Source organism: Ceratosolen solmsi, unplaced genomic scaffold (genome assembly GCF_000503995.2).
Source record: "Ceratosolen solmsi marchali unplaced genomic scaffold, CerSol_1.0 scaffold6, whole genome shotgun sequence".
NCBI classification, from domain to species: Eukaryota; Metazoa; Arthropoda; class Insecta; order Hymenoptera; family Agaonidae; genus Ceratosolen; species Ceratosolen solmsi.
The window spans coordinates 920-73,008 of record NW_011948414.1 but is presented as its reverse complement, the minus strand read 5'-3'; the positions used below and the strand labels follow the sequence as shown (position 1 = coordinate 73,008).

General features: G+C 25.8%; 9 protein-coding genes across 11 annotated transcripts; 7 read left to right on the top strand and 2 right to left on the bottom strand.

Moving 5' to 3' along the window:
- The first annotated feature begins 17,596 nt into the window (after window positions 1-17,596).
- On the top strand, window positions 17,597-24,089 carry LOC105367746 (probable sodium/potassium/calcium exchanger CG1090). The gene is made up of 9 exons (XM_011506517.1): window positions 17,597-17,617; window positions 19,300-19,653; window positions 20,058-20,295; window positions 21,118-21,230; window positions 21,647-21,822; window positions 21,922-22,151; window positions 22,357-22,908; window positions 23,218-23,451; window positions 23,547-24,089. Exons 2-9 carry the CDS (start codon window positions 19,303-19,305, stop codon window positions 23,744-23,746), a joined length of 2,094 nt encoding a protein of 697 aa, XP_011504819.1. The 5' UTR covers window positions 17,597-17,617; window positions 19,300-19,302; the 3' UTR covers window positions 23,747-24,089.
- A 9,851-nt stretch (window positions 24,090-33,940) lies between these two features.
- Window positions 33,941-35,302, top strand: LOC105368328 (uncharacterized). Its single transcript, XM_011507328.1, has 3 exons — window positions 33,941-34,270; window positions 35,046-35,205; window positions 35,280-35,302. Exons 1-3 carry the CDS (start codon window positions 33,941-33,943, stop codon window positions 35,300-35,302), a joined length of 513 nt encoding a protein of 170 aa, XP_011505630.1.
- Window positions 35,303-37,441: 2,139 nt separating this feature from the next.
- Window positions 37,442-39,996, top strand: LOC105367745 (ras-related protein Rab-24-like). 2 transcript variants are annotated; one of them, XM_011506515.1, is made up of 4 exons: window positions 37,442-37,587; window positions 37,667-37,755; window positions 38,629-38,900; window positions 39,836-39,996. In XM_011506515.1, the coding sequence occupies exons 1-4, from the start codon at window positions 37,477-37,479 to the stop codon at window positions 39,961-39,963; spliced, it is 600 nt and encodes a 199-aa protein (XP_011504817.1). In that variant the 5' UTR covers window positions 37,442-37,476; the 3' UTR covers window positions 39,964-39,996. The 2 variants fall into 2 exon arrangements, with proteins under 2 accessions (XP_011504817.1, XP_011504818.1); XM_011506516.1 differs by having other exon boundaries at window positions 38,629-38,896; window positions 39,836-39,990.
- Window positions 39,997-40,125: 129 nt separating this feature from the next.
- Window positions 40,126-43,854, bottom strand: Gen (XPG-like endonuclease). Its single transcript, XM_011507327.1, has 7 exons — window positions 43,679-43,854; window positions 42,959-43,235; window positions 42,593-42,879; window positions 42,260-42,421; window positions 41,975-42,140; window positions 41,458-41,755; window positions 40,126-40,919 (listed from the first exon to the last, which is right to left on the bottom strand). Exons 1-7 carry the CDS (start codon window positions 43,834-43,836, stop codon window positions 40,126-40,128), a joined length of 2,142 nt encoding a protein of 713 aa, XP_011505629.1. The 5' UTR covers window positions 43,837-43,854.
- A 643-nt stretch (window positions 43,855-44,497) lies between these two features.
- LOC105368326 (ras-related protein Rab-24-like) lies at window positions 44,498-45,462 on the top strand (the record flags this gene model as incomplete). Its single annotated transcript, XM_011507326.1, is given in 4 exon segments — window positions 44,498-44,673; window positions 44,675-44,703; window positions 45,093-45,158; window positions 45,234-45,462. Coding segments are annotated over 4 exon segments (417 nt in total), but the record flags the coding sequence as incomplete, so codon positions are not given.
- A 1,441-nt stretch (window positions 45,463-46,903) lies between these two features.
- Window positions 46,904-49,084, bottom strand: LOC105367744 (S-adenosylmethionine mitochondrial carrier protein). 2 transcript variants are annotated; one of them, XM_011506514.1, is made up of 7 exons: window positions 48,708-49,084; window positions 48,521-48,629; window positions 48,279-48,435; window positions 48,088-48,197; window positions 47,597-47,837; window positions 47,273-47,411; window positions 46,904-47,071 (listed from the first exon to the last, which is right to left on the bottom strand). In XM_011506514.1, exons 2-7 carry the CDS (start codon window positions 48,578-48,580, stop codon window positions 46,960-46,962), a joined length of 819 nt encoding a protein of 272 aa, XP_011504816.1. In that variant the 5' UTR covers window positions 48,581-48,629; window positions 48,708-49,084; the 3' UTR covers window positions 46,904-46,959. The 2 variants fall into 2 exon arrangements, with proteins under 2 accessions (XP_011504816.1, XP_011504815.1); XM_011506513.1 differs by having other exon boundaries at window positions 48,521-49,084.
- Window positions 49,085-49,969: 885 nt separating this feature from the next.
- LOC105368325 (protein RFT1 homolog) lies at window positions 49,970-53,934 on the top strand. The gene is made up of 7 exons (XM_011507325.1): window positions 49,970-50,508; window positions 51,003-51,205; window positions 51,444-51,630; window positions 52,025-52,312; window positions 52,407-52,538; window positions 52,736-53,368; window positions 53,770-53,934. Exons 1-7 carry the CDS (start codon window positions 50,449-50,451, stop codon window positions 53,932-53,934), a joined length of 1,668 nt encoding a protein of 555 aa, XP_011505627.1. The 5' UTR covers window positions 49,970-50,448.
- An 8,911-nt stretch (window positions 53,935-62,845) lies between these two features.
- Window positions 62,846-63,508, top strand: LOC105368323 (odorant receptor 94a-like). The gene is made up of 4 exons (XM_011507321.1): window positions 62,846-62,856; window positions 62,952-63,150; window positions 63,238-63,393; window positions 63,461-63,508. Exons 1-4 carry the CDS (start codon window positions 62,846-62,848, stop codon window positions 63,506-63,508), a joined length of 414 nt encoding a protein of 137 aa, XP_011505623.1.
- A 1,632-nt stretch (window positions 63,509-65,140) lies between these two features.
- LOC105367743 (odorant receptor 2a-like) lies at window positions 65,141-67,445 on the top strand. The gene is made up of 5 exons (XM_011506512.1): window positions 65,141-65,503; window positions 66,008-66,394; window positions 66,866-67,070; window positions 67,158-67,313; window positions 67,395-67,445. The coding sequence occupies exons 1-5, from the start codon at window positions 65,148-65,150 to the stop codon at window positions 67,443-67,445; spliced, it is 1,155 nt and encodes a 384-aa protein (XP_011504814.1). The 5' UTR covers window positions 65,141-65,147.
- Window positions 67,446-72,089: the final 4,644 nt, after the last annotated feature.

The window sequence follows — 72,089 nt, the reverse complement described above, 5'->3', positions numbered from 1 at the left end:
GCAACCACGATGTATCAACATGTGTGTGGTAGGATTTACGTGATTGAACGCAAAGGAGCTGAGAAAATCACGGAAACGAACCTAAGCTACGATGACGCAACGTCGGGTGACGAATTTCTAACGATCGTCGAACCACAATTTTTTTTTTATTTTTGTCGAACAAATAAGGGCATTAAGATAAATAGGACATGAACGACACGATTGTGTTAGATATATGTTTAAAAATTTATTTTTCAATACAATAAGGTAAAAGTTATTATTTTTTTTCACTTGAATAATATTTACAGAAATTCATGATCAAAAGGTACACGATCTAAAAAAAAAAAAAAAAAAGGCTAAAACATGATTTATTGTAAACATTACATTCTCCTTTTTTATGCCTATGTTTGCATACCTTTTATGCCTGTTATAATTAAAAATTACTTTGCTTTTTTATTTAATATTTTAATATTTTTTTATATATACATCATATATTGCAGATAAACAATACTAGCATTGGATAAAGTAAACGATAAACAGTATTCGAATGAAAAGATGTTCGTATTCGTGTGTTATTTTTAATTTAACTAATCCGTATTAATATAATTCAACACAAATTTTCTCTAAACAACATTAAAATATAATATTAAAAAAAAAAAAAAAAAAAAATTAACGAAATTAAGCGATATTGATTGTAAAAACCCGTATAAGAATGATTAGGTATAAACTTCAATAAAATGAAATAAATTAAATTTAACTTGCAGAGTTAATTCAATTGTTATTTTTATCAAAACTTTTTGTAGAATATTTATTATTCCAAATTAAAATCATAAATATATAATTTTTATCATAAATAGAGTCTTCTCGATATAATAAGAAATCAAAAATCAAAAATTTTCAGCATTCAAAATTTTAATAATGCACCAATCAATAAGAAGTCAGTTAAATTTAAATAAATGTAAATAAATACATTTAAAACATATATGAATACTCGGCATCTACCAATATTCTCATTAAATTTTGGTTAATTTATATTTCACATTATATTATTTTTAAAATATTAAAAAATTTAATTAAACAGTTAAAGTTAGTAGAATGTATAGATTTTATTTTATGATATATAAGAAGTAAGAGAAATAAAATAATTAAGAAACAACATTTATTGTGAATATTACAAGCTAATGAAAACTTGTAACTAGAATGAAAAATTTTAATAACTTCTATGATGAAAATGAAAGTGTAATTTCATTTTTTCTAACTTTTCTACACATTTTTTAACAAATAACAAATTGCTTGATTTAACATTCTTCTCTTCTGTATTTTTATAAATATTCTTTTTTCAGTTGCTGTTTCTTTTTTTCTCGTTTTCTTCGACAGATTAGTACAAAAAATTGAAAAGTTTGACGAAAAAAAAGGCTTTATATAAACCTATAATATAAGTTAAAATAGTCAGGCTTAGTCACATACAAATAGTTTTTTTAAATATTCTTTTATAGTAAGAATAAAAAATTTCGAATATTTCATTTTTTTTTTTTTTTTAAATTAGAACATTAATTAGCAAAGTAATTATGCGATAAATGTATTGAATGTATTGATTATTTTTTATATCAGTCCTAACAATTACTAATTATACAATAATTAAAAAGAAAAATTTTTTTTTTATAAACTTGTTCGATAATAAGTTGATTGTTTCAATTTAAATTAAGAAAATCGTAAAAATAGCATCTAACAATATTTATATAAATTATGTTCACATTATAAAATTATTTATTAATATTATTTGAGATCAATTTTATTTGCAATTAAATATGTAATTTTTATATCAATTAAATTTATAATTAATATTTAATTTATGGGTAATATATTAAAATAAAGTTTTAATTAATCAAATACATTCGGCTTAATTGATATTTATGAAAATATTCGTCTTACATTTATCAATTTATATATTTTACTTTATTTATTTAATAATAATAGTATGCATTTTTAAGGAAAAGTGAATTTAACAAATTAAACTAATACAAAAAAAAAATTAATGCAAATAATTGTAAATGTTAAATAATTGAATAGTGAAATAAGTGACGTACAGTAGAGACAACAATAATAATTATTTCATGAAAGGAATGAATAAATAAATCCAAGCTATAATTTTTTTCATAATATAATTTATTCATTGATGTTTGCCAAATCTTTTGTTTCTGGGTTTCTGAGAATTTTTCTAAACATACAAAACTTTTTATCCGAATGACTGAACTTGAAATATAACAAAACATTCTATTAAAATAAAAATCTTACATATAAATATTCTGTTCTTCGAATTTAATGATATTTCAGGATTAAAAAAATTATTACTTCATAATTAAAATAATATATCATTATACAATCATCTATTTTATTTAAGAAAATAAAAAATTTAACTTTTTACGTTTGAAAAAGAAATTTTATGACTCAACATGAAACTGCTAATATAAATAACTTTTATATGGATCGATTACGATTTTTATTTCTAACAAAAGCCATTCAATATTGGTATAATGTAATACATATATATTAGACTACGTAAAATAATAAATTTTTAAGAAGTATTAGTACTTAAATGTTTATTCAAGTTTTTCATTTAAGCATAGTAATAATAACTATTACATTAAATATTATTTAACTCTGATAATGTTTAAACTGTTTTCAGTAAATCACACAATGTACTTTTAGCTTTCTATTAATTTTTTCCTAAAATGAAATTAGGCATATGTTTATACAGAATATTTATATCTGCGAATGTTATGTACAAGAATAGAAAGACAAATTTCTTGTTCAAATGGATTCAAACTTTCATAAATAAACAAGAATACAAAGCAAATTAAATATTTTTCAATATATTGCTTTCTATATTACATGTGATGTTATTAAGAAAGTATGAAAATATTTTAAAATGCTTCCAAACCTTTATAGATAACAAAATGTTTCAACAAATTACTTCAAATCAGAAATAAATTGTTTATAAATTTAATATAAATATTTTCCTGTTAATTAAACTTGTCCGCCATTTGTTAAATAACACCCTTATTAATGAAATATTAACAAATATTTTTATTATTTAAACAACATTATTCTATGTGAGTAAGTTTGTTAATAAACTAATAATAATATTGAGTCTACGTAATAAACATTGTAAAGTTTAAATATAGTTTGTGAAATTCAGTTACAACGAAATGATATTATTTCAACTTGTGGAATATACTAATATCAGAAATAATTAGATATTTTTGAACTACGAATACAGAAAAGTAAATAAAATTGTATCAAGAAAAATGCTAAATTCAATGAAAATTATAATACAAATTCCTTGATTTCCCGTGCTTGTTTTCTGTGTCTGCACATATTTTGACTTTAATTCTTTTTTCTTATCTTATGTCATTTGTTCTGCTTTTAGACTCACTCTGTTTTTGCTCAAGTTCGTTCGATATTATTAGATAGGAAACATTACGAAAATATAGTTCTTTCTATATTTGTACATACACGCTATCCAAATTAAAAAAAAAAAAATAAAATAAAATATTTAAATAAGATGAAAAATAAAAACAATATATGTTAAAATCTATATAAACAAAAAATAATTTTTTATTTCCATCACTATTACGGACTTATATAATCTGCCTATATTTGTATAAATATTGGAAATTTGTTTTATCATGGACAAATAAATATATTTATCAGTAATTATTGTTTATTATCATTTAATGTCGTTTATAAAGAAAATTTGTACAATATTAAAAAATAAACAGCTTAGTCATATAGGAAGAAAATGGTGCTCTTTGAATTATCAGTAGTATTCTTATAAAGTCTCTCTCTCTCTCTCTCTCTCTCTCTCTCTCTCTCTCTCTCTCTCTCTCTCTCTCTTGAAATATTAATATCGTTTCGTTAATATTAGACTGCATGTAATTCTAAAGAGAGCGAGTCCTTGTTTCTGTTATTTAATTTAAAATAATGACGATTCTTAAGTAATCATAAACATTATAATCCCAATATTATCGAGCATTTCGGGCAACATCTTAAGGGAGAAGAGGCTCTAGGCATATTAGATGGTAAGCAGTCGATCCGGGCTCGATTAATTAAAGTGGCAGTGTATCGCTCAAGAATATCGCAAGAACACGAGTTGTAGTATATTGTCATGAGCAAGCCTCTATTCAATGTCCATCTATTTTCTAAAGTTTGAAATAAATAAAAAAAAAAAAGAAATGAAAGGGAAAAGAAAAAGCAAACGAGAAACGATGAAGAAAGATAAGAAGATGGGTGAGCGGTACGAGGAAGGTGCGGTGCGCATTAGTTGCAGAATAGACAAGCACTCGCAAGGAGTATAAGAAACCAAGACGTAATCTGGCGTGAGGTCGAGTGCAGTGTATCAGCTCGAGGTGCTTAAGGGTCCCAGAAGGTCTTCGTCTCCGTGTGTGTGTTCGTCTTGTGCGTGCATGCATTGGTGTGAGCGAGCGAGGAAAGTTGGCTAATCCGCATGAAAATTCGCTGGAAAAATTTTACACTTACGTTTAATTACTTTGGTAGCGGAGAATTGCTGATATCTCCATCGTTGGCTTTAATTGAAAATACCCTTTTACTTACTTCTTGAGAATACTATTACGTGTTAAGCAAATTCTTAATAATTTTACCACTAATATTGGAATTTATTTAATGCTATATTGTATTACGTATTAATGATAATATTCAATTTTTTCTTTCGAATAATTTCTTTAAGAAAACAAAAAAAAAAAAAAAAAAAAAAAATAATCGATTAGAATATTTTTAAACAAATATTAAACAAATAAAAATAATTGAGAAAAAAAAGTATTAAATATGTATTGGGTTAGTATTAAAAAATATAAAAATCCTTTTATATTTGGTTTGGGATACTTACTCGGAGACTTTCTTAACATATATATTTCTAATTTCATTGAATATTATTTGTTTGTTTGTTTTTTTTTTTTTGTTTTATTTTACGATAGAAAGAAAAATAGACAATTTTAAAATCAGTTGAGGTTTAAGCTGTATGTGCTTATTTTATGAAACCTTTTAAAGTAGTTTAGTTTCACAAAATTAAGTACGAAAAAACTATTAAACTTCGTTTCAATTTTATTCACACAACGTTCGTTTTGATATTTATTTATAATTTATTTATAATTATTTTTATTTATAATCGATATAATTAATATTCTTATAGGCTTGACTTATTAAACTTGTAATATAATATAGATTTTAAAAATTACTTTAAAAGATCAGATTTTTACAATAAGTTCTTAGATTTAAATTCGACATTTATATACGAATTTTTTTATATTGGATTTTATTTCATAAAGAAATTTTATCTTGTGGAAGGTGTAATTGAAAAAAAAAAAAAAAAAATTTATATTAGATATTATAATAATTTAACATTTTTTTATAGCTATTAATATTTAACGATTTTCATTCTGTTCAATATAATAATAGTAAGTGCACATAAAATTCTAAAAAAAAAAATTGGTTTTATCCTTTCATTATAAGGATTATTTATGAAATGACGTGGAAAATAATTTTGAAGATTTTATGTCGATTAATTAGGGTAAAGTTTCAACCATATTCATTCTTTTTTTTAAATATCATACTCTAAAGTCTATAGCTTATATATGTTTATGAATTGAATAAAATTCACATTTTTTCCCCCATGAAAATGTAATTTTATTAAAAAAAAAAAAAAACAGAGAAATTTTTCAGTCATATTTATGTATATTTCGTATAATATACCATTTTTAATGAATTTGTTAGAAAAAAAGTCTAATGGTATTAAATGCGCAGAGTGTAGAGAGAATTAGAAATGTATTTCTCTCATTTGGTTTATCATGAAGAGGAGTAAAGACAACAAACAGTTTAACGATTATATAAATCAGAGCTTTTCCATTTTATTTACTGGATTCCCATTGCTTCTGGAGATTCTCGTCGAAAGTTACTCATTTGATGTATCTAATGTAAATAAATTTTTACAACATTTTTCTGAAATTTCCCCAAAGGAAAAGATAAAAAATTATTTAATTTCATATTTTCTATAACATTAGGTGCAGATTTTGCAAATGGCGTAGAATTTATCTATCTCTTTCTCTCGAGTGCACACGCGCACGCACTATTAAACTATTCATTCGTAGCAACAATGTTATAAAATATGAAAACTAAAGACTAATTGAATCTTCGTAACTATATCGTCGTATATCGTCTAAAAATTAAAACATAACATAAGAAATTCATTATCTTCTTCCTTAGTCCCTTGGCAGTAGCAATTCCTAAAAATTTGACTTTATAAAAATTAATTAAGCTAATTAGTAAAAAAGCAAAGATCTGACAGTATGCAAATAACATTGTACATGACTAAAGATGGTCGACTTGCTTTAAAATTACCGTACCTCCTCGGCATTAAAACTTAACCAACGTATTTATGAACGGGCGAGAAAATCTCTTCGGATGCTGACGTCGTCGAGTCGACTAGCCGGCGCTGTACAACCGGGCGGCGACGTCGGACGTGGATTCTTTGGATGAAATCGATTCACAGCTATGAGGGAGAGAAAGGTCATCCTCCCTTATTTTCCCTTCTGGGTTGCCGTTCAGGCTTAGAGGGGGGATATTGGCTGCGCAACGATGCCCGGGGACGAATACGAGATGTAAGTTGGAAAAGCAGATGCTCCTTCCATGAAAAAGGTAAACGCGAACGTCGGCCAAAGTGATGCAGGGCAATAATCGAGTGTTTCTTGACCTTCGTTTATATCGACGACGATAAAAATAAATGAGCACAGAATCAGTTCAATCTTTAATGATATTAATTTCATCAGCAAAACTATTCTCGGATATTGCAGTAGCTTGTGATAGTAAACGACCCAAATAAGACTTAATAAGAATTTTGCTGATTTTCCTACGACGATATATCAAAAACTAGAAATTACAAAAGAAAATTTATATGTGTTTGATTCATTTGTATGGATCAAATGTAATGCCTAGACGGTTATTTGTAAAAATCAATATTTTAGAATAAGAATTATTGATTTTTACTTGTTAAGTATGATATAACATAGACTGTCGTCATTTACAATTGAAAGAAGCATGTAATTTATGGAAATAATTAAATTTTTTATTTTTAAGCATTATACGTGAATGTAAAATTATAAATTATGCTCTGTAAACGTGAAAAAATTATTAACGAAATGAATATACTAAAAAATAAAAATTGTATTTACTAATTTAAGTAATTATATATATTACTGTGCAAATAATAAAAATGGAGATAAATATGGCGCGAGCTGAAAAATTAAAATAAATAAATCAAATATAAAAATTAGCAATACTGTATTAGACATAAAATAAAAAGTATTAAATAAGATTAGAAAAGTAAATGTGCGTAAGTATAACGGAAAGAATACGATATATAAATAATCGCCTAAGATGTTTGACGATGGAATATTCCATTTGTTGATTGCGTCTCCAGAATCTTTCGAAAACTCAATATATCCATTCTTCTTAATTGTTATAATAAAAAATAAATTGTATTAGCCTTGAAAAATAAGTAACGATAAAAATTTCTTTAGAATGGTTTTATCGACGAATGAAAGTTCGTGCAATACACAAAAACCACATGAACAAAAGTATTAGATTCTTAAATAAATATTAATTATTATCAAATATGTGAATTAAAATACATATAAGAAATGCTTTCTTTAGTAATTTAAAGCGTTAAATTTATATAAAGGATATATTGTTGGATATTTTGTAATTATTTCTCATTACAATTTATTTCTATATAAATTATCTATATAAAGCAAAAACTATATATATATATATATATATATATATATATATTTCTAAAGGAATCTTAAATATTTTTTATATATTTAAGATTCAGATATGTCATTGAAAGTATATTATTATGAAAAATTACATATTAATTAAAACACATTATTTTTATGTGAAATTTCAATAAGAAATAGAATAGATGGAATAATAACTTGTCAAACTTTATGTTACCATTTAATTTACAATCGTTTTAATTCTAAGTTATGAGTAATAATAAAGATAAAGAACGATTTGCATGAAGTTCAATCTTTTTGATACTATAAAGTTTGAAGAAAAATATTTTTAAAATAATGCTTTAATTTTTCAGGACATGTTATAATTTATATTATCGTTAATAAGATTGTTAGTTTCCGCCGTCCGAGATACGCGATATCTTGAACTTGAGGTTAACAAAACGAATATTACAAACTAACTTGTACGAATACTGTTTGTGTATGGCAGGCAATTTTCTTCAGACGCGTTAGTTTTCTGTTTTACGATGTTACATCTTTTGTTGACCCTTCTTATACTTCTTTCAAAGTATTCCACCAGAGTACTGACTCTGGGCTTCCTTTCCTCTCTTCCTTTCCGTACTCCCGGTTTATATTATATGTCACGCTTATCTTACTGCTTGGAGTTCATCTTCATATTTTTATTTTATTGGGGTTATTGGGATTATTGGAGCCATTTGCTGATTCTGTCCGACCTCTGCGGCTACTATGACTTCTATCTGTTTCTCATATTTATTGAAGGTGAGACGCATCTTCGTTTTAGTCTTATTCTATACGTATCGTATCAGTATTTTCATATAATAATTGTATTTTTTTACGTGCAAATTTCAATTAGATCAAACGCATCTTGCCAATATATTTTTATCGTCGTACTTGAAGAATATATATATATATATATTTTTTTTTCTCTCTCTCTATTTTTTACATAAATATTATAGTATGTATGATATGATTAACTGTATTTTATCATTGTTTCTAATTATTTTGAAAAATTCTATTTTGTTAAAGTTTTTTTGGAAATTTTCACAATTAAACGAATAACTAGAATTACTATTTGAATGAAATATGATAAACATTGTTGCGATAATCATTATTAATATCATGTAATATTATCTACTGATTTCATTAATATAATCTCATTATCTGATATTTAATCTTTTAGTAAAGCTGTTTAACAACCTAAACATACTGACAATTTTCAAATAATAAAATATTTTAATAGTGTACTTTGCACATAATTGAGCTATCTACATTTCTATAAAATCAAGCAAATATGCCATTAGGTATGTTCGAATTATACATCTAATCCAATATTGCATAAGTGATTATATTTCTAATCTCTGTTCTATTTCTCATGTTCTCTTTTCTCTTGTCTTTAAGTAATAAATCGTTGCACGTACTCTACCCAAATTCGTTAAAAAATCTTTTCCAAAATTACATTGTAATTTTAATTATAATCACAATTATTTGATTTTCTTATTTAAATAAATTAACTCATTATACTACATATTTTTGTTTATATATATATATATATATATTGAAATTGGAACAAATTCTTGGATATTTCATTTTAAAGTTATAATTTCAATTTAGTGTTAATTAATAAATAAAGTATCGATTCACTTTAAGACAAATACAATGGCAAAAGTAAAACAAAGTAAATATTTCATCACGTAATCAAAATCTATGATAAATGCCAATCACAGAAAATATAAACCATAAAATTATAAATTACAAAAATGCAATAAAGGTGATTGTAATTCTAAAATAAAAATCAAAATATATTGATATTTTACGGTTGAATATAATATACTATATAATATTAATCAATTAACAATAAAAATATATTAATATTTGTATATATATATAGAAAAATTATATACAAAAGTACATTTATTTATATTTATTACCAGTACTACAAATTATGTAATCACAAGATACTAAAAAAAAATATTAAATATTATAGAGTAAATAACTATATAATCTTGCATTTTTACATAATATAGACATGTTTTATTTTGTAATTTTAAATATTTCGAATCAATCTAAAAAAAACGTGAAATATTCAAATTATTTTATATAACATTAATTATAATTTAAAAATTTAATTAATTGCAATGTCAATTAGTCATGCTACAATAATAATTCAACAATATGTATGAAGCTCAATAGATATGTAAAATCAAAGTAATAGCCATTATAGAGCATAAATTACAAAAAAGGAACGCTTAAAATTCATGTATCATATTCTATTTTAATCTATTTGTAATAAATATACAAAGAAAAAACAAAATTATCTAAAACTTTATTGTAATCGTAAGTTCTTATAATCATATAAGTTTACTTTTTTATACTAACGTTTATAACTCATATATTTAAATATTTCAATGTTTCCACATCGTAATAGACGAATATTCAGTTGATGACAATAAGCCGAAAAAATGAACATACGATAATCATAATACTTAATATTTATATAGATGTACCTTCGATTTAAAAAGAATTTTTATCTTATTCTTATTATTTGAAAAGAAACTTTATCTTGTATTTCATTCGTAGCATACTAAATTTGAGTAATAAATTTCATATTAAAAGAACTCGTTTTTAATTATATATATATATATATTTATATATATATATATCGTTTAATTTATATTATATATATATATATATGTGTATATGTATATGTATATCATCAACAATCGAGAAAATTATTAAAATTTGTAAAATTATTAAGTTAGAATAATACTCGATTCTATAAATTAGAAATCTAGAAAAATTGCAATAGATTTTGAAATATCATGATTCGTATAGTAAATAAAACTATTAATCTCAATTAAAGGAAAAAAGCTATTTACACAGTATTCCCATATTTAAAAAATTAATGTGTGTAGTACGAAAAGTTGATGTTTTTTATTTAGGTATAAGAATTGAAAATCATGCACATGCAAACGAAGATTAGTATTAATCGTGGCTACTTTAAAGTATAAATATGAATTTATTAAAGTTATTGTATAATTTTATATAAAGTATTAAATAAATGGCTTATTCAAATGCATGAATAAAATGCATTTTAATTGCGACGCAATAAAAAAATAATGAAATCCAAAACATTATCCAATATAAAAAAATTAAAGTCAATAAATAAATATTCAATTATTAAAAAATTCTGATTTTATTATGAGATTATATGTGAATAATTATTCTGGCAATTTTTAATAATTATTACTGAGGTGACACTTGATAAGGTTGAAGGTTTCCAATATTTTAGTGCACTAATAAATGAACTGAATGAAGTTAAAACAATTCATATTTGAAAACTATTAGCTTTTATTAGATAATTAATAAATTTGTAAATAATCTACAATATCATATTATTATTGATATCTTTTCATCTAATTATAAAGTCATATAAATCTAACAAAAATATTTAAAAATTATTGAATGAAACGTATGTAAGCCAAGAGACGACAAAGAACCTGAATAATAAAGAAATATAGAAGTACATGAATTATAAGTGCAACAATGTACTTTCGATAATTTTAATGTACAATAAAAATGATTATTTTTACATTAAATTTGTGTTAACCAATGACTACAAGATTTATACTATTTTTATATAACACAATATAACAAAATATAACATAATATAATCATCACGCTAATCAAGAAATTAAAAGAATTATTTAAGAATTAAAAAAAAAGGTGAAATTTAATAATGTTTTACTTTATCTTTTATAGTATGTCTTTAATGTTCAATATTATATCCTATGACAAAACAAAAATGTCCCAATTATTCTCATAAAGCATAGGTTTTCAAAAAATACAATGTTTCAATATTAAATTAATTATTGGTAAACGTATTAAAAACGTGGATAAATTTTGCAAATATGATCGTGATTACCTAGTTACAATTAATGCTGTTAGACTATACAAAAAAATATAAATATAAAATTTCAAATAATAATTGTTCTTATGCATATAAAGTGAAAATCGTTAAAAAAATCTTTAAAATTTTACAAAAAGAACAAGCAGAAAGCGTTTGCATATCATATAAAATCAAAGTTTTTATTTTAATTAATTTATTTTATAGATATATTTGATAATAAATAAAAAAGGAATAGTTAAATTTTTTTTCTACTCAGTCGTAAACTAAATTACAAATAATAATTAATAATTAATCGTTTCCAATTATTTAACTAACTTTTCGTTCTCATAAATAAATGTAATATAATGGCATATTACGTACAGTAAGATTATATAAATAATTTTCTATTTATTAATTTTAATAAACTTAAAGAACCATATTTTTATTGTAATAACATTAAAATGTTAAACAGCACTACATACAGTTGGCAGTAAGAATTAACGATTTTTTATTCATTTCGATAATTACAATATTTCATTCGTGAATAATATTTACACTATTGCTAATTATAACGAACAGTACAATTAACGTAGAACGTATATTAAAATTTAATATCAATGAATCTTTCTAGTAAAATGATATTTTTTATTGATATAGACAATAAGAGGAATTTAATTAATTTGTAAATAGTTACAAGCATTGTTTATAATATTGACTGTAATTTAGAAACTAGTTGGCACGAATCGAATCAATGCTATATTTATTTACTCTGTTGTGAAGCTTTTTTTTAAAAAAAAAAGTAGTAGTAATGTATATTCTTTATATAATAGCAGAGTATCGACCGAATACTATGAAATAATTGTCGAGAATCAATATTGGACTACTAATCGTTTACTATCATTTTAGTTTATCAAATGGTATATTTTTACGTATTACTAATTTTTTTTACCACTAATGCATATAGATTTACAGTAAATTACATTTATGGATATACTAAATATATATATATATATATATATATATGTATATAAGAAACTTCATTAAAAATACAAGACAAATAAATATAGTATTGACATCATTATTATAACTTCAATATAATAATTATTTTAATGAATATACCACTTGGTGTATAATTTTATTCAAATGGACTAATATTCGGTATTTTTGAATATGTATTAAACAGTAATCGGCTTAAATATTTCAAAAAGTTTAATTTCAGTTAGGTAGATTTTACTAAATTTCCATGAGACTGAATGACGATTGAACATTTATTTAAATATAATTACCATAGTTTTAATTATAATAGATTTTTTTTTTTTTTTGAAATTTCAGATATTCTAATGTATTGGAAGGAAAAATGAATTTATTTCGCAAATATCAATTTTCATAAGGATAATATAATAATAATATTACAAATGAAAGATATTGTAAAAATAAATATTGAAAAAATGATAAAATAAATGTCAATTATAATATTAATGATTCGATTTTAAGTTTGAAAATTTCATTTCAAAATCCTAGAAATTTATTTGATGAATATAACTTATTTTGTACTAATTTAAAAAAAAAAACATAATTTAAATATTAGTTTACCATTTCTTTGACGCATGTACATATGTATTAACAATTAAAAAAACATTTGATTAATGCTGGTTATTTTATGCATTTTATGTATTATTTATATATGAAAATTTTTAAACATATATAAAGTACTGTAGATATTAAATTAAATATCTAAATTATATTATATAAATATTTTTATCAGGGTATTACATTTTTTCATTTTTATCCTGAAATTTCGTTTAATTTATCGATTGAAATATTGGCAAATTGAATTCAATACATTTATAAAACTATTAATATTAGTTCCTATTTATTTTTCTTCTTCTTTTTTTTTTTTTTTTTTTTTTTTTTTTTTTTTTTTGTACAATTTGTTGGCGGACCCAACATAAAAGCTTACCTAATAATATTATAAAACGATTCTCCATCCAAATGACTTTTTGATGTATCAAAAGCATGAAAAGTTCTGCAATTAACAGCTTGGAGATGCTCCATGACACTAACTGACAATTGTAAATTATGGAAACACCAGAATCCTAGAGATACGGTGAAGCAAGGAATATATTCAATGACCGCATCTCTCCCGAATCTTAAATAACAAATATCAATATACCAATATAATTATTGCCTACGGACTCCAGTACAAGCTTTTTCATTTTAAACTTGCATCGGGAGCAAAAATAGAATAATGAAACGATGCACTAAAGTTATCACGCTCAAATTATTATGTCTAATTAGAATAGCTTGATTATCATTTGTACTCATAATAGTAAAAAAGTTTTAACGACGTTAATTAACTTGTCCGTTTGATGTTTAAGACATTGAATGAATGCGAGCTATTTTGAATAAAAAAAAAACAGTGCTAATCTTTTTTGCTTAATTCATAATGAAAACGCTAATTGATGATTAATAAATTGATGAGCATTCTTCTAACTATTATTATTTTTATTAATATAGTATAGTATATATATATATATATATATATAGATTCCAGGTTTTTTTCTTTTTTCAAAGATTAAATTTTGGATAACTACAATCTTGCTTGATTCGTGGTTTGCCACAGGCAAATTGTCATTTTCCGGGTTTTCGAGTAGATGCTACGTATTTTCTCACCCCTTTAGCGCTATATGTATGTTCATACTATCTTAATCATATCGACAATAAATAAGTAAATAAATAAATAAATAAATATATATATATATAAATATATATATATATATATATATATATATATATATAATAACAATCCTTTATTGACTTTATCTGTTCTATCCCTATATTTAAAAAAAAAAAACAAATACTCGCACTTATTTTCATTTCAACAAGATAATCAGAAAATATATGTAACAAATTAATACCGTGACAACGCATCTTAATATGTCAATTTTTATTATAAATCACTTCTAATCCCAACTGGAATTCAATTATCATCATTCAATCTTGTCTTTTTATTATGTTATTATACATTTTTCATCATCAATGTAGAATAATTATTATTGTAGTTGTAAAAGAAATGCGATAAACAAGGACGAAACTTGCCCACACTTTGCTCCCACCAGGAAACTGATATGGCTATAGACTAATTCTAAACATACATGATTTTATAAAAATATTTAATCAACAAAATTTGTAATACTATCTAACTTTTGTTTATAATATGTAACTTATCAATCCATTCCATTATAAACAACTGAATGAGTAGGGAGTTTAATTGTTTGCAATCGAAGTTTACTGTCCTTTTACAATTCACTTTGGATAAATGATAAGCATTTCACTTTCCCCAAATCAATATTTTTAATTTCTGTTTCACTTTATTTTCGTCGGCTGGAAAACCTTTCCTTATTTTAAGATATAATGGCGATAAATGAGATTACGAGTTCTTCCTTGTGTGGTAATGCATTGTTACAAATTTAATAACTTTTTATAAATGTATTTAAGAATAATATATATATATATATATATAGAATATATATATATATATATATATAAGAATAATAATATATATATACGTTAATATAAATCTTTTAACTTTACAAATGTATTGTTGTAAAGTTTTTAATAAAAAAAAATTAAAAAGAGTTTATATTTAAAAGGGGAAGGTGTTTTAAGTATAAATATGTTAAAAATAAAATGGAAAATAAGACATATATTGTCCCTAAAATTGTACGAAAATTTGTAAGCTCCTGTAATGATAAGACAATCTTTAGTGTTTATATATGGGAATATTGTATTGTCGTGGGAATATTGGACACGCATACATAATATTGATCTACTTTGTCGGCCATTACGATATATAAATATATTTATAAACGTTCATTATTTGATATTGATGTTTTCCATTTTTGTAGTATTCCGGAGATTTATATAAATATCATAAATATGCGTTTATAGATACTTGGAAGCATATTTACTAAAGCATTTTTTAAAATACTGTATAAACATTAATAATATATTCTAACATATATATTTGTATAATTATAAAAATAAAATGCTATACAAATAATGCAAAATGTTGAAACAAGTTCATTCATTATACGATTACTTCACTATCGATTACTTTTAAATAACCTATTAGTATTATATAACTAACAATGACAAATAAAAATGAGTTTATTAATTGTTTTTTTATACGGAACAAATCAAACTTCATTAATTTGTACTATATAACATTAATTATTTGACATTATATTAAAGATGATAAGCTTCATTCGGTTACTTCGTATCAATTTCATATCATAATATCATATTAATTGCTAGTGTAAATAATAATTTAATGTTACGTTATTAGAGAGTAAGAAGTCTTATTTTTTATTCTACTGAACTATTAACGTATTTTCTATTATCAAATAATACAGAATTATAATACAAATATAATGTTGCTTACTAGAGAATTATAAAACTTTATATGAAATTTGAAGAAAAAAATATGCCTAAATATTGAACAAGTAAGACTCGTGGAATAATTATAACGAAATTCTCATGATTGGAATTTTGAATTTAAAAAATGAAATCCTACGTACAACGTAAACTTGCGTCTTTTATTTGGGCAATTTTACTCCTCGAGTATCTTATTCTTGTTATAGTCATAATTCCACGACACTGTAGCGATAAAAAAGAAAAGGAGAGCGAGTAGCATTCAGTGAAGTTCACTTTTCTGCTTCCCCCTCAACAATGAATTTTCGCCTATTTCTCTTCGCATCGTTTTTTCCTAGTCAGCGCTTTTTTTTTTTTTTTTTTTTTTATTATTATTTTAAACTACGAGTTATTCGGAATGTCACAATGATAAATGGCAAAATGATGAAAACCTTAAGTAATGGGTATGATACAGCCAGTCGTGGAGAAAATAGTTTTTACACAATGAAAAATCTTGTTTTTATACAGTCTTATGAAAGAATAAACTGATTGAATAAAATTTAACTGTTATAAATTTCAATTTGAGCCGAGTGTTTATAAATCTTTTTAATGGAGTTCGACACAAACGAACTTTTTTTCTTTTATCATTAATGAAATCACAAATCGCCGTACTTTAATAATGAAAGGCTGTTTTATTGATAGAAGCCTTCGGTGTTTATAATTATCAATTTTATGAAAATTAATATATTATAGTATCGATACTAGAATGCAAGTGAAATTATTCTATAGCCACGCCAGCATTGACTTTAGTCACGTCTAAAGATAATATTTCACCTATTCAACGTTGCTCGTAACGCGATTTGACACGTAAAATATCGTATTTAATGGTTTTCATAATTGATTACTATTTACTAATCTTTTGAATTTTAATCGCACATTTATACCAATGTGATTAAATGATGCAGAGTAGGCTAGGCTGTAGTAGACGTCCATAATCTTGAAATCAATTATAAAAAAAAAAATGTAATAACATTATGTATAAAAATAATATTGGCGTTTTTTTATTTATTTTTTATTACGTGGCATGCTTTATTTCAGTTATCAAAATTACTAAAAATAAACACACTTGTTCGCTCTTCTACATTTCTTTATTTGTAGTTACAGATCATTAATATTTGTCATTAGAGTATTCCAATGTTGGTAAGTTTTTCGATAACAAATAAAAAATTATTAGATTTTTTTTTTTTTTTTTTTTTTAATGAGAGAATAAAAGCAGAAAAGAGGTTAATCGTTAAGATAGTACAATCTAAATTGAGTATGATATTGTGTTCAATCTCATTACATTGTAACTTATTACGATGCACTTGGACACGTCAAATGAAGAGGGCGTTGGACGTCAATCAATTTTGTTCGCAAGCCTAATCGAGCTTCAAGTTCGTAGTGAGAGAAGAGCGAGAGGATCATTTAGCTCACCACAAAGACAAGTCTAACATTATAATGCGCTATCGGGGTGAGAAATTTCATTTAACGATAACATTAGTTGTATATATCTTGCATATTTAGTTTCATCGATAGGTAATTACAAACAAAGAGGCACATGCTGATTTTAGAACTATATTTCATTTGAAATGTCCGGCATCTGTGTATACGAATTTCACTGCCAATTGCTTCAATTCATTTGACTGGCATCTGAGCAACACAATCGCTCTATGTAAGAAATTAATTAATTAACAATTCGACGGCTGGAAAGAGAGGGAAATTAGACTGACAGCACAGTTCGGCGTTTCGCCTTTTCTACCTTGTAAAATTACGTCGTAGACGGTAGGCGACGGATGACGCCCGACACTCAATATGCAAGAGCAACACGCGTAAAAGTGATTGTGTCTGGTGATGATTGGGAGGCAGGTTACGAGAGAATATTCGGTAACATCGGGTCCGTTGCTTGCTATCAATGAATGGCCGAGGAGATGATATAGATTTTGCATAAAAGGAGATCGAACCAGTGTAAACATTATCGTAGTACTTGGCAGTCTTCGTTTTTTTTACGCGAACGTATACTGTTTACGTACGTAGTAGGATTTCGAAGTACGGAAAACCCTGTGACCTCAATTCTCTAATGAATTGCACGAGTATTCAAACGAGAGCGATACGCAGGCAAGAATGAGCGATCGATCAAGATGAGTACTCTGTACGCTGTTTAAAACAAAAAAAAAAAAAAAAAAAAAAAAAAAAAAAACAATCAAAACAAATAGAGTTCGATTCTGAAAATAAGTACGAGAATTAAGCAATGAATTGAACTTTCGATTACGGAATATCGATCAACTAGGAACAGTATTACTTTGGAGTCTCGAACTTTAAGAAATATTGACCTGTTGCCAATCTATTGTTTGATGAACAATCGTTTTCGAAAAACCATCGTAATAAAAGCTAATTTTATATAAATATCTTTTTATGCCAATCTTAAATCCTTGCGCAAGAGTTATGTATATTCATTTTTTTTTCAATGATATTGCAGTGAAAATAATATACCGAATGCTTGGTTCTAATTTTTATATATATATATATATATATATATATATATATAGATATATATATTTTTTTTTTTTATTGAATCATAAAATTATATCAATGGTTGTCGGAGTTATTATCTCCATATTTATTGTTAAAATACAGTTAAAAAAAGTGTAAACGATAAATGATTTGATATTTCATTTTATTATAAAAAAAAAACAAAAAAACAAAAACAAAAAAACAAAAACAAAAAAAACCATCAATGATGGTTGTATTTGGAGCTAAGTTGCACTTCATATACGTAAATATAAATATACATGACTGTCGCAAGTTTATAATTATAATTCATAATAAAATAATTTATTATACTTTCATACCGACAATTGATTGAGACAATTGAAAAGTTCTATCTATTATTGGAAAAAAGCTCAAACATCTTTATGAAAATATTTTTATCTTTTTATTCGCGCATGGGTAGTAGGAGAAATCCCTTGTGCAATATCTAACATAATAAGTTGATGACCTATAAATTATATATATATATATATATATATATGAGTTTTTATATTCCAATAGGATTTAATACTTTTCCATTTAGATATTAAATTTGATATAATGCTAATTAATAGCAAGGTCATTATAGTCATAATTACTAATCGAAGGCTTTATCATTGCACACAGAATATGCAGAGGCAAAGGCGAAGGCCGCGTCGGACGCGCATGGAAAGGCTTCCCCTGCACATCGGTCTCTTCCTCGTCTACGTACTCTTCCAGCTAGTCTCCTCTTCGTTGTCTAGTTCCTCGACCACGCCCCCGGTCACCTCGACCGCGACGAGTCCCAGCAAAGCGCCGGAAGCGAGTGCGACCCCAAGAATACAGTCAGCCTCGACGAGCAGCAGACAAGAGAATGAGAAAGAGTCGATGCTCGACGAGACGTCCACCAAAGCCTCTTCCACCCCCGTATCCAAGGACAAGGAGAAGGAGGACAAAAATGCGACGACGATTAAGGAAGACTTGGAGAAAATAAACGACACGGCAAGTATATTAAGTATATATCCGACTCTACGAAAGGATTTAGCGATTATATCACGTAATTACACGTTTGCATAATATGCGCAACGATTGATCATTTTGTAGAGGACGGGGGTGCGTTTTATAGCAGATTTTACAATTGCAATTATATCGCAATGAAGAAACAAAATATAAATTTGTAGAGGTACTATCACTTGTTAATTCGCTAGCAAGGCCGATCTCGGCATTATTTTATCGCCATTTAAGATGAAACGAATATTCATTGTTTTATTAATGCCTGTTACGATGCTGCAGTCAGTATGAAAGAAATTGGATTGCTCCTATGACATGTCGTCGCTTAAAATTGCAATTCATCGCGATTAGCTTGAAGCGATAAAAATTTTAGATTTAAAAGTGAAAATGCGCAGGCGTCGATGGATTCTCAGTCGACGACGGCGTTCGTCGACCCACACCCGACATGGCGACCTCGACGCGAGAACTGCTCACCCCCGGCCATCGAGCAGTTCCCGAGGCCCCTCATGGGGCCCTACGTTCGTAAGCACGGTGGCCTTGTCATCCACGTCCTCGTAGCCGTCTACACTTTCCTCGGGCTGGCCATCGTATGCGATGACTATTTCGTCGCCAGCCTCGATCGCATCTGCGAGGGTAACCATCTTCCTTCCTTATATTGTTTGCAATTTTATGACTCGAGTATTAAATTGAATTTTCGAAGCTCATAAGTATCTATTGTTTGTTTACTCTTATTGCAATAAGCCGCTCAATATACGCTTATACGCAAAGACAGCAAAGTACCAAATGCCAAAGTCTTAAAATAATTTGCTCACTCAAAAATAAAAAATGATTTTAGTGTGCTTTAATATTTGTGCTTTTAAAATAATTTTACTCTTTTATTTGAAAATTCCATGCAATTTTATTACTTTTATAAAGATTACATAATACTACTAAATAATAATACTAAATGTAACAAAACGAGAAGGAATGAAGAATAACGTAGAAAAATTTTCTCCATCTAAGCCATGTTTTAAATGATATACCACGCCGGATATCCCAGGGTCTCAACATTTCAATTAAATTCCGTTAAAATTGCCGACGACTTTTTACAAAAGCTATTATTACATTAAACTTTATATCAAATTGTTTTCTATATTATATTACTGGCTCCTATTTAAAACGAAACGTGCTGCTTCTAATACTAAATTTATGCTTTAATTTTTACAACATACTGCCTATACTAAAAATATTCAACTATTATACGGTGTAATTATTGAGTATTTATTAAAAAAAAATTCCCATCGATCGGCATTCGTCTACATATAGTTCAATTTACTTTTGACCTAATTGACCTAACTGCACTAAACCCAAATGAACGGTATAATTTTATTTAAAAAGGATAGTGCAGTGCTATTATTTACACATATCACAATACACTAGGGGACACGCTTAACAACATAATTTTCTCATTTTTAGAGCTGAAATTATCTCCTGATGTAGCCGGTGCTACTTTTATGGCTGCAGGATCTTCAGCACCAGAATTAGCAACCGTAGTTATAGGAGTCTTCTTTGCCAAGGACGACATTGGCGTAAGTAATACGAATTATTGTAGAGAATCTTGGAAAGTTGGAATTAATATGTCAATAATTCAATTTAATCAAAGCCAATAATAGATCGCGTAATTTTGTTAAATAAATGTTTAAAAATATTGTTTGAAAAATGAATTTATATTATATTGTATTAAATACGTTTTATATACAAGGCAAATTAAAAAAAAAAAAATTTTTTTGTCAAGTTGAATTCATTGAAGTAAGCTCGATCAGCTGCTCTGAAATATTGTAAATGAAAAAAATTTGTTCTTTTCTATCATCAATTGGAATAACTTTGACATTACGAATCTTCGACACTTGAGTCATTCAAAAACAAAGACACAAAATTTTAGATAAAATTTTAGATCGGCATACTTATTTGTATAAATATTGATGTAATTATTTTGAATAAATAGGTTAGCGGCGTAATAGGTAGTGCCGTCTTCAATATAATGTTCGTAATATCCGTATGTGGCCTCTGCACCAGCACGGTCTCCAAATTAAATTGGTGGCCACTTTGTCGCGATTGCTTTTTTTACTTCATATCCATCTTAGTCATGCTCGGTACTATCGCCAACGAATCCATTTCATGGTGAGTTTTAAATAAATTTCTCTTTTATATATACAACAAGCCTTTTCCAACTTTTATAATAGTGTCAGTATTAATAGAATATAAATATTTTTCATTCAGGGGAGAATCATTGTTCATGCTGATAATGTATGCTGTATACTGCGTTGCTCTGACGTTTAATGGCCCGTTGGAACGATGGGCAAAATCCTACAACATTCCCTGGTTACCCAAAGACGAAGAGCAACCTGCCGAACAAAGTGCTCTCGTCACGTATAAAAGTTTGCAAGAAGAACGCCAAGGCTATACAGATCCGAACAAGACATCGATTGATCAGCCAAAAACGAACGAAGGTCTCTTTTTAAGAAATTTCTTATATTTCACAAGAGCCATTATATTTTTATGTTTTTCATTATTACAAATATATATATATATATATATATGATTCTTTTAATTCAAATGTCTCAAAAGCTTATACCTTTAATTTAAAAGTTCCACTACTTACTTTATCAATTATTTAAAATGATTATCATTTATAACATTAATACTCTTGATCAGGCTATTCAACTGGTGACGCAAGTTATAATAATTGGCAAAATCCAAGCTCGGGTGCAACTAACCAGTGGGATCCAAACGACGCTTGGAATCAGAGTCAAAACGACCAATGGAATCCCAATGACGCGTGGAACCAGTCTCAGCAGCAGCCACAACAACAGCAACCGATACAGTCACCACCTCAGCAGCAGCAGCAGCAGCAGCAGCAACAACTACAACAACAACAACAACAACAACAACAACAGCAGCAGCAGCAGCAGCAGCAACCGCAACAGGAACAATCGGCTCGACCGGCAGCGCCAAAACAACCACAATATTATAAAGCTAAAGAGCCCGATCCAAACGAAGTGTCTCCGTTGGTTAAACCAACCGATGGCGGAACATGGGGACTCTTCACTTGGGGACTAGTTTACCCCATTCACTACATGTGCCGCTTAACTATGCCTGATTGTAGACAAGAGAAATACAGAGGCTGGTATCCCTTCATTTTCTGCATTTCCATGATTTGGATCAGCTTTTATAGCTACATTATGGTCTGGATGATTACGATAATAGGTAAAAATATTTACTTCAATCGAAAATTCATGTCTAATTGTGCTCATGTTTATTAAGTTTAAATTTATTAAGTTTAAATAAGCCTGAGATGGCAAATCGAAATAGCAAATCTACAAGTTTTGCTTAATTATTATAAGAGTTGAACAATTGAAGCAGTTCATTGATTACTTTGTATAGTATATATGGTAATAAGACTTCAATCGCCAATTAATTCGTCATTATTATGCTTAATTATCTGACGCAGTCCATTCGTATGAAAAACCATTCCCACGATTGAGCGACCAAAATTCTATACTTTGATCATTTCAGGCAGTACACTCGGAATTCCTGACACTGTGATGGGGCTGACATTCGTAGCGGCAGGTGTTAGTGTGCCGGATGCTCTATCATCACTGGCGGTGATCAAAGAAGGTCTTGGCGACATGGCCGTAAGCAACGCAGTCGGCAGTAATGTCTTCGACATTCTAGTTTGCCTTGGCCTGCCTTGGTTCATTCAAACTGCCATGATACAGCCAGGCTCGCATGTAAACGTCACTAGCAGAGGTGATTACAGTATTATAAAAAATGATTGACGAGGCATGGGTGCATAATGGATATTTGCGTTGTTATAAAATTAAATCAAATCTTTTGTACAACAGGTCTCACGTACTCAACCATCTCATTGCTATCGACAGTTGTATTTTTGGTGGTAGCGACACATTTTAATGGCTGGAAGCTGGACAGGCAATATGGCATTGTTCTAATGGTATGGTACTTGATCTTCATAATATTCGCTTCGTTGTATGAGCTGAACATCTTTGGGCAAATGAATCCTCCATCGTGCCCAAGTCAATATTAATTAAGATGATATTAGATTGGAAGAGAAAACATTGAGCAACTTTTAAAATTAACGCCACTTTGTTATAACATCGCGGAAGAAGCACTGTACATAATAAGTAAGGAGGCAAGCGAGTTGACGAATCTCTCAATTCTTGGAAGCATCGATTTGGAAAAATTTACAAAGGAAAACAAAAAGAAAACAATATGGAATACAATAGATAATAGGGACATTTGAATTCCTATGTTTAGACTAATGAAAATTTAGCACCAAAAGCAAATAATTGCGTTTAAAGACTTTCGAAGCCTGGAAATCCAAAGATTTAAATAAGTATGGATAAATCGTGTTTACCGAACTTGAATGAAAATAATAGATTAAAAAAAAAAATAAAAAAATAAAAAAATAATAAAAAAAAAGAAATGGCTGGGACCACAAGATAATTGCAAAAAAAAAAAAAACCAATACTGAATAAGAAAACAACTCATAAGGTAACGGCGCAGAAAAATGAGAAATGAGAAAGTTAAAGAGGGATGAAAAAGAAATGTCACTCGAAGGACAATAGATTAATCGTCAGTATTAAAAAGTACTTTGCTCTGTTTTTTCAGTATGCAGATTAATTCGACGTGAGGGCAAATTTATAAAATGCAAGATTCTCGATTATAAAATTTAATTGAAAGAATCAAGAAATAATAATTTGTAAACTTCAAGGATTTTTCATTTTATTATATATTGTATAATTTGAAAGATTTATCATAATGAAATATTAATACTTTAAGACGTGGAGTATTTTCTATTAATTTTATTTAGAATAAATTAAATAATTAAATTAAAATTAATGCATTCAATATGTGTTGAATAATAATTATACATTAGATATAATGAATAATGATATTGTTTAATGACTATATACGATGTATTGTTTAAAAATTTTTCATTAATATCATTATCGTTCTTTGGGAATTAACTTCAGCTGATTGCAAAGAATCTATTTGAAAGTTAATATGAAGCATTTTATCGTAATGAAATAACTATATAGTCAAAACTTAAATATTATTGAAAATATTTTAAAATTGAGTTGAGAAAAACATTCGTTTAGCATTAAAATGTTAATTCTTTTTATGCTTATTTGCACACTTTTATTAATTGTATTGAATTATTTAAATAATGGGATGAGAATATAATTCATTTTAAGTACGATTATTAAGTATAATGTATGAGCCTCGATTCGAAGCCTTATAGTCCTGAAAAACTGAAAGAAATTATTGTTACAGCATAATTTATGATTGAAAAATTGCAAATTGTCGGTGATTCAAAGTTACGTTAAAGTATTCCAAATGATTAATTCACTCGTTTGCAATGCGAAGTTTCTCAAATATGCTTCTGTGTATGTATGCACACCTGCGCGCGCCTGCGTAGGCGCGTGTGAAGGGAGGGTGAGCATGCAAATGTATGTATTATACTACAAATTAAAAAACGAGTAAGTACTTGTGTAAAGTTGTTTAATAAGAAATATATAGCAAATGTAAAATTTTAATGCATATTATGAAAAAGTTTCGTCATAAAATGTTAAACTGTTACTTTGCATTATAACAATAATTGTGCAAAGAGTATTAAAAAATAATTTTTTTCAGTGTGGCCATATAGCTTTTACACTCTGGCAATAAAGTTTGTCCAAAATGGCTTTTACGCTAAATGTTAATTGACGGCGATGTAGCGTAATACAAATATATATTGATAACATAAATGGAAAATTAAAATAATTTTCGTGCAAGGTGAAGTAGTTTAGCGCAGTTTATATATTTATAACAATTGTTAATCGTTTTACAAAAAAAATGAATACACGAGACTACTGGAATACGCGTCATCGCGTGCTTCATTTCATGTTAAATAACTATACTCTCATTTTCTAAAAAAAACTCATAGTAAAACTTATTCTCTCCCCCTAAAAAATTAACATAATTGATTTATCATAGAAAATTTCTAAAACAAAAATGATTATATTAGTAATAAATAGTTAATCTAAAAGTTATCTTTAAGCTGTAATGTACAATTTGGTATGTATAGTAATAATATATTAATATATAAATATTAATGCATTCTACCAAAATATAATTATACTTTCAATATTATCGTGAATGATTTAATTAAAATTCAAAAAAGCTACCCTACAAGCTTCAATAATTTTAAATTTAATGAAATAAATTGCAATATTAAATAATCATTTTTATTAAGAAAAATAATCGTTCTACTTCATATTTAGGTACAAATATAAAAGAAAACATCATTTTTATGCTGCACGAATGTCGCTTGCGTCTAGCAGTTGTCATTTAACTCCGTAACCGCTTAAAAAATTAAATCTCAAATTGTACATCTTATTTTGCGTGTGCAAGTGTGCGTGTGCGTGTGCGTGCGCGTGTAAGTATGCATTTTATATAGTTTCGATACATAATACTCATAATTTCATTCCCGAATGCTTTTAAATCTTGCGTCAATGCATTGTAGGACAATTAGACGGATATTTTATCGGAAATATTGTAGGACGTTTAAAAGAGAAATATCTCTAAAAAAATCATTCTCATAATACTTTCAAAAGAAAGGCGACGACATTTATTATATATATGCATTGAGCAAGCATGAAATTTTTTTTTTTTTTTGTTTTTTTTTTTGTTTATATATATATATATATATATATATATATATATATATATATATATAATAACTGTATACATGGTAAAAGACGATTTTGTTATAACAAAAGCTATAGTAGTAATAACAATTTGGAAAAATCTCACTAATTCGTTTTGTGAAAAATGAACACGTTTTTCTAATAAACAATTGTAAAAACAATTTTTACTACAATGATATAATGAAATAGAATTATAATTAGCTGATTATTCCTTATCAGTATAATAAAATCGATTTTTCGTGTATGAAGTTTTTTTTTTTTTTTTTGTGTGAATGTAAACTTTTTGCAAGTAACTAATTGCGAGATTTAAAATTTTTGCATAATCACAAAATAATTACCTATTATTTACCAATGTCTGTTTCAAGCCACTTAGAAAAATTATTTAAAAATCTCTAAAGTTTTTTTTTTGTTGAACATTTCAAATAATTTAAAAATATAGGTTTGCAGAATTAAGAGTAAAATTTTTGAAAACTAATAACATAAAAATGATATCTTTTGTGAATGATATAGGATTTTAAGAACATAACTACTCTATTAAATATTATACTTTGGAAGGACATTCACAAAAGGCGTAAACAGATGGTTATGATGTTAATTTAAAAATTATCAAGACAAATTTGAATATGAATATCACTGGCAACGACAAGTTACGAAAAAAAAACAAAAAAAAAACAAAAACTGAATAGATAAGTCGAAAGTCAAAAATGTTTATTTACATAATATTCGGAACGCAAATATTAAAGGTATACGAGAGGAAAGACAATAATTGACGCAGCCTTATCCGATGAAAGTATCTACAACATTTCTGCGCGTTCCTTGATATCTTCCATAACTAACTATATACAGAATGGTTCTTTTCCTCATTTATCGAATGCAAAAATTATAGTCTTTAAGAAAAAGGTAATAATGTAAGTTTATTTATTTTTTATAAAGCTATTTTGCTTAGAATTAGTACAAAGGTGATATCTTCGTTAAAATGCCTATAAAAACAAAACAAAAGCAAAACAAAAACAAAAAACAAAAACAAAAAAAGAAGAAGATATAAATTTTTCAATTCGTGTACATTCATTTATAGTTTTGCAATTATCTATAATCTATGTGACAGATCTCAATTTATCGAAAAATTCTATTGTTTGGACTCGATGATTTATTATTTTATCAAAATGAAATAAATTTGTCCTCTTTATGTTAAAGTGTATCTGAAAAGACTATCGACAACTATAATGTATAATATTTTTGGTTTTTGCATTTTAAATCGTAATACTGCTTTAGAAAAGTTTATGAAGCTGCAACTCTAGCGATCTTTAAAATATGTTTGTCTATAAATAATTCTGTACAATTAAATACAATTAACGTAATGATATTTTCATTTCGTTACGAATCATAAGATTAATTCAGGATAGCAGGGTTCTATAATAAACGATAGAACTTATATCTTATAAACTCGAATACAATTTATATGCAATATTGTTAAAAAGAAACATTTTAGAAAATTTACTTTATCGGAATAATGAAATAAGTAGCTTTTTTTTCTTTTTTTTTTTTTTTTTATTCGTACAATAATAATCTGTAATTTTTATAAAATCCTAGGAATGAATTTATTCACAAGGAGCGCGCAGTTATCCAAAATCAAGACATAATATAAAAAAATATTATATTATATTGCATTTAAATTTAGAGAGTAAATTAAGAAATTCGAAAGGAACGAATGAATTTTTTGCATAATAAATCAAAAGAAAGCCAGTATTCAATTAAGTAATTCTTTAACGAGCATCGATAATGAAAGTGAAACATTTATTATAGCTAAATTTAATAATTTTATTCGCTAATAAAACTTAAACGCGTATTCTCAACGAAATGATTAATATTTTTCCGGTTTTTTTCGTATTGCCGTGTCAACTCGAATATTATGGATTGATAGCGAGACACCGCTTTTACCGTTTTTGTTTTTATTATGTTTCATTTTTATGTTATGGATGCATAATTTTATAAATGGAAAAAGCTAGTCAATAATGATAAGTGATTAATAAACGAAATATAACAAAATATTCAAAGTTCGATCGACGAATCGCTTATTTTGCTTCCTCTCGGCCTACTACTATTTTATAATAGACGCGGCTATCTTAAATAATACATAATAAATATTAGAATATATGGTTTAAGATGAATATCGTAGAGATCGTTTATTTTTGGTTGAGCGTAGAAAGGAATTAACACTGTAGATAAAACTGGTAATTTCAATTATTTAGAAATATTGTCTAAGATTATCTTTTACGTAAACTTATGAATAAAATTATTTATTCTAGGCTGGATAATTACTAAAAATTAACACTTAATCACCATAATTTTTAAAGATACTGTATTAAATTTAAATAAACTATTTACAAAATATTAGGTAATTGAACACTTTTTAAAAAAAATTATTAGGTAGTATTATAACAACACATTAGTGAAAATACTCTTTAAAGAATATTAAAAATCTATTTATATGTATTAAGCAAAAATATTCTCAAGAAACTCAAAATAGTTTATATGAATTTTTAGTAAGTAACGTAAAGATAGCGATTATTTAAAAAGAATTATGAAAAATTTTCTACATTTTACTGCAAATTAACATTAATAACATAGCTTTTTCATATATCATAATTTAATATCATTTTCTGAATGCCTTTGGACAAGAGATTCAAAATTATTTTCAATAATCTTCAATCATACCATTATGCATTGATAATGTAATCAATTTCAATGAATAAAGCGTATTAACTTTATTTGATATAAAGCATTTATTTTTAATGATAAAATTAATGTTGCTTTGTTGGTAAATTACATAAGATTAGTATTAAAAATATACGGCGACTTTCAATGAATTTGAAATGCCATAACATAAATAGGTGCTATATTGTAAAACTTATAAATTAATGTCTATAATTATGAGGTTCGTCAATCGATCGATGCTAAGTTGTAACAAAATGACAAATGTAAACTCTAAATCGAACGAGGATGACGAAAAATATGGTGCTTCGGTAAAATTTATTATACGCTCAATAAAGGGTTAATAAACAATACATCAAAATCGCGTCTATTCCTGCCGATACGAAGAAAGTTTTGAAATCCGATTCTGACATGAGGATATTTAAGAAAGAATGCACTGAAATAAAACAAAACATGTCTTAAATGACCGTTGCTGAACTTTGCATAATTCTGATCTATATAGGTTAAATATATAAATATTGCACATTTATGTATTTAATGCTGTATGATGGATTGAAATGAAAATGAATTTCTATATTATAGATAGCGAAAGTGCAGTAACGTCCATAAAGTAACAAAAAATAAATACATAAATAAACAATGATAAATACTGTTAAATAAATAAATAAATAAATATATATATATATATATATATATATATGTATATATATATTTGTTATGTCTACCATTTTTTGTTCTTAATAGATTTGTCAGCATTATATAATATACATTCAGAGGAATTTAATTTAAGAAAATAAATTAAAAATAAGCATCAACGAAAACAGTCCTAATATCTACAGATATTAACAAATAAGAGATATAAATAATTTTTCATTGTTATATATTATATACACAAATAGAATACTTATATAGTAGCATAAATATTACATGCATACAAGTAAGATATTACTTAATTCTCTTCCACTGTCTTCTTCCATTTTTATTCATGATTGAGATGGAGAAATAAAGAAGTCACGATTTGAAAAATGAGAACTAACTGAATAAACACGAAAATAAAGAAGTCAATCTAAATGAGTGTTAATTATTACATGCTTAAGTGTATAATTAAATTATTATAAATAATTGACAAATGGACATTAAGGTCGATCAATTTGAAGGTGTCCTTAACATAAACGGTAGTACTTTAGCGATTGCAACACGTTATGCAAAGTCAATATTTACATTATCACGGAGTCCGAATGCCTATGATAGCATTTTATTTTATTTTAAGATATTTTTTCTTATTTTACAAATTTCGACAGGTTGTTCTAAAGAGTAATGTTGATCTTGTATATGATAATTCCTAAATAGTCAATTTTCAAATCGAAAAATCTTTTAGATAAGAAAAATAATTATATATATATATATATATATATATAAGATAAGACATTATATTGTAATAATATAATTATGTATCTCAATATAGCTTACCTTTCTCAATAATTATAATTTTTTTTTATCATTCATGCAAAATTTTTATACTATGTCAACTAAGAATAAACTTATTCTATAAATTACTTAAATTGTTAACAATCGGTTATTAACAAGTTTAATTTAAGATGAGTAAATATATCAATATCCGTATGATCATAAGGAATAATATTGGAGTTAAAAATTTTTTAGTTTTTAATTATGTAAATAAGTAAGATATAATTTAATACGGATTAAGTTTTAAATTACATTTATTTACAAACTTTGATAAAGTAAGGAATAGCAATATAAAATTTGTGCATAATGAAATAAATACAAAGATATTAGGTATTATTTAAAAATGTTTTTTTTTTTTTTATTAATTAATTTATATAATTTTATTTTTATTAATGTTTATTTAATTATGAGTGTTGTGGTTCCTATTATAATATTTTACGAAAAAGTATACAAGATTAGATTATGAGACTGGGAAAATATGGTAATAATGTAGTATAATGCATTTTTAGTGTTAAAAATGTGTGTTGATTGAATTTTTGATTTTGAATTGAAAGAGTACTTATAGCTATCTACATTACATATAATAAAAAATTAATTAATTTTTCCTAATGCGTCAATATTTCTCTAGTCGTAGTTTGAAAAACTTATGTACATAATTGTTGTAATGAACTAGATAACGAACATAAAACCTATGAAATAAAGCATACATGAATAATTACAACAGCGATAAAAACATGAGTAAAAAGTCGCACTACTTATTTATATTAATTATAAACTTACATAATTGCAAATATAGAAGAAAAAATAAATAAATAACAAAATTTTAAACGAAATATGAAGGTGTTGTTACGCATATTAAATATTACACATAGATGCATGTGTACACGTATATGTATATAAACCTGAGTACATTTATATACATATATATATATATATATATATATATATGCGCATGTGTGTGTGTGTGTGTGTGTGTGTGTGTGTGTGTGTGTGTGTGTGTGCATATAACATTTCGAATAAACGTATTGTTGATTTTTAAAATGGTAATTGAAATTTATTTTAAACAAATGTAAAAAGTAAAATAATAATATGGACATATAAGGTTGCAGTTGGATTAAAAAAAAATTATTTGGCATAGTGAATGTACCGTATTTAAAATTTAATCTATTTTAAACAAATTTCATTACCATTTTTGAAGAAAAAAAAAGAACTTTTACAAACACTATACCAAATTTTAAAGAATGGAGGCATGTTATAACTACATCGTTATACATATATATATATATATTAATTATGAGTGGGAAATTGATTTAATATTATTATATAATTGATAACTTACTGTAATAGCAATGAACGGAGAAAAACAAGACAGTATGTGTCATGTCATGTACTGCGATGTATCTAAACTGTTTAAAACAAATAAAATTATGAGAAAAATACGATGAACCTATTTATTCTGTCTTTTTTTTTTAATTTTAATTTTATATGTATTATATTGTAGCCATAACAAATTATTTTTATATTTAAATGTATTTTAAATTTATATCTAAATTTTAATTGAAATCTATAAAGTCTCATTAACTCATTAACTTTATTATATCATAATATTTAATTCTGAATTAAATTTTTCTTTAAAGATTTAATTTAGTATTTACTATTTTACGGAATCAATTGACTTTATTTAAAAAATTATTTAACATGTTTATTTTAAGTTTTTGCCCTCATATTTTTTACATCCAGAATATTTATAATATTATAAAAACCTCTATTTTTTTTAAAAAAATTTTTTGCAATGTTTTATCCTTATGTTTATTTTATTTAAATCTCCTATATGAAAAAAAAGGAAAAAAAGATTTTTAGTTTAATTGCAATAATTATAACTTTTTCTAGTCGTTTCGAGGTTGAAAATTTAAAAAATGTTAATTATGCATCAATTATTTTGATTCACTTGCATGTAACGCAAATACATAATATAATATTGTTCGATTAATCGATAATTAAAATTTGTAAATATTTAAAACGTCAAATTTATAAAAATCTGATCTATTAAGCTTTTGTAACATAAAAAATCGTTTCTTATAATTACATATTAGAGAAATTAATAAAATGATTTCGTCCTTAAAATTTGAGAATGTAAAAAACATATGATGTCATTATATTATAATTAATTTGTATAACAAATTAGAGTAATTTTCAAATTAAAAAATGATGGTTTTTAATCACAAAATGTATTTTTACCAATTTATATCTCCAGTAAAACTTTGTTTATTCATGTTGTTTTATGTTTATGTTTATGTTTATGTTTATATGCAGCAGTAAAGCTACTATGTAACGTGCTTGTAAAAACTTTTCGTTAAATATTTCAAATACTGTTAATACTATGGACAGTATCAAATGATGCAACAAGTTGAAGCCTTTTGTAAAAGAATTCTCGACTTAACACTAACAAAATGCTATAAACTCTATGTATTAACATTAACAGCAAAGATAAATGAACTGAGTGAAAAAAGCTTTCAATTCCTTGATAAACTTCATACAGTTTTAAATCTATTAATTTTATGAAGTTATTCATAATAATTTATCACTGTCTTGTATTTCGCTGTATTATATTTCGTTATATTATATTGTAGATTATTTATTTCTTCGATCAATGCAATTTCTTAATGAATTTATATATTATCAAGGAATGAGAATTTCATAAGAATAGATTTTTAAGTACTAGAACTATTTTCTACTCGTCACGAATTTATTATCTCTAATGGATTATATAATTTATGTATTTTATGTAAATAAAATATTTACAACAAGGTATATATATATATATATATTTGTTTATTTATTTATTTATTTATTCTAAACAATACTTCATATGTTTTGAAAAATATATAATTTAATTGTAAATTCACTGATTTCCTTCTTTCGAAATCACTACTATAATAAATTCATTGCCTTCTTCATCTCATTGACGATCTTTTTAAGAATATTAATTATAAAAAATATTTTATACATAAATATAAAATCATTGTATATTTTTAAATCAATAAAATATCTTCAATAACTATATTCAGGGATTACTTTTTAATTTAAATTAATTTGGATCAGTATATGTATATATCATTGCAATCGATTTCTAATTTGTATCAATTGACTAGTTACTATTTAATATTAAAATTTGCTTTGTAAATATGATCAATTAACTAAGTTTGTAATTAGGAAAGCATTTGAAGCTCCTAAATATATAGGTTATATTGCTTCGAAAACAAAGGCGCGATAAAAATAATTTAATAATTAAAATTTAAATTAATTTAAAAAAAAATTAAATTAATTAAATAAGCCGCAGTCGCAAAAACATGGCAAAATGCAAGCCAAGTCATTGCTGTCCGAGAATGTGCACTTGCACTCCTTTGGAAGACTTGGTCAAGCTCCATCAAGAACTGAAGTGCCTACGAAAGAGGGCGAAAAGCATAAAAATATCAAGCAATGTCGATAAAAACTGTATATTCGAGATGAGCGAAAGCGAAACCAAAGTCCTGGATAATAATGTGTCGCTCAGGTGCGAATCGATCCTCGAAATAATCCGAAAACAGCGCGATAGCATGCAGAAATTAAATATTGCATTGCACGAGTTCGACGACAAATTGTGTAGTCAAGAGAAGGAAATCTGCCAAGCGGATAATGAAGTAATATGTATTTCAAGTCCCAACATTTTTATATTCTCTTCAATAGTTCTCTACTCCTTAATATAAACTCCATCGATGTTAAATTCAACAATACAATCCAATAAATATTATACATTCATTCAATATTCAAAAGAATAATGCAAATCTTTCTGCGCAACAGTGCGTTGTTAGAAGTACAATTTTCGTGCAGAAATACTTATAGAAAATTGTAAAAATATTTTATAATATTGTTCCACGTAATTTAAATCTTAATTGTCATACATTTTTATATATTTAATTAGGAAGTATCATCATTAGAAAACGAGTTTATAAATGACTTTTTCAGTCATTATGAAAGCAATAAAATAAGTGCCAAATGTAGTATAATTTAAAAATGAGAATATATTTCCAAAAATTTTAAGTAATATAAATTTAATTAAAAAAAAAAAAAAAAAAAAAAAAAAAAAAAAATAGAATCATACAGCTCCAATAAATATATTGGACATTAAAATTTAAAATATTTTTTAATATAGCGTGAACGATGTATTAACATTATTTCAATAATACTCAATGAAATTATAAGACTTAAACAATATTTATTTGATGAAAAAAAAAAAAAACAATTATTCTTTTATAAGATATCAAAATATAATTTGACATTTAAATAATCATTAAAAGTATTATTACATTGTCTAAATAAATGTAAAGATAAAACAATAGGATAATGCATAAATTAATCAAATTAATCATTTTAACAACGAATTAAGAAAAATTGCATTTCTCATTCATTTATAAGATTGCAGATCTGAAGAATCAAATTTGTATTATCAAAAAGATGTCTTGTGGTAAGAAATGTAATACTGGATCGGATGAAAGTGAAAGAATAAACTATTTTGAAGATGCTTGGCAAGAATCTGTATCATTAGAATTGGAAAGACAAAATCAATTGCAAGTACGTAGATTAATTAATCTTCAATTAAAATTCATAAAATTACTTATTTAAATTATTTGTTGTCATGTTTATACGCAGTTAAAATTGAAAAAAATTACTGAATATTTTGAATTAAAAAACAAAGAAATAACATTGGATAAGAAAAGAAATGAACAAAAACTAAAGGATAACGAGTTACTCCAAAATGTGGTTGATTACATCGAAAATTGTATAAATCACTTTAAATCGATGAAGCAATAATAAAATTTAAATATATATATATAATATGTGTATTAACAATAAGTTATTAAATTCTCATTCATCAGATTTTAATTTAAAAAAAGTACATGAAATAATTTCAAGAAAAATATTGCAATAGAACAAAATAAATAATTATGAAGAAACTAAACTGTGGATATATAAATTTATATCTGTATCTATACGTATTATTTCCACTAATTTTCTTATTTGATTCGAAAGTCAGAAATTATGTGTTATTTTCCAATAAATAGTCCTAGTTTTAAATGATAAAGTCACAAAACATATTTTTAATCAAAATAAAATGCAGGAACGTTATAATTGAATTAACACATTAAACAAGAATGTAACCTGATAATATCTGTTCGTGATTAATCTTCGTGGCATAAGATAAGCATTGGTTCGCGAAAGATTAAATAAGGCTTTCCTGTCTTCAATTACAATGAATTACTTCTAGTGAAATGAAAGAGATATTCTGCTCATGACTCATTTTCTACCAAGTTTTTAGCAAGATATACATCCTTACTACTTTAAATTCATTAATGTAATGTAAGTGTTTCCGTTGAAATTATAAGTGAAGTGCGTAAATAAATATCCGCTATTAATTTAATTAATACAATGTATTTGTCTCTTATTATGAATAATTAGTTTAAAATATTAATTATAATTTTTAAAATTCACAATTAAATTTATATCAAAGTCGAATAAATTATTAAAGCTGACATTAAGAGCATTATTATTGGTTAATCCACGAAACAACATATTAAATTTAAATTTAATATATATTAGTAAAGAATAATAGAGCTATTTGTGGAAATACTGTATATATGATGGTAAATATTAAAAAAATTTTATCCATAACTAACATCAGTTAGACTTTACTGTTAATCAAGTAACGATTAGTAAGTCTTTATCTAATTATTAAGATAATTATTACAATAGAGAATATTATGTTTTAATATTTATAGTATAAAGTTGTTACAAATATTTTAAGTATTAACATTATACAAATTAAGAAAAAAATACATTTAATTAAATAATATTATTTTTAATAATAGGGTAAATAAAATAGAAATTTAATTGATTTAAAATATTATTTAAAAATATTTATTTGTAGTAAATAGATTATAAATAAGATAATATCGAACGGTCTTGAATTAATAAATTTCTTTTATCGAGAAGAAATACACAAAGGTGGCAGATATTTCTATAAATTTATTCGATTTTAAAATTCAAACTATTATCAAATTATCTATTTGAAAAGTAAAAACAATTAAGCATTAGTGAATTGATGTTAATGATGTTATTTATTATCAGTAAATGTATTCAAATATCAAAAATTTTCCATTTATACTGTATCATGGTAATAGTGGCGATGTACATCGTCAGCTTTCACTTGACCAACTTATTCTCACATTTTAAAGAGTCCATTGCAGATGTATAGATTATCTTGTCTTTACACTCGGTTTACGGGCAACTTCAACGATTGCTTTACTCGAGTATAAAATAAATAATTAAACAATCCTCCAAACTCACACATAATATAAATTAAGATTATCTTTCAAATTCTTTCCACGCATTACAAATAAAAATTTAATTTAATAAAAATTCATATAATTTTAATTACGTAATATTCAAGATAAGTTTTATATTTAAAAATATTGTAATTCTAATATAAATAATTTTAAACATTATTCTTGGTAATACTATTTTAAAATAAATGCAAAACATTTCATACGTACGTACGTGCATGCATTATATATACATATACATATATACATATACATATACTTATAGAAAGTCGGTAAAATGATTTATCATAGATTTAATCACTCCTAAATAGAACGATAAAGAGAAATAATGAATGATATAATGTTATTCTGAATCTTTAAAAATTTCTATGATGAGTGAGTGGTGATAATAACTGGAAATACGGAATTGGTGTCAAAAAATTTAACATTGGAATCATAATATTATCGTATGCCGAGTTAAAACTAAATTAATGTTACAGTTATATAGATATTATAATTAAGTCAATATGAAGAAGAGGGAGCATATTAAAATAGTACTTTTAGGAGACAAAATGACTGGAAAAACATCTTTAAGAAAACGTTATTTCTCAGGACACTTCAACGAAACGGAATTAGCAGTAAGCCTCTTTTACATATTAAATTTTTGAAAAATTCATTTAAAAATAAGATACATTCATGTATTTGTTACTTTTGTAGACTATCGGTGCAGGTTTCGATTCGAGAGTTTTTACTCTACAAGATAAAGAATATGAAATGGAAGTTTGGGATACATCTGGAGAAGAAAAGTATCTTATCTTATAACTTGTAAAATGATTTGTAAAACTAAATTAATCATTTACGAGCTATTATATATTTTCATTAGAATAATTAACAAAATTAATTTATTTCCGTTCAAATGACACTAACGTTTTTGAAAATCAATTCTACGATAGTAAATTTTACTGTAGTTAATAAAAACAGTATAACATTTCGATGTTTACGTGCATTACCTTTTTCATTATCATATTACGCGCTGTAAGAATATGCAAGTATTATTTCACATAAAAAAATTCAAATATATATATTTAGATTAATTATGAAAAAAAAAAAAAAAAAAAAAAAAAAAAAAAAAAAAAAAAAAAATTGAACTTACAATAAAATATAAAATTATTTAATTTTCCTTATGAAAATTTGCTAAATTGTTATTATTCTCTTTCATATCATTCGAGTAAAGCAAACGTGTATACATTTATGTATTTTATAAAAGGAGCGATTAAATGTTCTAAGTATATAAAAAAAAGATTATCAACAACTTATTCATTAATTATAAAATTTAATTGATAAATGAAATAAGAGTCTGAAATTATTATAATCATATTAATAGACATTTGCTTAAATCGTTAAAAGCAAGTCAGCTCATTTTAATAAAATCACATACTAACATATTTTTATTATGAATAATACCAGTTAATTTTATTTTAATATTTTTTCGGACTTTATAATAGCATAAAATAAAAAATACCAATAACTTCTCAAGTGAAATTAAAGTATTAGTAATTTTAATGATAAGCAAACGAATAGAATTACTAAAAGGTTATATGCAATTATAAAATAATTATTTTGGTTTTGCTTCGAAAATAGAAAAACTGTTTCACATAAACTTAAAACTTCTTTAACAGATATCAATCCATCTGCAGAATGTATTATCGAAATGCGGCTGTTGCCATATTATGCTACGACGTCACTATTTACAGCACATTTCAAAAACTTAATTATTGGATAGGTGAATTATACAAAATTCAAGAATCATGTAAAATTTATGTATGTGCAACGAAACTCGATTTGCTGGATCAATATGAAGCGAATCCGCAAATTAATTTTGTCGAAAGTTATGCCCGCGAAAATGGCGTTAAGTTCTTCTTGACATCCAGTAAAACTGGAGAAAATGTTGGTAAGCTATTCGCTAATATATTTTACGCACTGCAAATAATTTATGACATTTTTACCATTTTCATTTGAAAAATTATGCATTTTGCATTAAAGTATCTTGAATATCTTTGGTCCAAATAAAATCAATTAGTGATATAGTTATACAATGAAATATTATATAACATTTATTAATATAAACATTTTTAGCCGTTAAATTTAACTACACACACGCGCGCGTGCGCGTGTGTAGTTTAACCGTATTTTTGGTACAATCGTTAAATTTTATCGAATAATAATAATTAAACAATGGTATTTATTATGGTTACTATGGTTATATTAATAGATTAATTTCAAACTTTTATTATAAAAATAAGAAAATATAACTACAATCTTATTCTATTACATTTTTTTTTATCGTGTTTGTGCGTTTTAGTACAAAAATAATTTTTATATATTTATATATTCAATATAATTGAGTACAAATTAAAGTATACAAGTAAAATAACATTTTTTCTTTTATTTCTCACATTGAAATAATTAGAAATATTCAACGTAAAAGTATTTAAAGTAATTCATGTCAGTAATACAAGTCTATATACATTAAAAAAAATAAATATTTTTATCATAATTAATAAAAATACATTACAATTTAGATTAAAAAATCATAAGTTAAAAGATATAAATTATATGTTTCACTGATACAATAAGGAGCAGATCACATTTTGTAATAACTATAATTTAACGATCATTTTATTTACATAAGCAATTTAGTTCCTAAGTCTTAAAAAATCAGTCATTATTATAATTTATAAATGATTTGTAAAAAATTATTATCGTCTAGAATGTTTATTATTACAAATTATTATTAAGAACTCGTTTAAATTTTTTTATCGAGACTTTTTTTTTTTTTTTTTAATAATCATAAAGTGTAATTTAAAATTAAACTTCTTCATTTAGTTAGTTTATTCGATGAGATCTTGGATGACTACATTAGCAATTCACAAAATACACCGAGTTGTACCGATACAATAAAACTCCCCACCAACAAAAGACGCTGGATGAAACAGAATAAAAAATGCTGTTAAAATCATCGATTAATCTCTGCATAAATAATATACATTGTAAGATAATTTAATTCTTTTTATAGTTGTATTTTTACGTAAATAATAAAAAGCATAATTCTAGTGTAAATAATAATAATAATAATAATAATAATAGTAATGATTATTATTTTAAGGATATATTTCTTAATTGTCCGTTTCATTTAATAAGCTATCGATTCCCAAACTAAATCTAACGTTATTTTGGCTTGTTAATAAGTTTACATCTATTTTATTATGCTCTCTTTTTTTGTTAGACAATCTTACATCTAAAGGTATGTAAGTTTCATTTAAAATATCGAATTCATCAATTTCCTCATTTCTTTTAACATTTTTAAATACATTTTCATCAACCAAAAATACGTTGTTTTCTTCTTTTTGCATAATACTATCATTATTATTTTTAAGATTCGATGCATTTTTCTCATACTCAAAAGCAATGTTTTGTTGTCCGCTATTCCTACTACAAATGTTATTAATAATTATGGACATATCTATAGAATTATCAATGTCGCTCGCGAAATCCTCCGGAACTAATTGATTAAACATTGCTTCTAATGATCCATTTAAAATTGAATCTAATCGTTCAACGCTCATGACCTTATCAAACTGCGGTCCTCTTTTCATTATATTCGGGTCTTTCAAATTCTCACTTTTTTTATTACGTTTTGATCTAATATCTAGCTTTTCCATCGATTCATTTAAACTTAGTTTATTAATGGTAAAAAATTCTAGAATTTTCTTATTATTCACAATTTCGGCAGATTTTCTTTTGCCTCGTTTTTTTGTTTCCGTTTTCTTCTTTTCATCTGATTCTTTGACGTTATCTTTCACTTTTTTCTTACCATCGGATTTTTTTTTTTTTGCATTTATCAAAATATCAAATTCATGAACAATATTTGGATAACATTTTAAAGTTGCATCTTGAGGCTCGATCGTCACTAATTAAAATGTAATTTTTCATTATCAGTATTTCATTATTTTATAATATTATTAAAATTATTTATATTTTATTTTATAGTTTTCGCCAAATGTAATTATGATAAATAAATGATAATAATCAATTGCTATCGTACTTATATACATATGTTTAATGGTTCAATTTCTTATTAATTTAATCAATATTTTCATCGAGTAAATTAATAAAATAATTTTGTTATTTTATCATTACTACTATAGTTGTTATTATTGTCTCGTATATTTTTATTATTTACAATTGTCCTTAAAGAAAATGGAATTTATTAATAAATCCAATAAGATATTTATAGATATATAAGATAACAGAAAGAGTATTGAGAGAAGCTTGTACTATTTGAAAATGATTATGCGCTAGATATATTAAAAATGTAAGTAATAAAAATTGAACAAAAAAAAAAAAGTGATAGTTTAGTGTAATTAAATAATTTTGTATAAGAATATTTTTTTTATATATTCATGACAATATTTTGGTGAATTTATTATAAAAAATATTATATTTACCTAATTCAAAAATAGAATTAGAATCATCATTTTCTTCGTTTTTCCCTTCACCGTTTACATCTACTAAATTTAATTCTTTTAAAAGATTATCTTTGTCAAGCCATAAAATCTCATAACTAGCAATGCTACGAATGTTTCTTTTTTTTCTTATTTTTTCAGCAATAAAGATACCTGGTGCAGATATACGTTGCTCAAATGGTAATTTAATTAAATTCAACAATTGCCATCTTGTCATAAGAGGAAAAATTTTTGTGAATGCATAATTGGGCTCCCATAATCCTTTTCTCTCCATAAAATGCTATAATTTTGAATAGTTTTTTTGTAAATTATCATTAAAGTAAATTATTTAATTGTGCAAATGCTATTTTAGAGTTGTACGCTAAGCACTGTTTTTATTTTGATCTTAATTAATTATTTATCATTGTACAATAATAATATTTATTATAATTTTAAATAATTTTAATACGAGTTATAAAAATTGCATTTATTTTATACATGATTTATGTATAATACTTACAACAAATTCAACTATTTTAGGTTTTCTCCATTCTAAATTCAATGTCGAAGGTACTGCTCCTTTACGAATTAAAAATTCATTTATAAGTTCTTGGTTAGGAAAATTTTCAATTAATAATGCTTTCTTCCTTAATGCTAATTCGTTAGAAATCAAAATTCGCTTTTCTCTAAGAAGGAAATGTAACACTTTTTAAATATTAATGATCATATGTATATATATATATATATATATATATATATGTATATATTATTATTATTATTTAGAAAACAATTAACTTGTACAGACTTGTAACTATTGGAACATTTTGTAGAAGTTCCGCAATCAGCACAGCCAATTCTAACGTGAGACCTTACTTTTCCAAAATGTCCACAATTAGTGCATATATTTGGATTGGATAATTCATTTTCCAGTCTTGTAAATATCATATCAGTTCTCCATTGTTTCATCCTATAAAAAAATCATTTCTTTTAAATCAATAGCTCTTATTTAACGATGATTTAAATCATAAAGTACTACGAATTCCGTGTTCTATTAAAATTTTTTTAATCTATTCAATTTTAAAATTATTTTAAATTATAAAATAAAGAATAAATAAACATTTCTATCAAAAATAAATACCTATCAAGAATTTCATCGTCTTTGTACATTTTCAATAATTTTAATGCTGCTTCTTTTCCTACCCCATGTAATCCATCATCATAATCACATCCGCACAATAAAGCTAAAGCTATCATTTTATTTCTGCCAAGATTGAAAACTTGTTCAATTTTTTCCATGGAATATTCATCTATGGATCCAGCACTTGTCACTCTATTTCCTTGTGTAGTTGTGCAAAAGTTACGGTACACTTTTTTAGCCCCATACAGAAAGCAGTCACTATCTTGACTAATACAACCATCGACTAGCTAAATTTAAATAATGTATGATAATATAATTTTTTTAATTCTTCAAGATGGTATAAAATATTAGATTAATATAGCTTACTCCATCCTCGTTTAAATAGGCGCACATAGCCTCGGCTTCTCCGTAGCCTTTAATGCAAGCTATACCCATATAACGTAGCATCTCTTCGCATTCTTTTATTACATAATTAAAACGCGTTCTACCTGTTTTCTTTGTTATTTTTCTTTCTTCGCCTTCATGACGAATATCATTTCTTTTTGCAATAGTTTTATGTTTCAAAACTGGTGCTGTTCCTTCCAAAATAAAGACTGGAAAAATATTGTGAAGGAGAAGGTGCGAGGTACGAAAGAAAAGATTACTGTAACATATAAATAAATGTAAAATATATTTTCTACGCTAGATTTTATACTAAAACTTTAAATAATTAAGAAATCTATTACTTAAAAATATTCTGAAAAGTAAAATGAACTACAAATAGAGAGATAAATTTAAAACATTAACTTATTTTTAGTAAAAGTTGAATGTATTTCATTTGTAGCCTTATCGCTTTAGTTGTAGTAATTCTTAATACAAATACCAATTTGATACTTTGAAAAATTATAATAAGAAAAGATTATCAAATTCATATCGATTATACTCTAATAATTCAAGATATATCTTAATATTGTAATATATACTAAAAACAATATTTATTTTATTGCAATATGTTAAACAATGCAATTTAAACTGAAAATTAAATAATAAATAAAACATGGAATAGATTAGTATTAAATTTTTTATGTACATAAAAATTTAACTAACCGCAGATACATTTTTGGTTGAATTGCATTATCTGTAATAGTTTGACTATCGACGATCCAGCAACTCAAATCGATCGCTATTACTTTACCTTGTAATTCAAATAATGGTTTTCTATCGCTTATGGGTGATAAAATATTCCACAAATCTTTCACACCCATTTTGCAATAAGATAATTTTTCCTAAAAAAACAGGATACATAAATATCAAAAAACAATCTCATATTATCAATGCACATCACAATGCAATCAATAAGTTCATAATAAATTTATTACTACGAGTAATAAATATTACATTCGAATTGTTATTGCTTATTATCTAATGTGAACTCATATTTATATACCTATTTAAAAACAGCTGAATACAGTTAATAATTGAAGCAATGTATTAAAATTAATTCATTATCTTTTCTCGGTGCATTGGTATTAAAATTTAAAATACTTGATATAATCACAATTATTAAACGCAATGATCGAAGCATCATTAAAGTCTATAAAAACTAAGATTTACACTTGAGAGTCATTTATATTTGTTTGACAAATTAATGAAAATAAAAAGATGTTCTCCTTGGACGATAATCAAGGCAACCCATATAAACGCGTCTTCTCTGCAATTATCAACAATACTTTAAGAGTTTTCAAGTATCGTAAACAACCGCTGTGAAAAAGCAACCGATATTCCGCTGGTCATGAACGGCTCTCAGCGGCTGACAATTGACTTTCAAATTACCGGTCCCTATTGTCATACGCGCATATACGTCGTAACAATACGTCATGAGTAACAGTGTTACATGGCTACATGTGCTGTGCTGGTCAGTGCAGTGAATCAAATACAAATGAATGGTGCGAGATTATCGGTTCGTTAGGAATTCCTTTTTATTTTTGCTGAACTTGATTTATTGAAAAATGACGAATCCTCAAGATCAGCAACGTAATGTAAAAGTGGTTTTACTTGGACACCAAAATGTCGGCAAAACGAGCTTAATGAATCTCTATGTTCACAAGACATTCAAGCCAAATTATAGTTGTGTTGGTATTTCCATTGTTCCTACAGCTTCTTTAAATCTTTTGTTATTGTTTTGTAGATTTAACTACATAATTATTAAACTATATAAAATTTAACAAGTTGAGTTAATATTAATGGCATTTTATTGAAATAATAATAACAATTAGTAATAACTTGGTTATTACGAAATATTATATAAAATAGAGAATTTTTTATCTTATTTACTTTCAAGTTAATTGATCAAAAGCTTTAAACGACTTTTTTTTTATATTTCATTTAATAGTCCGTATATTATTCTATATAACATAGAAAATTAAAAATTCTTAGAATGTAAGATATGAAAGTTTTTTTTTTAATTAAATAATAGAGGTATAATTCTACATTTATAGACAATCGGTTCATCATTTTCTAGTAAAGTAGTATTAATCAGAGATCATATTATTAATTTTCATATTTGGGATACCGCAGGACTTGAGAGGTATGTTTTTATTTAGATTAAATTGTAATTGACCAATTATCAAAGAAAAAACTTATATTTTATCATTTTTTAAAGATATGATTCAATGACTACAACATATTATCGAAATGCAGCGGCTGCAATCGTTTGCTTCGATCTCACAGAACCAGAGACATTAGAAAAAGCTAAAGAGTGGGTAAATCGCGTAAGGAATTCGGAAGAAAATTGTATGATATATCTTTGTGGGACAAAGAGAGACATTCTACAAAATGACAACAGAATTTTGATGATAGCTGGGACTTACGCGGAAGAAGCCAACACAAAATTATTCCTAACATCATGCGTAACTAAAGAAAATATTGGTAAATACACATGTTAAATAAAACGTGTTTTATTAGTATTAGTGATTTTATGTTATTAAGTGTAAAGTTTGCATTAAAAAATGTGGAACAAGATATTACTATTGAATATGAAGATAATATTTAAGGGGCAAAACAATTACATATTTAAGATATCAATTATTACGGAAAACAATATTTAATGCTTCCAATTTTTAACTAAAGACTTATAATTATAAATATGTTACTATATTACAAAAGGAATATTTATTATTTATTCAATAATAACTATGGACAAAAAGAATATACCATTATACTCATTTTTATAATTTATTAAAGATGAATTTATAATATTAAGCATATTTCCTTTTTGTGTAGATAACCTGTTTGACACAATTGCCCAGGATTATTTATTATCACCAAATTCTACAAACAATAGAACTGAAGAATTTATTCGACTCACAAATAATAATCGAATATCTTCGCTCTGTTGCTTTTATTCTGCTTAAAAAGTGAATAGATGGTACATTTATTTTGTAAAATTTGTATAAACAACTAATTAAAACTTTAACTTTTGCATAAACTACAGGGTTGCTGTAAATCTATGCTTCCTTGCACTTTCAACATGTATAAATTATTAATATTTTTTAATATGCTCAAAACAATTATAGGAATCAAAAAATTAAAATGTTATTTAACTATTTTTACATGATGATTAAACCTCAAAATAAGCGTACTTTAAAGATGTTTATTATATTTTAAATTCAAAAAAAAAAAAAAAAAAAAAAAACGAAATACTTAAATTTTATACAATTGTACAAAAATTAAATTCAAAACAATTAAGTTGTAATTAATCTTAACAATATTTGACCATGTTGTATCATAATCTTGACAATTATGAAAATAATTTATAAATAGTCATTAATTCAACATTAAGGAAGCAAATTTATTTTTATTAGCTATAATATGGATTGGAACTTCGGTCATTCTTCGCATGCTTTGTATAATTCACAGTTTTGTATATATTCATACCTACAAAATGTACAAAATGAATGCGAATGTAGACATGTCAGGGTTATTTATTTCTAAATTACATCAGTTTTGTACTTAAGAATTGGATAAGCGTAAAGCTAAATATTAAATACTGGAGCTAGTTTATGCGCTTTGAAATATTATCTTTGGTATAACTTTAGTCTTATTATTGTGCGCAAATTGATATGAATTGAAAACGTTTGTAAGAAATTTAAATATATTGAGGCTTATAAGAGAAAACTGTGAAAACATTAATTATTATCTAATCTCTGAAAAATTAATTGTTTAATTAAGCTCCAAATTAAAATATTTTGTAATTAAAACTAATAACATTGTTTATTTCACCTTCACATCATTTAGTAGCCATAATTTATCACTTTGCGATCAAGTTTTGCTATTAAAGTATTGCGTGTCATTGTCTTCTGTCTATGTAAGCTAAGAGTCTGTATGGTTTAAAAGACAAAATTTGCATCACAGAATTCTCGAGTTTGTTCGTAAATACCGAAAAATACGAAACCACCCAATGTAAAACCGCAAACTCTTGGAGTAAAACCAGCAAATAATCTGTAAATAAATTCGCTACATAATTAGACAAATAACACCTATAAAAAGAATTGTTTAAAAATAAAAAGAGAAATTGTAAATACAGCTATACAGTTTGCTCTAATTATATTATTGAAATTCTATACGTGAATATTAATTTTACCATACAAATTCTCACTCTCTATCCATACTTTTTTTATATGCTAATAATAATGCTCTTACCCTCGAATTCCATTTTTTCTATAAACTTGTTTAAGCATTACTGATATTCGAACTTCCTTAGCATCGACCGATGTCGACGATAACATGATTCTCGTTTTGGCAACATCTAATGGAGTAGTTATTGCTGTAGATACTGCAACTGTAAGATGAATACAATATAAAATAAATGATTTAATGGTATCAGCATACAACGGCACGTATAATTGGATTTAATAGAAATGTGTCTTTTTGATATAGAATAAAAATTGTACGATGTCACTACAATAATGTAATTATAAAAATCTAGATTAGTTTAAATTCATTGCCATTATTTATATTCTCTACCTGAAATTGCTCCGCAAATAGCTCCTTCGATCGGCGTACATTCTCTAAACACTCTGTTTTTCCAGCAGAGTTTAAAATATTCCCATAATGGCATTTGCACTAATCCAAAGGGTAAATCTCGTAAAAGGGTACTACCATATCCACGAAAAAGTGTCCTTAATTTCAATGTTTCTGTATCATTGATCAATGCTTGCTTACGTTGCTTAATTACCTCGACTGGTACTCGGATTAAACATGCAATCTATGCATTAATATTTTCTACTATATTACATATATATTAAAACACGATGAGTAGTAAATTTTGGATTAAAGTCTATAATTAACATATTTCAGCGTGCAAAAGAATTTATTAATTAAAAGTATAGCTATTTTATTCACTGTAGAATTTTATGAAAAACTTTATCAATGTTAATATTATTATTATTATTGTTATTTAGCAGTAATCACTAGATTATGTAGAAATTAATAATTTCATTTCGTTTAAATCTTACCAATTCGCCGCACGAAGCAGCACCCATGTGAATTATTGAATGATATTGAATTGGAAGATAAGGCTGGAGTAAATGCTTGATTCCATCGTATGTTACAAAAAATAAGGAAGCTGCGCAAAAGAATTATTACTAATAAATATATTAAAGATATACTTAAGACGCAAGTGAAATTTGTGTAATGTGATTAGTACCAGCTGGTGCTGAACCTATCATAACAGGTGCAAATCCATGATACAATTTTTTAAATCCACCTGATTTGATAAATCCATGTTGACTTTGTAGTCTAGTTTTAAGAGTATCTAAAGGAAAAAATACCATATCGCAAACAACTCCAGCAGCAGCTCCAGACTAAATATGACAATAAGCATATTTAATTAAATTAACAGAAATATCATATAAAAATACATAAATATTTGTAAAAAATATTACTAACAATCAGAGATGTAAACAACACATTTTTTTTGTCTTTATTTTTCGTCTCCATATGAAGCATTGCAAGGACGACGTAAACTTGACGGAAGTCAAGTTGACTACAATTTCATCTAAAATTATTGAACTAACTAATCGAGTTGAATTTTCAGACATGTAGATACGAGAGTCTTATTCTAAGTATTATGTACAATATTTGTTCGCTGTTCGTGTAGCTATCCAAAAGTCTCCAAAGCAGGAAGGAAAATAACTTTTCAATTCTAACCTCAATTTCGCATAATTTAAATTATAGTTCACTCTAACTGTTCACAGTCAACGAATACAATAATACTGCAGTACTGCATAAATACATGTCAGCTGATGTATTCATAATTTTATGACTGCAGGCAAAGCAGAAGACAGTCTCTCTCTCTTTTTCTTTTGACCCAGCATTGGCGTCACCTACAGGATGATCACATGCTTAGATGTTGAAATAATTGAATTTTTATTATAAACGTCCTCGCGTCGTCAATAAAATTCACCGAATTACTTTCAGATAATCGAAATAATAAAATCAACGTACTTTTTATAATATGCAGAAAAATACCTTTTAATACCCTGTTGACGATTTAGATGGAAATTTTAAGGAAAGTAAATAGGGTAATTTTAAATGAAAAAAAAAAATAATTATTTCGAAGGAAAAATGAAATGTTGAGGCTTAATTAAATGTAATTTGTCATCTAAGGGGAATATTAAATTATGTTAAGCATAGCATTTTAAATACTGATTATAAAAAGACATTTCCTTAATAATATCAAATTGATTTATTTAATTAATATATACGTGCATAAGCTATTATATTAAAATACAAAATCTCTTGATTATTTAAAGTCTTCCATGATAAACTATACTTAGAGTTGAAATTTATTAATTTGTCTTGCAAAAATCGTGTAGCAATAATAGTAATGAAATATAAATTCGCGAGAAATATAAACCAACGAGAATTAATTTTTGTGTTGCGTAATTATAATGATTAGCCCAATGGCGTTATTAGTTATCAGTATAATATTGTAATTTATATGATTTGTAAAAATGATTTTTTTTATTTATAACATAAGTATAGTGTCTTGTTTATTTATAAACTTACGAACTAAAAGCTTATTATTTTGAATACGACGTTTTGCAATCTGCAATCAGGAAAGTAGCCAGCAATGTAAAGTGATACATAATACAAATGCCTATTATCAACCAATTTTACGAAGCTAATGAGCAGCCTAACGTGACAAGCGACCAATTTCGTAATTACAATTATTAATTCACTGGAAATCCAATGAATAAAGTCGTCGGTCCATATACAACGCGTATATAATTATCATACCAAATGCTAATTCTCACGTGGTATACATATGAATGACGTAAGCACAGGTGGTGCGTCGTCTGCTATGAGTAAACTCGTCAGTTCTCTGTCTCGCTCTATTGTTTTGTTTGCTGCTACGGAGTCGCGTAATAGCCAGCCGCACCTCCGAAAACGTCCACCTCGTCATGCATATTTAGGGAAAATTTCGCACGTTTCACCCCGCGCGACGTATCGCCTTGGTCGTGGAGTTTTTGCGACGTTGAAAACGTTGGCAAGAGGCATTCGCGCGCGTGCCCGACCGCAAAAGCCATATTTATACGACCGAGAAGGGAAGAAGCTCTGGAGGATGCTGAAAATAAATACGACGCATTAAGTTTGCAATTGGAGGAATGATAAATCGAAACGAATAGGGCATAAGACGACATAATGACAGTGATAGACAGGCTTGACGTTAATCGCAAACGTAAATTTATGACTCGGAGGCTTTTTGGCACTTTTACCTTCAAATGTACAATTATATAACCTTAAAAATAATTATCTCCAAATTATTTTATGATATTTACTCTGTTTGCCTACCACTTGGCATTTATTAAACAATGGCACCGAATATTCTTAAGAGCAGCCTCGAGAATGCGTCGTTCAACATTATTTTTCAGGTAGGCAACTGGTTTAATTTACATTGGCCAATAATTTCAATTTGTTGAATCAATTTGTTGTGAAAATGATCATGTTAATTTAAGATTTTCTTTTTATTATCTAAAATCCTATACTATTACTACTACTACTATCCTATAATAATTGAATTATAATAGATGATACATTATGCTGAAATATGTGTGAAATTGCATGAAAATTGGCATGACAATTTTTTATTTGCTTAAACCGTTTAAAATAAATTTGAATTAAAAATTTTATAATATAAGCATATTTTATTTGTACATCTAATGTAATTTCTATTCTTTAATATATTTTTCTCATTATAATTATTGTTTATTCGCTTTACACGAATAATGCAATGAATATTAAATATTATGCTTAGTTGCATAGTAATGGTAAAGTGTACTTTTCTAAAAAAAGTGTCGTAAGATAAAAATCTCCATTAATTAATTTCATTATTATTATTATTTATTTATTGTTTTATTCTATTTAGATAATATGTCGATGCGTGACATTTTTTTTAAATGCTTTTGTGGTTCGACATGTTGGACAAGCCATCCTTGGGGTAATGAACGTTCGTCTATTACTATTGGAGTCAATGATTTTGTTTTTATCGAGAGAACCATTTATGAAAGCCTGTCTCACCAATACTGCTGAACATAACTGGGCTCAGGTCATCAACTTACTCTGGATAACGTTAGTATTAAGAAAATACTTTAATTTGGTTTAATTTAATTCGATTTAGTCATTATTTATACAAAAGAAACTAAATAATGTATTTTCAAATTTAATACTCGATATATTGATTTTACTTGTTCAAAATATTTTTCAAATATTTATATTATTTCATCTTTTACAAATGAAATAAAACACTTGTTTTACTTACTTGATATTACTTCAATATTTTTCACCACAAGTTATTTTACATTCTTAGAGTTCCCATTTGTGTTGCCATGTCTCTGATATTTGGATATATTTGGCTATTCGTTCTACAAACATCCGAAGCCTTACCACCCTTTTATACTTTTGCTGTATACGCGGTTGCAATTTCATGTATAATAGAGCTGTCATCGCTGGTAGTTCAACTTATCGCCAGTGCTTTCTTATTTGTTAGACTCAGGGTAAAATATACTTTCATTTTTATATATGAACATTTGCTCACCTTTTGCTCAAAATTACACGTTGAATGTTGAATGATATAATAATTATTATTCTGACAACTAATTTGTAATTTGTAATTATCTACGATGATTTGTAACATAAATCACTTGTGGTAATGAATATTATGTTGACACGTATTTTTACAAATTCAGTCTAAAATCAATATTTAAAAGGTAAGGTAAATTTAGATAATATTATTGTTATTATATTTCCAAATAATGTTAAGATATCTGATTCTTTGTTTGAAAATGTGAAAAGCTGTCTATAAGCAATGGTGAAATGTTCGTTTCAGTTATTTGTTAAATTCATTTTAATCTTCTAGATTGTAAATTGTAAATTATTGTATAATTTCAGATTGTTTTAGATACTATTATGATCGCACTAAGAACTACAACATTTGTATTTTTAATCATTTATAATCCAGAAAATGCACTTTTTGCTTTTGGAGTAGCACAATTAATAGCGAGTCTGTTTTGTACGGCGAGTCATTATATTTACTTCCATTATTATATTAAAAAAGTGAAGAGGCACAAATTAAAGAGACGATTATCGGTAAGCGATGATGGAATAGAAGAATATGTTGAATCAGAGTTCCCCTTTATGTCGATTAAAGATTTTTTGCCTTGTCAGCTTGAAAATCATGTAAGCATATATTCATATAATATATAAATATACATGATAAATTTATTTATTAGTGAAATTTTAAAATAATTCAAAATCATTTTTGCAATAATAGGATACACCTTTGAATAAAAATTTATCAATTCTTACATGGAGTTTTTTCAAGCAGGGAATTCTGAAGCAGGTTCTGACAGAAGGTGAAAGACTAATCATGACAATATTACCAGTATTATCGTTCTCAGAACAGGTAATTTTTGGTTAATGAAGGTAACGACTGTTTTTTGTAAAAATTTGTAAAATCTTTAACTATGCAAAACTATATCTTATCACAAACTTCAAGCACTACGATATATATATATATATATATGTTTTTTGTTTTTGTTTGAAATTGTAATTTTATTCAGTGAAAATATATATACATATGTTAAAGTATAACAATTTTAGGGTGTGTACGAAATAGTAAACAATTTGGGTTCACTGGCTGCTAGATTCATCTTCCGACCAATCGAGGAAAGTGGATACTTTTATTTTACACAAATGGTGCAACGCGATAAACCAATATCTCATCAACCGCAAGCTAAAATACAGGAAAGCGCTAATGTTCTAAAATATTTATGCTGTGTAGTAACATCTATTGGATTAATAGTTTTGATCTTTGGACAATCTTATTCGTCTCTGCTCTTATGGCTTTATGGCGGAGAAAAATTAGTGTCTCCACTTCCTATACTTCTGCTCAGAGCCCATTGTTTAGCTATTCTTTTGCTGGGTGTCAATGGAGTTACGGAATGTTATACCAACGCTACAGCAGACAGTGCAACAATCAACAAAAACAATTTTATCATGATCTATGAATCAATAGCATTCCTTGGTGCATCTTATATTTTTGCTATTTGGTTTGGCCCGGTTGGATTTATATTCGGTAATTGTGTCAACATGGCTCTGAGAATAGCTCACTCAACAATATTTATTAATAAACGATATACAGAGACAAATTATCAGCCTCTTTTGGGTTTGATTCCAAAATCATTTTTTAGTAGCAGCTTAATCATTGCTGCATTAGTCACTGCATGTTCTCACGTAAGTTACATCGATAAAATTGGAATTTTTACATTTAGTGTGCGATGTTTAAGACCCACGTTAAAAGATCCATTCTACTTTCTACATTAATTAATAAATTGTAAGAAATTTACAAAAATTTGCCTTTTATATATGTAATGTTTCATACAATTTTATATGTGTAGAAAACTGGCTTTAAACATATCGAGAAATGCGTAGATTAAGCTATTGTTCAAATAATAACAATAATAATAATTTTTTTTATAATTGCATATATATTATCATAATTAAAAATAATTTTTTTCTTTTGTAAATTTACGTAATATTAAAATGAACTTAAATGCAAATAATTTTATTATAATGAAAAATTTCTTTTTATTGAATACTTATAATTGCAATACAAATTACAATTTTGATTACAGGCCTATTATTTTCCAAATAACAAATGTTTACATCTATTTATTGGTGTTATAATGCTCAGTACGGTACTATTTTCATGGATCTATGAAAATTATGATTTATTGAAACTTGGTGTGAGCAAGTTGTTAGAAAGACGTAGTAGTAGTAGGAGCGTAAAAATTGAATGACGTTTTTAAGAAAATCTATCTTGCTTGCACTGGAATGTTTATTGTTATTAAAAATGTTATCAAAATAGTACAAAATCAAATAATTGTATATTTATTCTCATACGTAATAAAAAGCTTTATTTTTTAAAAAAATATATATATTTATTTTTTATATACATACCTTATGTGTTTGTACTTGGTAAGAGGTAACATTTAATTGCAGAGTTTTCAAATTACTTAAATTTATGCCAAGTAGCCTTTATCAATATTAAATTTTTTTTTGCAATTCCTTTTATATTTCGGATATAGAATAATATTTATATGTCAAGTTTAAAAAATTAATATTCTATGAAAAGTAATGTATTCGGTAACAATAAAAACGTTATTGATATGTTTATTCGTATATTTCTATAAATTTAATTATTTAGATTTTAAATTACTTTGATTAATTTTAAATTAATTTAAGAGCCAATTTATGTAAAAAGTGTCTGACGACCTGGACGATACTTTTCAATTTCAAATATAGTGAATTAATGTTATATATTGAACACTAAATAATATATTAAACTCGAACATTGATATTTTACAATTAATTTTACTATACGATAAAATATAAATTAATATAATTAATATTATTATTATAGCTATATAAATCCCGGTTATCTCTATAAAATTTTCATATTAATATAAATTTGTATTTATAGTTATAATTTTGACAATTTTAATACATATAATAAATCATATTTTGTATAAATAGTTATAAATAGTCGAATTTATGAAATGATAATATTAACTGAAAAAATACTTATTTATAACTAATTACTTAATTCCTATTATTAATATATATTACTAATTTATATTAGTTATAAATAGTTATTCCTACTAATTAATTAGTTCCTATGAAAATACATTTAAATAACTTAATTCAATATTGTTGGAATTTTAACGTTTTATTTTATGGCTCGAACTGCCATTACAATAGTTCAGCGGATTAATCTCTCGTTATCTCTAGTTATCTCTAGTTATCCTCGTGAACTTGTATCTGCTGATGGCGATGTCAGTGGATTTCGGATAACTGCGTCTGACATTTCTTTCTTTCCTTTGAGATCGGCACCAGCGTTCTTGATGCCTTTTGACGATTGTATTATCTCTTCGGTTGAGGTTAGCGATGACCTACAGTTGTTTGGGTTGGATTCGTGTACTGTTCGTCATGTAGTGGTGTATGATGCCGCCCATAGCATCTGTTGCAGTTTCTGGGGGTGGTGCACTTGTAAGTGGTAAGAGGCAGGCGCAACTAGTTATATAATAATTGTTGCTCCTCCTTGAAACATTTTCTCTCCGTAACTGACAATTGCTTAGATTTTGGGCTTGCAGTCACAGAATGCTGTTGTTGGCAATGCATGCATATGGCGATCCATTGGCGTCCTCGTTGACCTTGGGAATTCATGCTGTGTTTTGGGCTGGAAGTAATTGCTCTCTTGGGCTTAGGCTCGTGAATTTGACTCGACCGTTTTTCATTATAATTAATTAATTAATTAACCTTTGTCATGATTAAGGTCTTGTCAATGGAATTTTCTTTGCATTCGAGTAAGTTTTTATCCTCATCTGGGCAAACGTTTCTGACTGCCAGGTTTCTAATTTCAGTATCAATATTGTCATTTATTATTTCTGTTTTGATTGTATATAGGACCCGTTGTTAGATGCTTTCTGTGTTCAATATTCTCTTTAGATCATGAGTCTGGAGTGTCAGCTTTCTGCATCTGTATCAAGTGTCCTCAACACTTTTTTCATGAAACTTGTTAATAAATGAACATGAGTCGAAAAGTTCTTCTACTGTGACGTTGGGCCCCGGTGTGTCATATTGTTCAGCGAGGGTCTGTAATAGATCGATGCACTTAAAATGTGTTTTTATTTTTATTTAAAATTCATTGTTTATTTGTGGTGATGTGGCGCTGCGAAGAGTTCTAGCTCTCGCTGATTTGGTGGCCTTTGGTGTTTGGTGCCCTTGACATCCATTATCCATTGTAACCCCAAGTGTCATGCTAATGTATTGTTTTTCTCTGTATCTGGCAGAGCCGATGTTTGAATGTGCGTGATTAGCCGCCGCTGTGCATGGTGGTCCCGCTGCAGTCGTAGATGCGTGAGAGCTGCCTCTGTCGTATCGAAGCTTTTTTTTTTTTTCTTTTTTTTTTTTTTTTTTTTGGCCCTTTTTTTTTTTTTTTTTTTTTTTTTTTTTGCTACCTTAATCGTCAGTGTGATCCGTTAATATATGTAGTATGATTTTGATATTTTGACTCTCGATTTATGTTAGCACTAGCGCATTATTAATTTTAATTATAGTTAACGGATTATGATAATGTGGTGTCACTACTCGCTTGATTATGAATCTGCTATCTGGCGATGAGATAATCCGGCTCAAAGGACTAAATGTTCGAATTTTAACGTTTTATTTTATGGCTCGAACTGCCATTTCAATAGTTCAGTGGATTAATCACTCGCCATAGCGATTAGGAAGAAAGAAGGCACAAATGGAAGGGATGAAAAGTATAATGTAATATATTTGAGTTCGATTATTAGTTTCTTTTGCTTATGAAATAATAATATTGTAGCGTTGTTGGTTACTTCTATTGAGATAGAGAATTATTATTCTATTATAGCAGTGTGAGTTCTTTCTTGTGTTTTTGATTATCTGAGATTTTAATTGCAGTTCGTGCTAGCGCAAGTGACACTGATGTGAGATGCACTAATTAAGAATAATACTAAGTATAGAATTACAATGAGCACTAAACTGAATTTATCGTAGAAAAATACTGTGGGCCAGATGTGTAGTGACTGACTAGATGTTAAAACGTATAGTGAGCGATGACTGTAGAGAGAAGCTTGAAGATCGAATAGTGCGCGCGTTATAATGACTGCGTAATTGTTACTAGACTACAGCCCTTAAATATTATCGCGCTAATTCTTAAACGCCGATGTTTTGTTGCTATGACGATATTTGTCGTGACGTCAATATGGCATAACCTGGAAGGTTCGTTGGCTATAGTTTATTAAAAACTGAATCGCGCGCTCATACCTCTCCCACTTTTGTATTCCGCTTTTCAACTGTTTCAATCCGTCATAAATATTATTAATCATTTCAATGACAATTCCACAGCAACAGAATTATATATTCGTATATTAATATTAAGATAAGAAAAAAATTACTATATAATAATAAATTTGTAAATATTATATAACTAATAATAATCGTTGAACAATAAAGTTATAAAGATTGTACATAAAAAAAAAATGGTATTTTTTAATCTAAATAAAATTAAAATTCATCACAAAGTTAATCAATTTTTCACACGCGCACGCACAAGCGCACACAAAAATACATTACATACGAATATACCACATTAACAAGCTGTAGAAATCCTCTAATATCGTATTCTACATTATAGAAAGTCACATCACTTATTTTATTACGCTATTGATGCTACGTGAATATTCTTACGGTTATTTAATTAATTAAACAAGAACAAATTGTGGAGATGAAGTTATGGCGTTGAAATTCTCAGTCTTAAGAAAGTCGGATATCTGTACAATAGTCTTTAGTTAAGTATTATTTATTCTATTGTATTTCTTTAGGACAATTTAGTACGTTTGGCTTGTAATAAATATAAAAAGTTGATATGTAAGTTTCACGAAGGTTAAGAGTATGATAGGTGTAACGCTGTAAGATTCGTGTCAAACCTGTTATTATTTGTAATAAGGGTTGTAATAGAATAACGGTTTTGTCACAGAATAATTTCTCTCACATTTAACTTTCATTTACCCATAAATTATTACTTTGGAAAAGTATCATGAACAGAGAATGCAATGTATAAAAAGTACAACGTAATTACATAGCTTACATATCATCAGCATTTGTAATATGCGAGGGACACAAATCGATGAGCCAAGCTCCATAAATAGTACTACCAGATCAATCTAACGCTGAATTCTTCAAGTGTCTCATTGCCAGAATTGTCCGTAAAATTGTAATATCGCTTAAGTTCACTTAGATATCGGTACGTAACGTAACGTAGAAAGAAAAAATAGTATTGATGAATAGAAGTTTTTTTTATTTATTTATTTTTTTTTTTTATTTTTTTTTAATTTTATTTTATTTTTTTTGATCTTGCTTGTATTTAATTAAAACGAAAAAAATAAGAATTTCAGATTTGATAAGTTACTTGACAAATGATGCTACCCTTACATTTCACTGTATTGGCCATGACGGGAGTTTGGTGTCCACCAAAGTGGCTGGCAACGAGAAAACGGATTTTTTATAAATTCTATTCATCGATAATACTTATATTATCAGAATTTTTAATATTGACACAAGTAGCTCGAATATTATTCGAGAGACAAAAATTCGCAGATTTCAATCAAATATTTTATATAGTATTATCTACTAATCTTGCTACCATCAAAGCTATATTCAATTTGTTGATTCAAGAACGAATCCTTAAATTGATTAATATGTTTACAGAATATTATTGTATTGCTCAGAACAGCATTGAAACAGACATTAGAAAGAAATGTGACAAGTACTGCAGGTTAGAGAATTTAATTCAATTACTTGTTGAATTAACCTATTCGAAAAATGAATTACATAAAAAAATTTTATACCATCATAAAAAGTCAACTCGTTGAATATATTTCATTTGAATAATTGTGAGTACTTGGGCCGAGTTGTTAAATGCTAATCTACAAAGAATAGAATCAAGTATTATATTTTAATACTTCAAAATTATGCGTAAAATTGACAATTCGTAAATGACTATAAATATTGCCTAAGATTTTTTCATATAATTCTCAAATTTAAATTCAATTGCTAAACAATAAATAATCGCAATTCTTGCATGAAATATAAATAAATATAGGATATCCATACATAATATGCGCATAAAATTAATGAAGAGTAGAAGGACAGAAGTTTTCATTGAATTTGGAAAATATCGATTCAATAACTATCGAAAATGTACTCTTGTACTTGTAAATACTGAATTGACAATACATAAATAAAGCCGTAATATCTGTTGGAGAAAGGATAATTTTACAAATGATTTTGCATCGATCGAAAATAGATTATTAAATATCGATGTTATAATATGCGTTAAGAATGTAAAATTATTTTAATTATTTTAATAATACGTATCCATTAGGATTGCAAAAAATTACTGAACAATTTTAAGCAGCGCTTATTCCTCTATTTAATCAAATACAATTAAGAATAATTCTCATATAATCATCAATTATTATTTCCCTTTGCACATTAAAATTTCTACGATATTATTCATTCGCGTCTAATTTTTCCAATCCAATTTTTAATGCCTTTAATGTCTCTAAGTAATAATATAGCTTAAGCGGTTTATTTCAGAATACTCGAATTAAGTATTTTATTGGCAATGAATGGAACCACTGCATGTATAGTTATTATAAATCTTTCCGGATTTATATCGGACACTAAGAGTCTCATTTACGAAGTTTTAGTACCTTACAATATTTCCAAACCAGTACTGTTTTGGATGACTTTTATCCACCATAGCTTTCAGTCTTTCATCCTAACATCCATAAGCATTACCATAGATATTTTGATCGCCAGTTTTATGCTTCAACTTTGTGCGCAACTGCAACTTCTCGAGTATAGAATTAAAGCATTACCCTCGTGGGTGAGCAAAGCCCAAAGTAATTATGTATCTAACGAAAACATTCGAAAAATGCAAGCGCTGTATATGGCAGAGAATATAAAGCATCATGTTCATATTTTGAGGTGAGTCTACAAAAAGCCTGAATTATATTTGAAAAATAAATTCTGTTATTCTCGCGGTTAAGCATGGCACTTTAGAATTTCATTGAAATGATAATGAAAGTTTCTTTGTCGAAAATCTGTCCCTCCCTCTACGTTCAAAAATCGTACAAAAATCCAATGTCTACCAACAGCTCAGAGTGCAATATATTTTCAATGTTCAATTGTTCTTACAGTGAATTACAACAAAAGTAATACATGTTATTCCTTGTCTCACTGTCAAAACCTGATCCCTATTAAAAACCTGATGCATATGATCTGTCTGCAGAGTTGACGGTAGCCAACGAAAAGTTGCAAAGAGCAAAGGGACATAGGGGAACATTTGTTTTAGGGGAGGCTCACGATTAAGATTCTATAAATTAATTAATATTCCTTCTCAATAAAATAGAAATATGTACTGAATACCAAAGTACTGTCGTTGTTTTGAGTTTCTTAGAGTCAATAAGTGTTTCTCGCACCTGCACTATATCCTTTATCCTAGCTCCACAATTTCTCAATTCTGGCCTCATCTCTATGACTCACTGTGTCTTTTTAAAAATCTATATGCCACATTTGACATTCTTCGTTCTCTTCCGTTGTCACTTGCCATTCCCAATTCTCTTTAACCTTTACTATCCTACAACTACGTCGAGCAGACACGATGACAAATATTTTTAATTAAAACTGGCTGGCAGACTTCTTTCATCCCTGAATCAGCATCCATTGCTTCCGTTCAACAATTTTACAAACAATATTTTATAACGCATGTCCTGTGAAGAATACACATACGCCTCATTATAAAATACAGCGTATTATATAAAATTAAATTGATTGTCCTTGCGGCTGCTTATCGTCTTAATTGTCGTGTACCTGTTTGTTTCTATATAAATTATAAAATTCATTTTAGAATAATTACCTAAATAGATAATAGAATTATAAGACTAATAGAATAATCTACAATTTTCAATCTATTTATTTCATTATAAATTTTATTTTTGTAAAAATACAGAATATCAGAAAAAATATGCTCAACATTTAAAGAAATGGTTATTGCTCAATATATTACTAGTGCATTATCAATTTCCGTATGCATTTATCAAATATCAACGGAGAAGGAGAGTCAAATGCAATTATTAATCTACTGTATTTATTTATGTTGTATGATGACTCAACTTTTCATTTATTGTTATTTCGGCAATGAAGTGACAATACAGGTTCGTAGTATAAGAATAAATAAAAGATGAAAGGAAGCATCAAAAAGCATCGAATATAATATAGAAATATTTCTATGTTTTCTCAGAGTCAAAGTTTGAGAACCTCGATTTTTCATATTGACTGGTCACTACTATCGTTAGAAGTAAAAAAGGAATTATTAATTATTTTTATTCGCACGTCTGTACCTATTGAAATGTTCAAAGGAGTATTTATGACTCTAACACTAGAATCCTTTATAAATGTGAATCGAATTCTATTTATAAGATTATTTTGTTTCCTTGCTAGGATAATATTCATTTCATGATTTTTGTTTTAGATTTTAAAAAAATCATATTCTGTTTTTACCGTTCTCAAACAAACGGTGTAATATAGTATAATATATAGCCAATATATTAACATGAAAATAAATCATCAAATTATTCAATAGAGTAGAAGAAAAATGATTTGCACACGATGATGCACATTTGACTTTACAAAAGTTTAATATATATATATATATATAAATTAGAATTTATTAGAACTAAAATTTTATCTATTAGATTAATAAAAACTAATTTAATAATGGTTATTTCATTTATTATCATGCTATTTTCAAAATACAATAACCCAATTGCTTTTAAATATACAAATTATAATACGATAAAAATTGTTTAATGTTAAAAAAATGCAAATTTTATACATTTGTCATTAAAATCGAATTATAAATAAACAATATTGTAGTATTTTCTTATAATATGGATTGTTAATAAAGATATTATGTTTTCATAACTTATAACTCCAACATTTATTTGTGTACAACATTTATTATGTTTATCTAAACGTAATTTCTCTACTTTCAATATGATGAACTTTGCAAATGGAAATCATTTACCATAATCAAGTAAATCTTTAATATGCGTAATTTATATTCAATCATCAGCTTAAATAACGACTGTATTATCGATGCCGACAACATTAGACAACTATTAAAAATGTCAACTGTTTTAGAGCCAAGAATTAGAAAGATCCATATTTAAATATAATTCGACTTTGTATCACATAGAATCTGTCAAAAGCCTTTTGTTAATATCAATTCGTTCGACAAAACCAATCGTCATATACTGTGGATGTTGCATAACATTTACCTTAGATACTTTCAGCAAGGTTGGTATTTTTTTATTTTTTTTTTTTAATTTATTTAAATATTTGATAAGATTATTTTTCATTTTCAAATCATATATGAATTATGAATTATTCAGATTCTAAAGGTTTCTTATACAGCCTTCAATGTACTCAGAGATTCAGCGTGAACTTCAAAATTATTTTGAGGGCTTTGATAACGCGCATATATAATTAATTTCTTAACATTCAATTATATTTTTAATACAATCAGTATTTCGCAGTTCGCTTATATATTTTATAATACATATTTATATAATTATTAAGTAAATATAATAGATTTATATATATATATATATATATGATCTACGAAAATTATTGTTAATTAAATATTGCTGTATCACATAATATCGATTAATATAATTGTTAAATAAAAATAATCACGTCCAAGTCAAATAGAATATTGTAACATAAATATAACATACGCAATAAGCAATAAAATGTAAGTTTAAAAGATTATGCGTTATTATTAATATTATTAAAAGACAATGTGAAATTTTATTTAAGAATAGAATGGAAGTAGGAGTGGTAGCTCGAAATTTCATAAGTATTATGTTGAAATGAAAATTAACTCCCTATAAAAATTAAGAAATTGTTTTTGTAGAAATTGTTTAAATAATTCTTAATATTTTTTATTTGTTAATAATCATTAATAATCATAATGTCTAATAGTTAAGTATTTTACGAAATGTATATATATATATATATATATATATATATATATGTAATACATTCGAAACATTTATGAAAAAAAGGTTTTTGTCGATTCACCAAGTTTTAGTGTTAAAGAATAAACCGAAAAGACTCTTAGAATTGAATATTGATCGAAACGTTTTAATTATTACCTTAGATATGCTGAAAAACTAAATGAAGTTTTGTTCCCAATAATTCTCACGCAGTTTACAACAAGTTTTTCGATATTGTGCGTGACTGGTTATTTACTAATCAAGTCATCCATATTAGAAACTCTTCGTTTCATTAGTTATGTAATAGCTATGTTGGTTGAAATTTTCATTTATAATTGGTATGCCAATGAAGTTTCAACGAAGGTTCAATCTTACTTTAAATAAAATTTATATACATAATTGCAGAGGATTTAAGTATATAAATAAAATATGAATAAATTTATTTTTCAGAGTCTGGATTTTAATTTATGTATTTCTGAAATAAATTGGACTGCCATGCATGTTCAAAGTATGAAAGAAATAACAATTATGATGATTCGCTCGACATCGCCAATAGTTTTTTCATGCGGTTCATTAATTCAATTATCTTTGACGAGTTTCATGAAAGTAATTTGAGTTTTAATTTAAATTTTATGTATTTTAACTTAACATTAATAGACTTATACTTTTATAGATATTAAAAATATCATACTCAGCTATTAATCTTCTTATATCATCATGAATTCTTTCAAAATGTTCTTATGAAGCATTGACAATTAATACTATTATGTACGATCAAAATACCTAAGGTGCGGATAGATGCTGCACGTTAACAAAAAAAATTTCTATATGAGTATTGACTATAAATAGTAAATATGCATTGCATATAAATGGTTGGAAATAATTTATTAAATTTGAAATTTTATAAAATTTTAATTATTTCAATCTCCAATTATTTAATCTTCAATGATGTATTTGAGTTTAGTTTAAAATAATTGACCACAATTTAACAAAACAAGCATGAAATCAACCATTAACAATTTAAAAAAATTAATTCAGAATACATGCGAGATGGTACTACATCATTAATAATAATTACATACTTGTCTATTAATGTTATTTAATCGCATTTATTCGCATTATTTATGAAAATATAAATTTATTTGTTCAATTTGTGAGATGCATATAATTAAATGATACTTAATAAAATTTTCTCTCATTTTCTATATTATCAACTAATGTGTTTTATGAATAATATCTGGCATTAAATAAGTGTACTTTAATAAATATTTTTATGATTCGAAATACATTATATTTTATTATTTGAATTAATATGAATTTCAATATGCTTTTATTATAAATAAATTATAATAAATTTTTATTCTCATGTGCATGTTATATAAATTTAAAAATATTTAAACTATAATAATTTTATAAAAAATTTTATTACTTAATTTTACCACTTCATTAATTAGCCAAATCTTTCTATTCTTATGTATTTAGTTTGAAAAGATAGTTTAATCTATCACTTATTTTCTATGCTTAAGAAAATTGAAAGTACAGTGTATAAATACCGACTGAATTAATTAAAAAAAAAATCCAGAAATATAAGAATAAATTAATTAAAAAAAAAAAAAAAAAAAAGAATTATGTTAAATATTATGTTTTCCGAAAAAAACATAAAACATACAAAAACATAAAACATAAAAATTAGTTTTATAATTTTTCTAATAATCGGACTATTTTTATAAAAAACTTACTGTTTCATAATATATATTTTTAATTCAATAAGCCATTTTCTCGCACAATAGATGGAAAATAATCTTATTATAATTTAATTAATAGACTAATGGAAAGCATTTAAAATAAAAAAAGTTACAAGCCTTTAACAATTGTTACAACTCACTAAGTCTATAAGTTATAATATTACTTTTGGCCGAGTATCAGTCATGTATATTTTGAAATAATAGTCTTTAACTTAAATTACAGAGAAAGAGATACCGTGTATAAAAAAAAAATAAATATAATTTATAGAAATTATCGTGTCGTCGATCGAATATGTGACAAACGTATCTAGATAATTCAATCTCTGGTAGTTGAATGTTGACTGCAAGTTGAACACACATACACTTATTTTCCAGAAGATAATCAATATTCTAATTTTATATAATGTTAAATTTTGTTAATATAATATTGTTTTCTCTATCAGTATTTAAATTTTTTACTTATTGATTTTTCAAATATTTTTCATCATTTTCATCAAAATTATTATCAATATTTTTTGATAAAAATTGATTGTCATTATTTAATACCAGCGTATTATTAAAAAACAAAACAAAACAAAAAAAAAGGCAAACAATATTAAGATATTACCATAAAATATGTTATTTACACAATTTAAAGTGCTTACCATAGTGGGCATTTGGTATCCACCAGACTGGACATCAAATTGGAAAAAAAATTTTTACAAATTATATTCTTTTTCAATCAACATAATAATGTTGACTCTCGGATTATCCCAATTATCCCGTTTACTTTTCGTGAAACAAACCTTCAAAGAATTCAACGACACATTCTTTATTCTTTTATCCACTAATTTTACTTATTTTAAAGCAACTTGCCATATATTGATTCGAAAGCGAATTATTAATTTACTCAAGATGTTTCAAGAAAATTATTGTATACCTGACAATGACGACGAAAAGGATATTCAGAAAAAATACGATGATTTTAGCAGGTCAGTGAATCAACTTCATTCTTTTCCAAACGAAACTATTAATTATGGTCTAAAATATTGTTTTTGTATAAGATATTACACATTGCTACATATTTTATTAAATATTCATAGCATATAAATGAATTATTATTATAAATGGATTTTCGAAATATTTTATCCATTAAAATAATCTCCATTCAAAATATATATTTAGGTTCGTAAAATAATGAATAATCTCAATAACTCGCTGATATTGAGATAACAAACATTATAACAAACATTTTTAATTATGAATAAATGAAGAATTAAAACTTTTGCCTTGATAATGTTTATGTTCTTTGTTAAGTATATTGTATACGCGGTTCGTCGTTAACCCCCCCCCCCACCCCGACACACACATTTTCTAATCTCATTGACAATTTTTAAAATACACCAACGTATTTTGAAAACATTATTTTATACTGTTATAAAAAATATAGTAAATTTCTTACGTACTTTCATAGAAATTAAAGCAATTTATTCCAGAATTATGACATTGGCTCTCTTAACACTCGTTGAGGTCACGGCATTTTCCATGATAATTGCACCTTTTAACAATCAAAGTGACCATGAATTAATATACAAAGTGCTAGTACCATATGACTTATCGACTCCACTGAACTACTGGCTAACTTTCATTCATCATACTCTTGGTGCAATATTATTCGCCGCTGTTGCCATTACAAACGATGCCCTGATCGCAGGATTTATGCTGCAAGTTTGTAGTCAGCTGAAATTACTAGAGCACAGGATCACAAACCTACCATCTCACATCCTTAAAGCGCGGGAACAGAATAAATCCGAAAATATTATTCGAGGTTTAGAGAGAGAGTTAATCAAACAAAATGTACAGCATCATAATCATATTTTCAGGTGAGTAAATAGGTGAGTGAATGTAAATATGCGCGAGTAAATAAATGTATAATAATTAAATAGTATTTTCCTTCTTTGTCTTTTTTTAATTAACCGTATCGTGTCGATGAGTAAAAATGGTTGGTGTATTTGATATACCACTCTTTATTCTCATTAAATAATCATAAATTATTATAAATAAATGTATTATTTCTGTAACCTAACAATTTTCTATCCCAACATTGTGGAATTGATATCTGTATTATATAAATATGCAAATGAAGTGATTTTCAATCAATTTACATTAAGTTTATTAAATTAATTAAATAAATTTTATACTACATAGGCATTTACATTAGAATTTATAATAGAATAGTAAATTATTTTTGCTACAACAAAATTAAATCATTTACACGGAAATTATTGTTACAATTAATTTACAAAAAAAAATTTTTGACATCCAATCAATATAAATATTATATAAAACTTCAGATTAGCAAAAATAGTATGTATGACGTTCATTGAAATTGTAATTTGTCAATTTTTCGTTAGTGGTTTCGCAATTTGTGTGAGTATTTATCAGATATCCGCCGGAACGTCCAACAAAATTGAACTAATAACGTTCATATTTTATTTAATGTGCATGTTACAACAATTTTTTGTATATTGTTATTTCGGCAATGAAGTCACTATTCAGGTATGCATTGCAGAAATCTAAAGTACAAACTAATCAGTAAATTTTATTATTTAAAAAATTAAGACATTAAAGATACAAATTTTTTAGAGCAAAAACTTTAACGATACAGTATTTGGTATGGACTGGACCTCCTTATCGATCGAATTGAAAAAGAATTTAACTATCATACTCCTTCGTTCGTCAAAACCAATCCAAATGTTATGTGGACCATTTATACATCTAACATTGGAATCATTTAAAACTGTTAGTCTGTTGTGCATTTTCATCTTAAGTATTTTGATTTTTATATTGGAATTATAAATTATTTTCTACATATTTTTCCAGATTATCAAAACGTCATATTCTGTTTTTAATGTTCTTCAGCAATCAGCTTAATACCAAAATACTAATGTGAATTCATAGTTGTAACAATAAAATTAATAGTGTACATGGAATTAAGTAGGATTTTGTAAAATATGAACCGAATTAGAAAGTATAAGTGTTATCGTTATATTTTATAATGCTACCTTGTTTTTAAGAATAGTCTTACAAATTAATACACAAAATTGAAAATAGTTAATAAGGGGAAAATATAATCAGTTACCAATTATTACTTATATGTAAAGAACACGTATAAATATTCGTATTAGTAAAAAAAACTATTAAATATTCATTATATTGTATTTCATGAATTATGGAAATCATAAAACCTTTAAGATGTTTTATATAAAATAATGAAATAAAATTTATAATTTATAAATAATAATTTTCCATTTGCAATTTATCGAGTATAAAGATTCGTAATAGCTAATATATATATATAAAAAGTTTAAATAAACTATACATACAAGTTTATATAAATTTGGTTTATATAAGTTTGTGCGCGCGCGCATGTTTAAATCGTCGAATTTTTAAATATATATTCGTATTTATATATTGTTTTTATATATTTATGAATTGTTTTTGCTTATTTAATTAATACCGTATGCAATGAAGAATTTTTATGTATAATAAAAAATAATTTCTAAATTCAGATGAAATTAATAAATTATTACGCGTTGAACAGTTTAATATAAACTTTCTTCATTTGCCAAAGTTAAAATACAAAATAACTTCAAATTTTAACGTTGCAATTATTAGCCAAAATCCTACACTTCTTAAAGACACTTTTCTTTTCTTATATAAATTTATATAAAAATTTGCAAAATATCAGAATTTAACCGTGTACCGATCACTTTGCATATATCATTTATTTTCGTAATAATATTAAAAACTGAAAATAATCAAAAAAAGTTTACTAGAATGAATGAAACTTCTATCGTTAAGAATCTCTGCAGTTAATAAATTCAAACAATATATACCAAACTCTAAAATTTATAATTTTGTGATGTATAAAAATAAATAATTGAAAAGACTTTTTGGATAATTTATGTTATAGTTTTACACAATAAATCTTAATAATATTTACATATATTAAATATTACGGTCGTTAAATCCTTTTAATGATTATTAGCATAATAATAATAATAATAATAATAATAATAATAATATACAGAATTATCAAGATATCAATAAATGTACGTATCTTACGTATGGACAATTTACAATAATCTGATAGATTATGGCTCGAGAATTGTTTGAATATTTTTAGGTAAGTTGAGTGATAATAAACATTAACTCTTAAAAATATCTTGATAATAGAAAACCAATGCAATCACTGTAATTGATAAATGTTTAATAATAACTATATATATATATATATATATATATATATATATATATATATATGGTTTTTAAGCTTTTATTATGAAAAAAGAAAAAAAATTATAATAATGATTGCAACGCTAACAGTATACATATATACATATAATTATTACCTTTACTTTAAATAATTATTAAGAGCAATATGTATATATATATATATATATATGTGTGTGTGTCTCAAATATTTAAGCTATTGCAAAATTAATAAGTATTCGATGTTTTCTAGAATAAAAAATGAGAAAAAGTTGCATTATTATGGAGAACCCATTAATATAAACAACATAGCAGGAAGTGATAATACTATAATTTTTCAATACTCGCTTCGAATATGCCATTAATACAAGTTATTTTTAAGCCATTAGAAATTTATCGGCCCAAGGGAAAAGCATAGATAGAATCATTGGTCACTAAATATTCTCATATCTTGCAAAGAAAGAAATAAAGAAAGAAATAAGCATTAGAATCATTAAGGGCTTATAGTTAGATTAGTATGCGGTGATACCAAATTATAGTTTACGTATATTTCAACATTCCTACTTTTTATTTCTCGACAATACTAACATGCATAGAAAAAAAGGATTTACATGGTCGTACGATAATAGTGGGGTGATAAAAGTCAAGTAAAGGGATTTGCCACGAGTTAATAGAACTCTACTCAATTTGAGCCTGCTATACTGCCTCATTAAGAGCTTATAGTCAAGGAAAGAATAACAATATATCATTTCTCGTTTCTTAGCCGATAAACATGTGGTGTGCGTAATAAAAGGGATGAAAATTCATATATGTTAGAGACAATGATACGGCAGAAAGTGAGAAGATCGAATTTTACGATCAATAATTTCATAAATTTAAATCAATTTTAATTGAAAGATGATAATGATAACGATTAAAGGCAAGCGATAGATTTTCTCCATTGTTTACTTCTTTCCAATTCTAGGCCATATTAATTTATTATTATTTTATTTTCTTTCATTTTATTATTTGTTATATTTTTCAAATCATGAACGGACATTATTCAAAAAATTTTATACTCCAAAAACCTCAAATGACATAATACGTTTATTTTTGTATATATTAAGTATTTCCCCCATAATATTATAAGTATAATAAGTCTAAAAATACTATATATAAATTGATAAAAAATTCAAATATCAAAGCCAACAATAATTCAAAGGATTAAATATTATTGAATAATAAAATAGATGATTGTAAGTTACGTCAAAAATTTTGAAACTTATTATATATATATTAGTAGTATAGTAAAATTATTTTCATTATTTTATTTTCATATTAAAAAATTCTTTCAAATTATAGTAAACAATTGAAACAACTATTTATATATACGCCGGAATTGATTATTATTATGTATATTAAATATAATTTGTAGTGTATAAATTTTCGATAATAAATTTATTTCAATTTATTATGTTCGATATATAATTAATTAATGATAAATTATTAATATTGTTAGATAAAATTAATTATTACTTAACAGATATTTCTATTTAAAACTTTTAATAATAAAATACAAAATGTATTTTATTATAATGTAAATATATATAAATGTCATTTCTAGCATTTTTTATATATACGAAATATTTAAGGTATTCAAATAAATTATTTTTTAGCCGATATTTGTTGTTTCCTTACTATATAAAGTCTAATTTTCATATTTATTTGACCTGTTTTACACTTGGAGAGACTATGAGCAACTGACGCCCAACCAAAATTACAATATACTTATAAAAATATTGTTAATAGGTTTATTTTATAATGAAACTTAAATTATATAAATTTTTTTCTTAAACATTTTTAATTATCATTGATTACAAATGATTTTATCACAATGTATATTTTATTATTAAAATTTCAGTCTCGTCATAAATATTATGTGAATTTATAATTTTATGTATATTGCAACTTTTTTTATTCAAAAAGAAATATATGCACTGAAAAATTTAGTGTAAATTAACTTTTAATATAATTTATTCTAATTAATTTCCCAGTATAATAATTAATAATTTTATATGAAGTTTATATTAACCTATTGGTAACAAAATGACTCATTTAAAAAATGAACAAATTTATGTCTCTTATATTTTATAGATCTTAGACGTCAAAAAAATAAATATTCCTTTATCAAAGCAGTAATATTATTCATACTGTTTTATCATTCTGATTTATTATTCGCATTGGAACATAAAAATTTCAAAAAATTTTAATGAAATAAAAGAATTATTTAATTATGTTACATTTAAAACGGTTTTAATTAATATTTCTTAATGTTATTTCTTAATATTAGCGTAACTTAATTAATTGGCATTTATCAATATTACAATAGACAAAACTATATGTATACATATATATATATATATATATATATATAAAAATCCAAATTATTAATAATTAAACATCTTTAATCGTACGTACGTATTATCGGATTTTGATTAAACTTTAATATATATGTAGAGGAAATTTATCAATTCTAAATGTAAAAGAAAAGAGAAAATTAATATAGTTTTATATTATTAAAATATATTTGTTAAAAAGATAATGCTTTTATTAAGTTTGAAATAAATTTTTGTAAAATAATTCCAATTCCATTATAAATTATTGTACTTTCATGAAATATTTACCCTTGTTTGAGATTAAGTATGATTTTAATTTTATTCTTCTGGTTATTATATATTTTACATGAAATAAACTTTAGATAATTATATATTATTATTTATATATTTCAACAAACATCTTAATGTTTTATATAGTTGCACTACTTTCCTAGCGGTAATGAATTAGAAAAGAAAATCTAAGGTGTCACAATACAAAATATTTCCAATTAAAAAATCGTAAAGTAATATATAATACAGTACAAATTTTAAAAAATTAACAGCTTCAATTAACTTGTTAATACATCATCAAATTTATAGAAAACAAATTACTCCTATTGATGAAAAAAAAAAAAAAAAAAAGATACATCTAATTATTTTATGCATTAATGAATATTAACGAAGATAAATTAAAAAAATATAAAATATTTTATAACCGTTAACTTTATAATAATTTGCATATACATAATAAGTTTATATATATATATATATATATATATATATATACATTGAGCCTCTTATTCTGCATTTTGCATTTATTTTGGATTAATACCTCTTATTTTTTTTAATTTAGAATTGATTTGTTATTTGTTATCCAAATATCAAGCATCCGATATACGATTAATAATACATTTTATTTAGTCAGAGTATTATATGAAGAAAAAAAAAT

What these genes read in the sequence shown, in the direction of transcription:
- LOC105368325 (XM_011507325.1), top strand. Translation starts at nt 50,449, where the DNA reads ATGGCACCGAATATTCTTAAGAGCAGCCTCGAGAATGCGTCGTTCAAC. An exon ending in ATCAACTTACTCTGGATAAC is followed by an intron (nt 51,206 to 51,443) that starts GTTAGTATTAAG and finishes TTACATTCTTAG; the next exon opens with AGTTCCCATTTGTGTTGCCA. An exon ending in TCTTATTTGTTAGACTCAGG is followed by an intron (nt 51,631 to 52,024) that starts GTAAAATATACT and finishes GTATAATTTCAG; the next exon opens with ATTGTTTTAGATACTATTAT.
- LOC105368328 (XM_011507328.1), top strand. Translation starts at nt 33,941, where the DNA reads ATGGCAAAATGCAAGCCAAGTCATTGCTGTCCGAGAATGTGCACTTGC. An exon ending in TCTGCCAAGCGGATAATGAA is followed by an intron (nt 34,271 to 35,045) that starts GTAATATGTATT and finishes TTCATTTATAAG; the next exon opens with ATTGCAGATCTGAAGAATCA. An exon ending in ACAAAATCAATTGCAAGTAC is followed by an intron (nt 35,206 to 35,279) that starts GTAGATTAATTA and finishes GTTTATACGCAG; the next exon opens with TTAAAATTGAAAAAAATTAC.
- Gen (XM_011507327.1), bottom strand. Translation starts at nt 43,836, where the DNA reads ATGGGTGTGAAAGATTTGTGGAATATTTTATCACCCATAAGCGATAGA. An exon ending in AAATGTTCCAATAGTTACAA is followed by an intron (nt 42,141 to 42,259) that starts GTCTGTACAAGT and finishes TTTCCTTCTTAG; the next exon opens with AGAAAAGCGAATTTTGATTT. An exon ending in CTAAAATAGTTGAATTTGTT is followed by an intron (nt 41,756 to 41,974) that starts GTAAGTATTATA and finishes TCAAAATTATAG; the next exon opens with CATTTTATGGAGAGAAAAGG.
- LOC105367746 (XM_011506517.1), top strand. Translation starts at nt 19,303, where the DNA reads ATGCAGAGGCAAAGGCGAAGGCCGCGTCGGACGCGCATGGAAAGGCTT. An exon ending in TGGAGAAAATAAACGACACG is followed by an intron (nt 19,654 to 20,057) that starts GCAAGTATATTA and finishes GAAAATGCGCAG; the next exon opens with GCGTCGATGGATTCTCAGTC. An exon ending in TCAGCCAAAAACGAACGAAG is followed by an intron (nt 22,152 to 22,356) that starts GTCTCTTTTTAA and finishes ACTCTTGATCAG; the next exon opens with GCTATTCAACTGGTGACGCA.
- LOC105367743 (XM_011506512.1), top strand. Translation starts at nt 65,148, where the DNA reads ATGTTATTTACACAATTTAAAGTGCTTACCATAGTGGGCATTTGGTAT. An exon ending in CATCATAATCATATTTTCAG is followed by an intron (nt 66,395 to 66,865) that starts GTGAGTAAATAG and finishes ATAAAACTTCAG; the next exon opens with ATTAGCAAAAATAGTATGTA. An exon ending in GCAATGAAGTCACTATTCAG is followed by an intron (nt 67,071 to 67,157) that starts GTATGCATTGCA and finishes CAAATTTTTTAG; the next exon opens with AGCAAAAACTTTAACGATAC.
- LOC105367745 (XM_011506515.1), top strand. Translation starts at nt 37,477, where the DNA reads ATGAAGAAGAGGGAGCATATTAAAATAGTACTTTTAGGAGACAAAATG. An exon ending in GATACATCTGGAGAAGAAAA is followed by an intron (nt 37,756 to 38,628) that starts GTATCTTATCTT and finishes CTTCTTTAACAG; the next exon opens with ATATCAATCCATCTGCAGAA. An exon ending in TAAAACTGGAGAAAATGTTG is followed by an intron (nt 38,901 to 39,835) that starts GTAAGCTATTCG and finishes TTCTTCATTTAG; the next exon opens with TTAGTTTATTCGATGAGATC.
- LOC105368323 (XM_011507321.1), top strand. An exon ending in CCAATGAAGTTTCAACGAAG is followed by an intron (nt 63,151 to 63,237) that starts GTTCAATCTTAC and finishes TTTATTTTTCAG; the next exon opens with AGTCTGGATTTTAATTTATG. An exon ending in CTTTGACGAGTTTCATGAAA is followed by an intron (nt 63,394 to 63,460) that starts GTAATTTGAGTT and finishes ATACTTTTATAG; the next exon opens with ATATTAAAAATATCATACTC.
- LOC105367744 (XM_011506513.1), bottom strand. Translation starts at nt 48,580, where the DNA reads ATGCTTCATATGGAGACGAAAAATAAAGACAAAAAAAATGTGTTGTTT. An exon ending in TGTTGTTTACATCTCTGATT is followed by an intron (nt 48,436 to 48,520) that starts GTTAGTAATATT and finishes TGTCATATTTAG; the next exon opens with TCTGGAGCTGCTGCTGGAGT. An exon ending in TATTTGCGGAGCAATTTCAG is followed by an intron (nt 47,412 to 47,596) that starts GTAGAGAATATA and finishes TTCATCTTACAG; the next exon opens with TTGCAGTATCTACAGCAATA.